At 56.4% G+C, this 52,019-nt stretch overlaps 5 protein-coding genes and 1 long non-coding RNA gene across 14 annotated transcripts; 2 read left to right on the forward strand and 4 right to left on the reverse strand.

The window, feature by feature from the left end:
- Window positions 1-1,012: 1,012 nt before the first annotated feature.
- Window positions 1,013-4,339, forward strand: CLEC4G (C-type lectin domain family 4 member G). Its single transcript, XM_029917673.1, has 9 exons — window positions 1,013-1,094; window positions 1,411-1,512; window positions 1,874-1,927; window positions 2,123-2,185; window positions 2,408-2,512; window positions 2,834-2,923; window positions 3,121-3,269; window positions 3,382-3,497; window positions 3,778-4,339. Exons 1-9 carry the CDS (start codon window positions 1,013-1,015, stop codon window positions 3,914-3,916), a joined length of 900 nt encoding a protein of 299 aa, XP_029773533.1. The 3' UTR covers window positions 3,917-4,339.
- Window positions 4,340-12,169: 7,830 nt separating this feature from the next.
- LOC115274895 lies at window positions 12,170-17,023 on the reverse strand. 3 transcript variants are annotated; one of them, XR_003901311.1, is made up of 5 exons: window positions 16,939-17,023; window positions 16,085-16,194; window positions 15,816-15,902; window positions 15,521-15,632; window positions 12,170-12,866 (listed from the first exon to the last, which is right to left on the reverse strand). It is a non-coding gene; the product is annotated as an uncharacterized LOC115274895 (long non-coding RNA). The 3 variants fall into 3 exon arrangements; XR_003901312.1 differs by adding an exon at window positions 14,529-14,765 and having other exon boundaries at window positions 15,521-15,902; XR_003901310.1 differs by having other exon boundaries at window positions 15,521-15,902.
- A 4,385-nt stretch (window positions 17,024-21,408) lies between these two features.
- FCER2 (Fc fragment of IgE receptor II) lies at window positions 21,409-30,096 on the forward strand. 6 transcript variants are annotated; one of them, XM_029918404.1, is made up of 13 exons: window positions 21,409-21,669; window positions 22,294-22,438; window positions 22,671-22,873; window positions 23,335-23,455; window positions 24,424-24,543; window positions 24,866-24,919; window positions 25,448-25,510; window positions 25,730-25,792; window positions 25,896-25,958; window positions 26,058-26,147; window positions 27,927-28,375; window positions 28,514-28,620; window positions 28,829-30,096. In XM_029918404.1, exons 4-13 carry the CDS (start codon window positions 23,434-23,436, stop codon window positions 28,965-28,967), a joined length of 1,170 nt encoding a protein of 389 aa, XP_029774264.1. In that variant the 5' UTR covers window positions 21,409-21,669; window positions 22,294-22,438; window positions 22,671-22,873; window positions 23,335-23,433; the 3' UTR covers window positions 28,968-30,096. The 6 variants fall into 6 exon arrangements, with proteins under 6 accessions (XP_029774264.1, XP_029774263.1, XP_029774262.1 ...); XM_029918403.1 differs by lacking the exon at window positions 22,294-22,438; XM_029918402.1 differs by lacking the exons at window positions 22,294-22,438; window positions 22,671-22,873.
- A 3,344-nt stretch (window positions 30,097-33,440) lies between these two features.
- TRAPPC5 (trafficking protein particle complex 5) lies at window positions 33,441-35,637 on the reverse strand. Of its 2 annotated transcripts, none has more exons than XM_029917082.1 (2): window positions 35,532-35,637; window positions 33,441-34,055 (listed from the first exon to the last, which is right to left on the reverse strand). In XM_029917082.1, the coding sequence occupies exon 2, from the start codon at window positions 34,041-34,043 to the stop codon at window positions 33,477-33,479; it is 567 nt and encodes a 188-aa protein (XP_029772942.1). In that variant the 5' UTR covers window positions 34,044-34,055; window positions 35,532-35,637; the 3' UTR covers window positions 33,441-33,476. The 2 variants fall into 2 exon arrangements, with proteins under 2 accessions (XP_029772942.1, XP_029772943.1); XM_029917083.1 differs by lacking the exon at window positions 35,532-35,637 and adding an exon at window positions 35,419-35,496.
- Window positions 35,638-37,691: 2,054 nt separating this feature from the next.
- On the reverse strand, window positions 37,692-41,844 carry MCEMP1 (mast cell expressed membrane protein 1). The gene is made up of 8 exons (XM_029916510.1): window positions 41,776-41,844; window positions 40,184-40,352; window positions 39,747-39,884; window positions 39,123-39,251; window positions 38,850-38,900; window positions 38,623-38,760; window positions 38,273-38,338; window positions 37,692-38,169 (listed from the first exon to the last, which is right to left on the reverse strand). The coding sequence occupies exons 1-8, from the start codon at window positions 41,842-41,844 to the stop codon at window positions 38,153-38,155; spliced, it is 777 nt and encodes a 258-aa protein (XP_029772370.1). The 3' UTR covers window positions 37,692-38,152.
- A 4,148-nt stretch (window positions 41,845-45,992) lies between these two features.
- On the reverse strand, window positions 45,993-47,489 carry RETN (resistin). The gene is made up of 4 exons (XM_029917588.1): window positions 47,378-47,489; window positions 47,092-47,216; window positions 46,679-46,756; window positions 45,993-46,186 (listed from the first exon to the last, which is right to left on the reverse strand). The coding sequence occupies exons 2-4, from the start codon at window positions 47,204-47,206 to the stop codon at window positions 46,050-46,052; spliced, it is 330 nt and encodes a 109-aa protein (XP_029773448.1). The 5' UTR covers window positions 47,207-47,216; window positions 47,378-47,489; the 3' UTR covers window positions 45,993-46,049.
- Between the last annotated feature and the right edge of the window lie 4,530 nt (window positions 47,490-52,019).

Consider the following 52,019-nt stretch of genomic DNA (forward strand, 5'->3'; position numbering starts at 1 on the left):
GGGACCCAATTACAACATTTAGGGTATCTTTGAAATCAACCAATTACAGAGCGAGTTCAGGGTCTTGTTTGGTGACTGTCAGGTTAACTTTAACATTAGGTAACAGGGTCCTATCTAAAGTTCCCATCTGCAGGTCTCACCCTTAGGAATGTGGGGAGAGGTAGCTGGCCTTTCCTGATTGGATACCGCAAAGTGGTCCCTTTTCTAGGCAATGGTAACTGCCTAATGGTTCCAGAGCGACTGACCTTAGGCCTTCTAGTTTAGAGGGGAAACAAAGCCTGTCATGGCGTCTGTTTGGTTCAGCCTTACACTTTGACGCTAAAGATGGAGAAATGGGGTACTAAGAGAATAAATGATTTGCCCAAGGTTATGATCTGGCTCATAGGTGAGATTTTACACCTCCTTATTCTGGATGAGGCCCATTTCCTCCCACTGTACTTAAAGGATTTCCTCTTGGCTCCGGATTCTCATTTAGAGAGAGCAAGGGCCTGTGACAGACCCCTCCCAGGTATCCCCCGAGGCCCTGGTCTCGCCCCTCACTCAGTCAGATTCTCTCCGTGGTCTCAAACTCACTGCTTCCAGAAACATGCTAGCAGCACCCCCCAAACGGTAAGGACAGCCCTTCGCTTGGAGTTCAGGGAAAGCCTGCTTTCACTAAAGCCCTGCCTGGCCGTGAAGTGTCCACTTTGACCCAGGGGTAGAAAATCGCTACCATATTTATGGAAAATTCAATGGAGACTTGGTCTACACGTCTGTTGGGGAGATTTTGCTCAAAGCATTTGCTGCACATTTCCAGATGCCTGACCTGACTTTCCTGCTGCATGTATCAAAAGTCCAGCACCTCTGGCTGAACTTTTTGCCCCCGACTCATCTCTTAAAGTCCTATTCCCTTGCACGGAAAGGCCCTGCACTGTGATTGGTCAGTGAGGCCCTGGTACCAGGAACTGAGAGGAAGGAGATGGAAAGGAAGGAAAACAGTAGGCGGGACCAGCAGGGGGCTACATTTATATCTATGGCCAGGGCTGGGTGCCTGCTCACCATGGACACTGCCGGGTACAGCAAGTGGCGCGGCGAGCTCGAGGAGGCCCCTGGAGGTATGAGCGGGCCCCCTGAGGTCTTTCAGGCCAGAGGTTTGGGGTTTGGTGGGAGAAGGGAGGGGAACAGCCAAGAGGGGGTCCGTGCAGTGGGTGCAGGAGAGACATCACAGGCGCCAGAACCAGCTGGACCTGGACTCAAATTCTAACTCTGCCATTTTAGAAGCTGTGTGACCATGAGCAAGTTACTTCACCTCTCTGAATCTCGGTTCTCTGGGAGGAAGCCAGGCATCCAGGGCTCTGTCCCCGGGGACCCAGAGATCCAGGGCAGTCCTGGTGCAGGGGCTACCCATGGAGTCCATCTGTGTTATCCCAGGGCACTGGGGACAGTGGGGACGGAGACTCTTCTTCCTGGTCCTGGTGCTGGTGGCAGCCTTAGTCCTGTGGGTCCTCATTCTGAGCATCCTATCTTCTAAGGGTGAGTGACCACATAATGAGCAGCACCCCCCCACGGGGGGCATGGCCCTTCTCTCTATCTGGGATCGCCCCACCAGGGTCCCGGACCCCTGCCTGGGTCAGAGTGTGAACACGTGTGAACAGTTTGTGCATGCCTTTGGCCTGTGTGCACCCACCTGTGTTCGCATGTGCGAGCATGAATGTGTGTGCATGTCCCCATGTGTTTCTCTCTCCTCGGTGTTATGTGTGCGTGCACATCACGTGTGCTGTGCGCCTGCTCACCCCTTCTGTGCGTCCCGAGAGGGGGGCTCCTTCACCCCCGGGGGGGGAGGAGAGAGTTCCTGGGTGCCCCCGGCCCCGCCTGCAAGACCCTCTCTCCACAGCCACCACAGAGCGAGGGGCGCTATTGGGCCACCAGGACCTGCTGAGGACAAACGGTGCGTGCAGAACGGTGACTCGGTGACTCTCAGCGCACCCCCCCCAGATATGCGGGGCGGGAGTGTCTAGGACCCTAGAGACAGGGTGGGCGCGGACCCGTCGGTTCCGGGGGCTGCCCGAGAGTGGGGAAGGGTGTCCTGCGAGTCCCCGCAGGTGACCTGGAGTGTGTGGGGGGCGTGCGGGGGTCATTCCAGCCTCGAAGCAGAAGGCGGCGCTGGGTGTTTTGAACGAGGAGCTCCGAGCCTGCAACATCTGCTGTAAGACTTGCGTGCTGGGGGCGGGGCTTCCGTAAGACGTGTGTGCTGGGGCGGGGCTTGGGCGGGGCTTGGAGGCGGCGAGTGGGGATGGGGTCTGCGGCAGGTGGGGACTGGGCTTGGAGGCGGCGAGCGAGGGCGGGGCGTCTGTGGCTGGTGAGGGCGGCACGGGTTGGTCACAGACGTCCCGCGCGCATCCTCCCTCCCTTCCCCCTCCCCTCCCAGGCTCGGGGACACAGACGCTGCTGCAGAGGGCACGCACGGAGCTAGGGGAGGCGCAGGCGAAGCTGATCGAGCAGGGGAATGCCCTCAAAGAACTGAGTGATCGCGGTGAGAGCTGGACATTGCTTCGACCCCTGATCCGTCACCCCGGCGGTCACCCGACCCTTGATTCACATACTGACACCTCGCCTGGAGAGGGTGACCGCGACCCTGTCCTGTGATCCTGACCTCCGACCGCTGGACTCTGATCTCGACTACAATTCCTAACCCCAACCGCAACTTGGCCCCAACAACCTGTAACAGTCCTTGCCCATGATGTCATTCTTGACCGTGACCATGACCACGGACATGGATGTCGACCTTTACCTAATTATGACCTTCCTCCCGACCCTGACCTGAGCCATAATCTGTACTCCCTTGACCCCTCAGTGACCCAGAGCTTGGCTGAAGCGGGCCGGGACCGCGAGGACATCCGCAGTGAGCTGCTCAGGGCTCTGGAGGCCGCCCGGCTGGGGAACAGTGAGCAAGGCAGAGGGGAGCGAGGAGGGGACAAGCGGGCCCTACCTGTGGGCCTCGGGGATTCCTTGATCCGCCCTGTCCTGCAATTGACCTTGGCCGGTTCTCTGTGGCTCCACCCCTAGACCTCCCTCCCCCCAGTTTTTTCCGCCTGCTCTACCCTGGAGCAGTTCACCTCTCTGACCTTCGGCATCCCACAGGCTCCTGTGAGGAGTGCCCCCAATCGTGGCTGCCCTTCCAGGGCTCCTGCTACCTTTTCTCCATCCTGCGGGCCACGTGGGAGGAGTCGCAGCGCAACTGCGCAGGCTCAGGCGGACACCTGGTGATAGTCGGGGACCTGGAGGAGCAGGTGCGCAGCCCGGAGGTCCCAGGCGGAAGGCGGAGTTCACCTGAGGGGGCGTGGCCGGGCGTGGCGGGGGAGCGAGGCCGACTCAGCGGGCTCAGTCTCCTTTCCCGAGCAGGGCTTCCTGAGTCGCAACACGCGTGGCCGTGGCTACTGGCTGGGCCTGAGGGCCGTGCGCCGCGGGCGCCAGATCCAAGGCTACCAGTGGGTAGACGGAGTCTCGCTCAGCTTCAGGTGAGGGAAGGGACTTGGGAGAGGGCCAGGTCAGACCCTAGCGGCAGTGCTTTGGCCAGATCTCGGGGACTCTATGGGATGGGCAAGGCTGGACCCCCGGAACCTGGCGGAGGGTTTAAATTCTGGGAGTTAGAAAGTTCCCTCCCAGGTGCTTGCTCGGATTAGACCCTCGGGGTGTCTAGGTTGGACCCAAGCAATAAACAGGACAGATCCCAGGGCTGGACGTCAGCCCCATCCTCAGACTCCCAGAAACAACCCCCCCCCCGACAAATCTCCGCAGCCACTGGAACCTAGGGGAGCCCAATGACTCTATGGGGCGCGAGGACTGCGTGATGATGCTACGCACCGGGATGTGGAACGACGCACCGTGCGACAACGAGAGGGACAACTGGATTTGTGAGAAGCGGCGCAACTGCTGACCCCGCCCCGCTCCCCGCGAGCCCCGCCCACCGCCCGGAGGCAGATCACCCACGCTGTTCACCTTCCCGGCGCCGCCCACCGCCAGCGATTTCTTTATTTTTCTCCATCCATGACTAAGGAGAACCACCCCGCCGAGCCCTGTCAGGTACGGGCCCTGGGATCTCCGCTCCAGCCTCACCACAAGCCCTCAGGTGGTCCTAATCGAGCCTCCACCCCACCCAAATCGCGGGCGGTCCACTGACCCCGCCTCCCTCCCTTGCCAAAGCCGGGCAACTCAGGGACCGAGCTGTTTGGTGTTCTTACATTTCCACCTCGCCCCCCCCGCCCCCCCCCACACTGGGAAGGCTTACAGACAGGGGGTTTCGTGAGCTGTCTTCGCAGCCCTTAGGAAGCATCAATAAATGCTTGAGAAATGAATCTTGGTTCGTGGCCTTGGTGAGCTGTTCTACGTTTAATCCCAGAGACCCTGATATTTATCCCCGGGCGTGACCCTGACCCCTGTCAGCGACCTCTTGGTGCTACGATGACCCAAAACTCAGGGAGTAACGTGTTCTGGGCCAGGACGGCCGTAGGGCACTGGGAACACAGGAATGAGACGGACCCAGCGCTCTGATCTCGCTGGACACTGGAACGACACTGGGATCAGTGACGCCAAGGAGTGACAGGGGAGGCATCTGGAATACTGTCACCCCACTGTGGAGATTAGGCGGTCGGAGACAAGGCCCTGAGGTGGGTGGGAGACGCCCGCCCAGACCTGAGGAGCAAGTCCCTTCTGTCTTGGGCGCGTAGGTTGGTAGGTTCGCTGACCACTGAGGGGAGCGATCAGGAAATACATTGCAGAGAAAATGGTCTTTCGAGCAACAATGGGATTTCAGCATGAGGAGCTGGGAAGGAAGGTCTCTGCAAGCAGGGGGTGTGAAGTATGGCCGAACCCCTTTTGGGGGGTGCAGGGTGCATTGAGCCTGGCTTTAGCAACTGGGGACTTTTGATCTGAATTCACCCTACACTCCCAAAGTGTCCTGCTCCCGTCCTGGAGACACGGGGGCTCTCCCAGAATTTCCAGCGGAGATGGGTCCAAGTCAGGGGAAGGACAGGCTAGTAGCTGTTAGTCCTGGGCAGCCTGAGAGTCTCCAAGCCACCGAGCTCTGAGGGCAGTGACCAAGTGGGCAGAGAAGAGAGCACGGCCCTGAAGCCCCGGGGCCAGGGGAGACCTTTCCGCGAACCCCCACCCCTGTCTGCGTACTCTACTACTGCAGCCCAGAGCAAGGCACTAACCAGGCGTTGGAGCCAGTGAGTCCCAGACAGATAACCTACCTAGTGGACTGCTGGCCACACTGGCGGATTTCTAGACAGTTGGCTTGGAGGGGCGTATGAGTTTCACGTGGCTGCTGTAACAAATGACCGGCCAGCTTACACACAACACACATCTTCTCACAGTTCTGGAAGTCAGAAGTCCAAAGTTCATTTTCCTGGGCCAAAGTCAAGGTGTCTCCACGGCCAGGCTCCCTCTGGACACACAGGGAGAGAATTGGTTTTCTTGCCTTTTTGACCTTCTCAGGCTGCATTCCCCATGTTTTCTGGCCCCTGGCGCCTTCTTCCATTTTCAGACTCGGTAGGGTAGAATCTTGCTTCACCGATCACCTTGTCTTCTGGGTCACATCTCCCTCTGCTGCCCTTCTCACCCAGATAATCCGGGATGATCCCCTGTGATATTGCAAGCCAACTTTGGCACTAATCACCCTGACTTAGCACAGGTGCTACCCACAGATGAAAGGTACAGTTCCTTTTCCTTTCTAAATGTCTATTTATTTTTGAGAGAGAGAGAGAGAGAGAGAGAAACAGAGAGAATCCCAAGCAGGCTCCACACCGTCAGTGAAGAGCCTGATGCAGGGCTGAACTCACAAACTGTGAGATGGTGACCTGAGCTGAAATCAAGAGTCAGACACTTAACCGATTGAACCACCCAGGTGCCCCCCTCACCCGCCTTTGTAAATTTCTATTTATTCAGGGCCGCCTGGGCGGCTCAGTTGGTTGAGCATCTGACTTCGGCTCGGGTCTTGATCTCATGGTTCATGAGTTTGAGCCTGGCGTCTGGCTCTGCGCTGTCATCGTGGAACCTGCTTGTATTCCCTCTCTCTATCCTCCCCCACTCATGCTCTTGCTTTCTCTCTCTCTCAAAATAATTAAATAAACGTTTAAAAAATAAAAATAAAATTTTATTTGTTTAAGTGATCTCTACACCCAACATGGGGCTCGAACTCATGACCCCAAGATCAAGAGTCATACGGTCTTCTGACTGAGCCATCGAGGCGCCCCTAAGGGTACAGGTCCTCACAAGACTGCCCTCACTGCAGACACCAGCTGCAAGTTCAAGGTTGCCTAGCCCACCCACTCTTCAAACTAACTGATTCTGACCAACTGATACAAATTCAGAGGATCTCACAATCTGCCCCGGTCCCATAATTCACTAGAATGACTCAGAGAACTCAGGAGGGGTCACTACAGTACTTAGAGTTTTATTATAAAGGACACACCCAGACATACCCAATGAAGCGACTGCCAGGAGGGTCCCAAACACAAGGCTTTTGTGTCCAGTCCCCATGGACCCAGGACATGTCACCTTCCCGGCACGATAATGTTTTCACCAACCGGGAACCTCCTCTGAGTGTCGGTGTCCAGAGTTTTTATTGGGACTTCATTTTGAAGGCATGATTGATTGACTCAGTGGCCACAAGATTGCCCTCCATCTCCAGCCCCCTTTCTTTTGTCGAGGTCATGCGGTTGAAGGTCCCACCCTCATGGTTGGTCTTTCTGGCATGACCAGCCCCCCATCCCCTCCCTTTAACTCAGGTGTGGTCCAAGGGCCCCCACGAATGACAAAGACACTTCTATCACTGGAGAAATCCCAAGGGTGCAGTTGATCCCTTCCAGGAACAAGGGACAAAGACTTGCCAAATTCTTTTTTTTTTTTTAACATTTATTTATTTTTGAGAGACAAAGAGAGACAGATCATGAGCAGGAGAGGGGCAGAGAGAGTGGGACACACAGACGCGGAAGCAGGCTCCAGGCTCTGAGCTGTCAGCACAGAGCCTGATGCGAGGCTCAAACCCATGGACCATGAGATCATGACCTGAGCCAAAGTTGGACGCTCAACTGACTGAGGCACCCAGGTGCCCCCACCAAAATCTTAAAGATCTATATCTTTCCACCTCTAAATTATTATTCACATCTGCAAAATTGATGTTGCCACGTAAGATGAGAGTCAAGGTTCCAGGGATTAAGACGTGGATATCTTTAGGGGACACTGTGCAGCCTCACACAAGACGTGACCAGCTGACAAACAGGCTCACAGGTGGGGCAGGAGCCAGAAAACCTGCCTGATGCCTAAGTCATGGTGAGGTGGGTTAATGATGGTCTGGAGGACTCACAGGCTAACTTAACTGACAAGCAGGTGGAGACCCCTGGCCAACTGAAGAGCAACAGCAACCGACTGACAGCCTACAGTCGGACTTCAAGTCTGGTTGACAACCTGAACGGCAGAGCCCCTGATGCTCTGTGGGACAGACGCCCGCAGCACAGATGGGCAAAGAGGCCCAGGTGTCTCTCCTGGGAATGGAGCTGAATGTGCCCTATAGTTGAGGCAGAAAGGGGAGACCCCAGAGCTAAGCAGGAGCTGCCCTGGGATCTTTTATTTAATTCTTTAATATTTATTTATTTTTGAGAAAAGGAGGGGAAGGGCAGAGAGAGAGGGAGACACAGAATCCGAAGCAGGCTCCAGGTTCTGAGAAATCAGCACAGAGCCCAATGCAGAGCTTGAACTCATGAACCACAAAATCATGACCTGAGTTGAAGCTGGACACTGAACTGACTGAGCCCCCTGGGTGCCCCTGCCTGGGAATCTTTTAAAGACTTGGCTCTGGTGGAGCAAGCCCCTCAGCTCAGACACTGGGGCCTGCGGAGCCCGGGGTGGGAGCCCAGAGAGCGAGGGAACTGGTCTGGAGACCCCCATCGCGCCCTCCGCCACCTGCCATGCCCGGTCCTGCTCAGCTCACAGGCACTGCATCCCTGCCGCCTGGCTCCAACCTGTCAGCGCTGAGCTGGTACAGGAAGGCCCTGCAGGAAAGGGTCAGGGTCAAGTTCCGCAGCTTTGGCTTCTGGGTTCCAGGTCTTCCCTCCTCTGAGATTCAACCTCCCTGGGAAGAAAGGCATCCCTGGAGCCTAACCCTAATCCCAGAAGAGACCTTGGCCTTTGGTTGGCTTTTGTTTTCCCGGAGAATCAGTCTTCCCAGAAAGACTAAATTCTAAAGCTGATTCAGGCAGGGACCTGAATACCATGAAGCCCTATGATGGTTCCCCTGGGAGGCTGGCTGGGCCAGGTCAGCAGTCTTAAAGACGGACCTCCTTTTCTGGACACCCCAGAGGCTCCAAGAGCACCCCGTCGGATCTGAAATATACCTGTCCTGTGCCTGGGACACAACAGTAATTGACGAGAACACCATGACAGGCCTGTGGTGGACGGAGCAACGGTTTCCCCAAGCTGTCCGTGTCCTAATGCCCTGAACCTATGAATGTGTCACCTTATATGGCCATAGGGACTAGGCACCTGTGATTAAATAAAGGGTCAGCGGTGAGCACATCATCCTGGGCTGTCCAGGTGGGCGCAGTGCAATCACAAGGGTCCTCGAAAGTGAAAGAAGGAGGCAGGAGAGCATTGGGGAGACGTGGCTACAAAAAATGGTCAGTGTGAGGTGACCTGAGAAGGGCCAGGCCCACCATTGCCGGCCTTAAAGATGGAAGGAGGTGCCGTGAGCCAAGGATGTGGGCCGCCCTCGGAAGGCGGAGAAGGCGAGGAACTACTGCACGCCTACGGGAACGGCCAAAGTCCGAACACGGACAACACTGACACTGGCAAAGATACGGACCCGGCCAGGATGTGGACGACAGGACTGTTACTCACTGCTGGGGGTGTGCAGAATGGGGCAGGTGCTTTGGAAGACGGTCCGGCAGTTTCTTACAAAACTAAACCTTGGGACGCCTGGGTGGCGCCATCGATTAAGCGTCTGACTTCAGCTCAAGTCATGATCTCACCGCTTGTGGGTTCGAGCCCCGCGTCAGGCTCTGTGCTGACCTCTAGCTCAGGGCCTGGAGTCTGCTTCAGATTCTGTGTCTCCCTCTCTCTCTGCTCCTCCCCTGCTCATGCTGTCTCTCTCTCTCTCTCAAAAATAAATAAATAAATAAATAAATAAATAAATAAAAATATTTAAAAATAGTAGAATACTATTCAGTCAGCGCTAAACAGAAACGTGCTATCAGTCATGAAAAGGCATGGAGGAACTTTCGATGCATATTAATAAGGGAAAGAGGCCAATCCCAAAAGGTTACAGACTGTAGGATTCCAACTCTATGGCATTCTGAAAAGACAGGGCTATGGAGACAGTAGAAGGATCTGCGGCTGCAGGGGGTGGGGGGTGAGGGGCTGCGGGGGAGGAGGAAATCAATGGAGCACAGAGGATTTTTTTAGTGGGATCACTCTGTATGATAGTATCATGGTGGACACGTGTTACTATTCGTTTGTCCAAAACCATAGAATGTACAATGCCAACATCAAACCCTAATGTAAACCATGGGCTCTGGGTGATAACGGCGTGTGAATGTCAGTTCATCCACTGTAACGAGGGTGCCCCTCTGGCCGGCGGTGTTGATAATGGGCCAGGCGACACCTGTGTGCAGGTGCAGAGCATATGGGAAGTGTGTGTATGGTCTGTTCGATTTTACTGTGAAGCAAAAACCGCTCTTAGAAAATAGTGCCTTGGGGGCGCCCCAGGGGCTCAGTTGGTTAAGTGTCCGACTCTCCGTTTCGGGTCTCAGGTCAGGATCTCACGGTTCATGAGTTCGAGTCCCGCATTGGGCTTCATGCTGACAGCGCAGAGCCTGGTTGGGATTCTCTCTTCCCCTCCCCACCTCGGTCTCTCCATCTCTTTCTCAAAATAAGTAAATAAACTTAATTTTTTAATTTTAAAAATAATATCTTAACCTCCCACCCACCCCCAAAAAAGGATAAAAAACCAATTCTCCCCTAGAGCCTCAAGGCCAATGGCATTCCGCTGACACCTTGATTTCGGAAGCCGCTGGAAACACCAGTAATAGACTTTAAACACCCACAGCATGGCATTCACCCCTCGAGATCTAATGTGACAATACACACACACCTCCCACCTTGACCGTGGTGCCTGCGTCCTGAGCGGCCCTGATTTGCACTTGCTCCCTGTATAATTCTTTTAAAAAAGTAATTTTAGGGGCAGCTAGGTGGCTCAGTCGGTTGAGTGCCCGACTCTTGATTTTGGCTCAAGTCATGATCTCACAGTCGTGGGATTAAGCCCCGTGTTGGGCTCCCACTGAGTGTGAAGCCTGCTTAAGATTCTCTCTCTCCCTCTGTTCCTCTCTCCCACTTGTGGTCCCCCCCTCACCGCTCTAAAAAACAAGTTTTTGTAACTCAATTTAAAAATCAACATTGTTGAGGTATAATTGATATACAAAAAAATGCACCAATTTATCATACCCATTAGGACAACGTCTATCAAAAAACAGCAACAACACCTTCATGTATGGCTGGTGAGAAAATAAATGGTCCAGCCGCTGTGAAAAACAGTATGGCCGTTCCCTCCCGGCCCCCAAATCAGGAACAGATTACCACTGATCCAGCAATCCCCTCCCAACCCAAGTGGCCACTGTCAGATGAACAGATAAACAAAATGGGGGGCATCTGTACAATGGAACATGATTCAGCCTTAATAAGGAAGAATGTTCCAGGGCCCCTGGGTGGCTCAGTCGATTAAGCACCTGACACTTGCTCTGGGTTCAGGTCATCCTAATTTCATGGTCATGTGATCGAGCCCTGTGTCAAGCTCTATGCTGATGGCGTAGAGCCTGCTTGGGATTCTCTCTCTTTTTTCTGCCCCTCCTCCCGTTTGGTCTCTCTCTCTCCTGTCTCTCTCTCTGAAAAACAAATGTAAACTTTTTTTTTTGAGAGAAAGAGAGAGAGGGTACAAGTGAGCGAGGGGCAGAGAGAGAGGGAGAGGTAGAGAGAGAGAAGCGGGGCTCACCCGATGTGGGTCTCAAACTCATGAACCGTCAGATCATGACCTGAGCCAAAGTCAGATGCTTAACACCTGAGCCCCCCAGGAGCCCCCAAAATAAATATAAACTTAAAAATAAAAAGGAAGGACATTCTGATGCCGGCTACAGTGAGAATGAGCCTTGAGGATGCTCTGGTCAGTGAAATAAACCAGTCACAAAAGGACACATGGTGTTATTATTTCACTCCTGCGAGGTAGCTAGAGTTGTCCGACTCATAGAAACAGAAAATCAGGGCACCTGGGTGGCTCAGTCAGGTATGCGTCCGACTTTGGCTCAGGGCATGATCTCATGTTTCGTGGGTTCAAGCCCCGCATGGGGCTCTGTGCTGACAGCTAGCTCAGAGCCTGGAGCTGCTTCAGATCCTGTGACTCCTTCTCTCTCTGACCCTCCCCTGTTCATGCCGTTTCTCTTTCTCTCAAAATTAAATAAAATAAAAACATTTAAAAAAATTTTAGGGGCCCCTGGGTGGCTCAGTTGGTTAAGCGGCCGGCTTCAGCTCAGGTCATGATCTCACAGTTGGTGGGTTCGAGCCCCACGTCTGGCTCTGTGCTGACAGCTCAGAGCCTGGAGCCTGCTTCGGATTCTGTGTCTCCTTCTCTCTCTGCCCCTCCCCTGCTCGCACTGTCTCTCTGTCTCTCAAAAAAAAAAAAAAAACAAATAAAAGACATTAAAATTTTTTTTTTAATTTTTAAAAAGAAACAGAAAGTCAAATGGTGATGGCCAGCCCCTGGGAGGGAGGGAGACATGAACAGCCACTGTTTAATGAGTACAGAGTTTCCATTTTGCACAATGAAAAACTTTCTAGAGGTTGGCTGCACAACAGTGTGAAAATACTTAACACCACTGTGATGTACAAGCACTATCCTGCACCTTAAACAGCTAAGACACGGGGCGCCTGGGGGACTCACTCGGCTCAGCATCTGACTCCTGCTTTTGGCTCAGGTCAGGATCTCACAGTGCGTGAGATCAAGCCCCACACTGGGCTCTGTGCTGACAGCACGGAGCCTGCTTGGGGTTCTCTCTCTCTCTCTCTCTCTCTCTCTCTCTCTCTCTCTCTGTCCCTTCTCCTCCTCCCTCCACCCCCAAAATAAATAAATAAACATTCTAAAAATAGCTAGGATGTATATTTTATGTTATACACATTTATACCATGATCATAATTTCAAAACTGTGAAAGCCTACAACTCAGTGAGGTTCCAGAAACGCACACAGCCGCATGCTCGCCTCTCCCTTGCAGACACGGAACATTTCCATCATCCCCTGACCTTCCTCCCGACCCCCTGCCCCGGGCCGCTGCCGCTCTGCTGGCCATCACGGTCCACTAGACTTGTTTTTTCAGGATGTCATCTGCGTCGAAGCACGCGGTATGCAGTCTTCTGTGCCTGGCTTCTTTCTCTAGGCATGCTGTTTCTGAGATTCACCCACGACGTTGTGTTCATCCAGTCTGTGCCTCTTCGTCTCTGTCTCCTCTCCCATCGAGTCGCGGGACCACAATGCGTCCATCCACCTGCTGACAGGTGTCCGTGCTGCCGCCGGTGTCAATTACTATGAACTAAGCTGCCGCAAATACTCTGGACAGATCTTTTTACGAACTTAAATGGTCCCTTGTCTCGGGTGGATCTCTAGGAGTGGATCAGATATTAGGTGAATGTTTAGCCTGATGAGACACATCCAGCTTCCCAAAGGGGCTGCGCCATTTTGTGCCCCGATGTTCGGCACCGTCTTGGAGCTCCAGCCTCTTGGGGGCGGGGGGGGGATATTTCTGACCCAGGAAAGACGTCAGCAGCTCTGGAGCCAGGTGGAGGAGTTTATCTGGAGAAGAGCAGGAAGGGAGGAAATTGATGCTGGAAGCGGAGGCAGATAAAGGGGGAAAGCAGGAAGCTGATGATAACAGGTGCCTGATAGTCCGTGTTCTCGTGGGGAGATAAGACGAGGCACCAGGAAGCTGGGGGGGGGGTCTCTGCTACTTGGAATTATAGCCCCTGAACCAAGACCAAGGAGGAGTTGGTGAGAAAAGCTGGAGAGAAGGAGTCAGATCAACTGTCTTGTGAGAGAGACGCTATTTCATTCATTCATTCATTCATTCATTCATTCACACAATTACTTCCCAACCCATAAACATTTCTCAGCATTCATGATATGCCAGGTACAGGAATTCCAATGGAGACCAAGAGGTCAGGGTCTCTGGACACAGAGGAATCTGAGAAAAACAACAGGCAGAGAGGAAGCAGCCATTTGTAAAATATTAGAGACTTCATGAACCCATTTATATGAAATTATAGAAACAGACAAAATTACTCCCGGGTTGAGGAAATGTGAGAACAATAGCTACGTGGGAGCAGAGGCAGGGATTACCTGGGAAGAACCATGCAAGAACTTTCTGAAGGATGGGTACGTTCTGGTGCCTTCATGGGGATTTGGATTCCACAGGTGAATGCGTTGGTCAAAGGTCAAAGGAAACACACCTGGGATTTGCACATTTTGTGCTGTTTTACTCAGAAGGAAACAGGAAGGGTGGCAAACAAATATTGGGTTCTAGTTTGTGCTCTGTGGGGTAGAGTCTTAGGGGGAAATAAGCTAACGTCTGCAACTTTGAAAAATGTAGAAAGATACAAGACGGATCGAGGGGTGGAGGGAGGAATCGGTCTGTAATATACTGATCATGCGGCCTGCGGGGGGGGGGTTCATTCTTCAGCGCAAGCTTTCTGTATTCTTGCCAATTGCCATAATGAAATGTTGGGGCTCGATGTTGTGCTTGGTGCCCTTCTGGGGCTCACAGTCTGCTGGGCAGAGGGGCAGGGGATGAGGAGGGATAGAAAATGGTGTGCTCCCATGATAAGGTTGCAGGTGGAACATTCTGGAAAATCCATCCCCCAGACCCTGTTCTTCTAGTCCGAAGGCGAAGGGAGGGGAGGGAAATGAGGGTCTGTCTTGGAGAGGCCAAGGGGTCTTGTGCTGGGAAGCAGGGCGTAGGGACATGGAGGGGCACCCCCCCCCGTGGTGCCCTCTGATCCTTTCCCAGTGGGTGTCCCCACCAACAGCCCCCTGAGTGACACATGACCACACTTTCTGGGGCTGAGTCAGCAAGTCAGCGGTGACCTTGAAGCCCAGCCAGGTTTCCTGGAAGGACCGGCCCCGCCCGTCACCCCACTTTCCCAGGAAATGGCCTTGTGACAGAATAGATTGCTGTTTCTAAACTCCAACCTCCCCATCACCCCCATCCTAGGAAACCCCCTGAGATCCCAAGGCCTCTTACCAGGTTGGCTGAGGTGTCTGGGGAGGCCCCTAAGGTGGGGCCGGGCACACTTTCCTCAAGCTCTTGCTAGCCCCTTCCCCGTCTGCCCCAGCCCCCCACCCCCACCCCACCTGCAGCTCCAGACACAGAAGGCTCAAATGGTTAGTCTGGCCGACGACAACAGGAAGCACAGAGTCCAAAACCACTTGGACTGTGCTTGCCTACTTGGACTTACTCACTGGGTGAGCCCGGGCACGTGACTTTCCTTCTCTGTGCCTTTGTTTTTGCATCCGTCAAGTGGGCTGATAATAACAACAGCATTTTAGAGTATTGTGATGGGCTGAATAATGGCTCCTCAAAGGTGTCCCTGTCCCAAGCCCTGGAACCTGCGATTATGTGGCCTTACCCGGTGAAAGGGACTTTACAGATGGGAGTCGTTAAATCAAGGATCTGGAGACGAGGCCATCCTGGGTTACCTAGGGGCCCAACGTGAGCATCACGAGTCCTTATAAGAGGGAGGCAAATGGGGCGTCTGGGGGGCTCAGTCAGTTGAGCGTCCAACTCCGGCTCAGGTCATGATCTCGTGGTTCCTGACTTTGAGCCCCGTGTCAGGCTCTGTGCTGACAGCTCAGAGCCTGGAGCTGCTTCGGATTCTGTGTCTCCCTCTCTCTCTGCTCCTCCCCTGCTCACATTCTGTCTCTCTGTCTCTCAAAAATACATAAATGTTTAAAAAAATTAAAATGATGTGTCTCCCTCTCTCTCTGCCCCTCCCCTGCTCATGCTGTCTCTGTCTCTCAAGATAAATAAAAAACATTAATAAACATTTTTTTAAAATTAAAAAGAAAAGATAGAGTCAATAAGGGGCACCTGGGCGGGGGGCTCAGTCAGTTAAGCACCTGACTCTTGATTCTGGCTCTGGTCATGATCTCACAGTTCGTGAGTTTGAGCCCTGCATCGGGCTCTGTGCTAACAGTGCGGAGCCTGCTTGGGATCGTCTCTTTCTCTGACTCTTCCCTGCTCTCTCTCTCTCAAAATAAATAAATTAAATTTAAAAACACACACACAAGAGGGAGGCAGGAAGGTGAGAGAAGGCGATGTGCCAACATGAGCAGAGTCAGGGAGAGATGGAAAGCGCTCCGCTGCCGACCTGAAGCAGGAGGAGAGGGGCCACAAGCCAAGAGGTGTGGGCGCCTACAGAGGCGGAAAACCCAGAAGGAAATTAGATTCTGACCTTGAATTCCCAGGAGCGCAGCCCTGTGGATGCCTTGATTTTAGCCCAGTGAGGCCCATGCTGGCACTTCTGACCTCCAGATCGGTGAGATAACACACTTCTGTCGTTAAGGCTGCAGAGAAAGCGCGTGGTAACTCCTTAGAGCAGTCCTAGGGAACTCACACGATGCCAGCGGCGCAGCTACGGTGCCTGGGACATCGGCGGGGGACGCGGTGACGGTCCTGCCCCTGCACCCCTGGACGCGCCTTCCAGCGCGAACCGGTAACGAACCAGCAAACCACATGCGTCCACGCACCGGAGGCAGGTCACAGCGACCGTTACGGGGTGACGGAGGGGTTAGGGGCCACCTTAGCCAGGGCCACCTCCCTCAGAGAGCAGCCACCTGGAAGACAGAGAAGGGCCACGGAGAGGCCTCAAACCCCAGAGAAGCCTGGGGGTGTGGCTGGAGCAAAGCGGGAACCGTGCAGGAGAAGAAGGTGCCAGGCACCCAGGGCCTGGCTGGTTGCAGGGGAGATGGGGTTTCCTTGAAGGGGCCTTCGCGGGGCGGGGTGGGGGGTTACTCACGGGAGACACTCGCCAGAAGCTTCAGGAAAGAGCGCTACCCAGGGCTCGCCAGTGTTGTGGGCTTTTCTCTTCTCGGCACCTGCGGGAGAAGGCTTCCCGCGCACAAGGACCTGTGTGGGAGGGAGGCTCGTGCTTGTTCCCACTCTACAGATGGGGAAACTGAGGTCCAAGAGGATACAGTCACCTCGCAGGGAAGGGGGTGGAGCTGAAACTCCACCCCCTTCTCTTCCCACCCAGTGTGGGGGACGGGTGTCATCTGGTGGGGGGCAGTGACCCGGTGTGCCCGGCAGGGGGCAGCACGCCTCCTGTGACGGCCCAGCTAGGGAACCTGCTCGAAGAAGGGAGCAATGGAGTTAGAAAAAACACGCGATCTACGGGGCCGGGGGCCTGGATCTTTGAGGGAGGCGCCTGGGGACCTGGACTCCTGGATCCCGTAGAGGCTGGGCCTGGGTCTCTGAGGGGCTGGGGACCTGGGGCCTGGATTCCTGGGTCTCCAGGAAGGTGAGAGCGTGGGTTCCTGAGGGCCCAGGATTTCTGAATCTCTGAGGGGCCGGGAGCCCTCCTTCAGCCTGCTCCCCACACAGTACCCTATCCCCTCGGAGAACGGTGGACATTGTCAGAAAGAAATCCCCGAATCTCCCCATGTGGGCCTGGAATGTTCTCAGGATTCCTGGGATGAGCAGGCGCGGCCCCCTGATCCCTGGGGATGTGCTGTGATTGGGGGTGGGGGTGGAGGTGTGGGCAGCGGGCCCAGGAAGGCCTTCTGAAGAAGGGATGTGCACAAGCCCACTTCTGGACCCCCTCATCTGAGCCCCCCTCCAGCCTCCCCCTTCATCCCAACACACAGAACCAACCGGCCAGGCTCCAGACCGCGAGGCTCCCGGAAGGTGAAAATGCAGAGCCAGCCTGCTCCCACTCCACACTGGCCTTCCTTCTTCCTGTTGACAAGATCACGCAGGGGTGGGGGCCGGTGAGGGGAGCAGGGAGGGGTGTGAGTGAGTGGGGAGGGGTGTGGCTGGGAGCTCGGGGGGGGGGCAAGCCCTCTGCCCCACCCCCTGGAAGGGGGCCCAGGTCCTACCCTTGGGCAGCTCCCAGTCCTGGGGCAGGTGCTCAGTTAATGTAGGAGTTCGGGGCGTGCAGAGGCCTGTGGGGACTGGGTGGGGGCGGGGGTCCCTGGCCCAGCCTCTGTGGGCAGGGAGGCCTCTGAGCACACCTGTCACTGTGAAGGAGTGAGTGAGTGAGTGAGTGGGTGAGTGCAGGAACCAATGAAGCTCCGGGGAGGGGGCTGGGCTGAGATGTGGGAAGTCAGGGGAAACTGAGGCATGCATGGGGGCGGGGAGGAGAGCAGAGGCAAATGGGAGGGCGGCTAGTGGAGGAGCGCTACTTTTTCCCATCAGCCCCTTCTTTGGAGCAGCGTGCAAAGGGGACCCTTGTGCGTGTCTGTGTGACCGTGTGCCTGAGTCTGTCTGCATGTTTTGTGGGCCTGGAATGTTCTCCAGATGTCTGTGCGTTTCATTTCGGGGAGGGGAGGTTTGTGTTGGTACGTGTGATTGTGTGATGTGTGCCTCTGCGCACGTCGGGTGTGTCTATCTTGCATCCGGGGGTTGTGTGTCTGTATTGTGTGTGTGTGTGTGTTGTGTGGACCTGTGTGTAACCCGCGGGTATTGTGCATACGCCTACTGCGATTCGTCGTGCGTGTCTGTGGGTCGACATGCCGTGTGGCATCTTTGTGTGTGTGTTGTGCAGGTGTCTAGGGGTGTGTCTGTGTGCGTGTGTGTTTCCAGTGTGTCACGTCCGTGTGCATGTATCGTGGGTGTGTCTGCGGTTGTCGCGTGGTGACTGTCGGTGTCTGTGTATCTGTGTGCGGGTGATGGTGTCACATCCTCCCTGTTCCCTGTGTGTGTGTGTGCATGCCTCTGTGTGCCTGCGTGCCGGGGGCCCCACCTGACACCCTCACTCGGCTGTCTCTTGAGCCCAACCCCGGGTCCTGCAGAATTTCCACCTCCCCAGAGCACTGGGGTCCTGCGTGGGGGCGACACGGGTTCTGAGCCTGTCAGGGAGGGGCGGCCAGGAAGCCCGGCGCCCTCCTCCATCAGGGAAACTGAGACCCAAAGAGGGCAGAGACTGTGGAAGCCACGCGGTCAAGGTCGGGGGAGGCCGCAGGGCCAGCCCCTCTCTGGGGCCTCTGGGAGGGGACTGAGTGGACTTCCCCATGAGAGGGGGCGGGGCACCCACTCAAGGCTTTGGTTGCAGAGCCCTGGAGGGGTGGGGGGAACCCTCTGGCAGCCAGCCTGAACCGAGGAGGAAAATCCAACCTCCCCGAGCAGTCTGCTCAGACCTCACCTTATGCATCCTTTAGGTTCAGAATCCTCCGGTCTAAAGTCGCTCTCCCCCGCCCCCACCCCTCCACCGGGGACCCTAACCCTGCTTTTCCAGCACCTAAAACTGTTCTGTGGATTTATGAATTTTAAAGTTCGTTTTCACGCTGCTTCGTGGATGAACCTTGAGGACCTCACGCTAAGTGGAAGAGGCTAAACACAAAAGGACAGATCCTGTGGGATCCCAGTTAGATTCAGTCCCTAGAGGAGTCCTGGCCCCAGAGACCGGAAGTAGATGGTGGGAGCCAGGGGCTGGGGGAGGGGGAGGGGGAGCTGGTGTTTTAGGGGGACGGAATCTCCGTTTGGCAAGATGGAAAGTTCTGGAGACGGCTGGTGGGGATGGTGGCACAGGACGAGTGTGCTTAATGCCACCGCAAATGATTAAGATGGTGAAGTGTATGCTCTGTATCTTTTATCACAATGAAAAATGAAACCTGCCTCTCAAGAAATGGGACTTTGTTCTCAGAACCTGGCACACAGTAGGTGCTCAAAGATTGGTTGCTGAGTGAATGAAAGAGGAGAGGTCATCTGTCCTCAGCAGATGGAGAGACAGAGAGAAAGTGCACTCAAGCCTGATGCTGGCTCCTTCTCCTTGTCTGGTAATTATGCTTCAAAGCAGTGGTTCCCAACTGGGGGTGAGTCTGGGGGGCGATGTCTGGAGACATTTTCGGTGGTCGTCACTAGGTGGAAGGGGGGACCATAACTGGCAGCCAAGGGCAGAGGCCAGGGATGTTGCTACAGACCCGGCAATCTACAGGACAGTCCCCTCCCCAACAACAGAGAATCATCGGCCTCAGTGCCAACAGAGCGGAGGATGAGAAACCCAGTTTTAAAGCCACCTCTTCCTGCAAGCCCTCCGGGATTCCACACACCCCCTCTTTCCTTTCTCCCTTTGGCAACATCAGTAGAGACTGACCAGGAGGGGAGAGCCCGGGGCTGGGCCACCAGGATGGGGTTGGGGTCGGCCAGGCGGTTCCTTCACCACTTTTGCATTGAACCTGGGGCCCTGTCCTAGGTGCTGAGGTTCTAAATTTAGCGGTTGTGGCTCCGCCCCGCACAGAGCACAGGTGAGGAGGGCTGGGGACCCGAACATCTCTGGGGGTGAGTTGGGGTTGAACAGGGTCAGGGCCGTGGCTAGGGTGGGAACCCGCGGGGGGATGGTTTATGGTCTTCACCGGACCCCCGAGTTGTTCCTACTGAGTCCAGATCCAGGTCTGTGCTGAGTGAGGGGGCTGCCCCGGGCTCAAGGATCCCAAACAAGAAAGAAGAACCGACACCCTCGGATGGGGGCCCACATCCGCACGGTTTCCTGTTTTTCCCTTGAAGTGAGCAGAGCGGGTGCATCGGTGCTGCAGAGGGGAAGAGGGAGGGGTCCGTCGCGTGACAAGGTTACTGCAGCCCCGAGGAGGGGGGTTGAGATTTCACCCCCAAAGCAGCCTCCTGTCTGAGCTGAGTTCCGCAGGAGCCGTGGAACCCTCTGGAAGGACACGGTGGAGACGGTGGGCAGCCGTGTGGACTGGGGCTGGGCACCTGGGCTGCAGATCTTTCAGAAGCTCAGAAACCCCAGACCGCAGCCCCGTCCTGTCCTCAATTCGACCCCTCCTACCCCGTCCTGCGTCTTCACTGCAACCCAGCAGCCTTCTTCCCAAACTTTCTCCTCTTCCTTCCTGTGTCCTCGGCCCCACTGCCCATCCGAGACTGAGACCGGGCGATTTTTACAGCATCTCCCGAGTCCCCGCTCCTCAACCTCACCCGTCTCTGCTCACACCCTTCCCTTCATCCCCACAGCCGCCCAAGACACCTCCTCTGGCGCCTGGGCCAGGTGACAGCTCCCCAATGTCCCCACCCCCACCTGGCCCCATGACGACACTCAGATCCCCCCCCAGGGCTCCCGCTGCCTTCTGTCTGCCCAGCACCCCCCCCCCGTGACCTCTCTCGGGTACCCACCTGACAACCCTCTTCCCTACTCCCAGTGACGTCCCCTGTCACTTGGCAAACCATGTCGTGGGTTCAAGTCCCCACACTTAGTCCAGATCAAGGTTGAGAGGGACAGGTGGGGACCCCAATGAACAGCCTCTGCCCAACAGTCATTCAGTCAGTAGAAATGTACGGAGGGCCACCCCTCCCTGCTGGAAACGCAGTGTGACACACGAGGCAGCACCGGCCTTCTGCCCTGGGGTGTGAAGGCCAGGGGACATGTGGGGCCAGGCCCCTCCCCATCTGGTGGGTGGCCCAGATCGGTCCTGGCTGGAAAGTGGGATATAGGGGCTCAGGTGGGCATCTTCCAGAGCAAGAGGCAGAGCGTCAAGCCCGGAGGAAGGAGACAGCTCTTCTGGGCATGGGAGTTCGACATGGGGGGGTCCCCCAAACAAGAATGGAAAGAGGGTTAAGGGTCAGAGGACACATTACAGGGGGGAAGGGCAGGGTGAGAGGTGGCAGGAAGTCCCCATAAATATAAGGCTAGGTGCATGTTGGTCAGGGCTGCAGACTTGGGGCCCACGCTGCCTGGGTTCAAATCCCAGCTCTGCCATTTACAAGCTGTGTAACTTTGGCCAAGTTACTTAACCTCTCTGTGCTCCACATTCTTCACCAAGAAGGGGGCATTAAGAACAAAAGCATCTGCCTCATAAAGTTCGAACACTCAATGTGCTGACGCACCTGGGACACCGCGAACTGTCCCCTCCCACCCCCGCCTCGCACTCACTGCCATTAAATTCAGCAATACAACAGAATTGTTACTATTTGACCAGAATGTTATCTCGTGGATCTTTGTGTTTCTTCCCTACCTCCCGGCTCCCTCTTTGTTCATCCCTCTCTCTCTCTCTCTCTCTCTCAGTCCCTCTCCCTCCTCCCCTCTTCCCTGCCACTGTGACATACTGACCCAGCCACTTTAGTTCCATCCTGACTCTCCTACTTACTTCCCTCAGCACTCTGGGAATGCGGGTTAGCGTCTCTGAGGCTCAGTTTTGCTCACCTGAGTAATGGAGCTAAAAATAGCACGGACTTTACCGGGTGGTGGGGAGCGTCATGCGTGTAACACGGGTCACCAGGTGGCGAGCCCATAATTAGGTCTGTGAAAATAGAAGCCGTGGGTGGGCCCGCTTTCAGAAGAAAACCATCTCTCCAGGGCCCGGCACCTCTCCGCCGCCCGCGGCCCGCCGCCCTCTCCAATCCGCCCCTGCGGACAGCGCCGCGGCCACAACTCATGTGAGTGTGTGATACGGGCGAGGGTGTGGGTGTGCGACTGCCTGTCTGTGTGTGAATGTGCGAGCACAAACGTGGCCCTCTGTGCGTGTGCGTGTGGCGGGGCCAGTGGCGGGAAGTGGACATTGAAGGTTCCCTGGAAGAAGTGGCCTCCGGACTGAGTCTCAAGGGAGAGAAGCGGGGTGGGCAGCGGGCAGCATGGACAGAATCGGCAGACGCGCGGGGTCCTGGGTCGAGGACGGTGAAGCCAGGGCCTGGCGGTGACTGAGAACAGCTGAGCTTCGTGGGTGCCCCGGGGGCTGATCACAGGGGGCTCCGATGGCACATGTCCTGGGTTCAAGTCCCCATCCTACCGTTGTGTGCCATGGATCAATTACTTACCTTCTCAGGGCCTCAGTTTCCCCAGCTCCCCGCCGGTAGGTTTACCGAGCACCTGCTGTGTGTCGCGGCCTCGCTCACCCATCGTTTGTCATCCGGTGGGGTTGGCACTGTCACCCTTAGTTCAGAGATGAGCAAACTTAAGTCGCTTGTCCTGGGAGAAGCTGGGACTCAGCCCCCAGTGTGTCCAGCTTGGGCTCAGGCAGGTTTGGCTCCGGGATGGTGACGCCTCTTCCGTGATGGCACCAGGTCCAGTTTGAGCCGCCGCGGATCAGAGCCTGGTCACCTCACATCTCCTGCTCCCCGAGGCGCAGAGAGGGGGAGCAAATTGCCCACAGTCAGAAAGCCAGAGAGGCAGCTTGGAGCCGAACCCACACTCTTTGGCACATAACAGGTGCTTTCAAGTCCAGAGACTCTGGGGCGCCTGCGTGGCTCAGCTGGTTAAGTGTCTGACTCTCGATTTCGGCTCAGGTCATGATCTCACAGTTTGTGAGCTTGAGCCCCGCGTCAGGCTCTGTGCTGGCAGCCTGGGGCCTGCTTGGGATCCCCTCTCCCTCTCCCTCTGTCCCTCCCTGCTCGCTCCCTCTCTCTCTCTCAAAATAAATAAATTTAATTTTTTTAAAAAGTCAAGAGACTTTGAAGATGCCTTGGACACATTGCAGAGGAGGAAGCTGAGGTCTGGTGACAGGGTTTCTGCACCGCCCAGCAAGACCCGGCATACAGCAGGTGCCCGATAAATGTTTAGGATCTGAAGACCGACTGTGCGTGTGCGGCACCTTGCTGAAACACTCCCATATGTCATCATCTCATTTGATCCTACCATGACCTCGTGAGTTGGGTACAATCATCGCTCCCATTTTATAGAGGGGAAACTGAGGCTCAGGAAGGTTGAGTCCCAAGCCAAGTTGGCCTGGCAGCAATAGCAACGCTGATGATGATATTTTTTGGTGCCATGAACTAGACCTTGACGGAAGCACTTGACACATTCAGGAAGAGCACATCACCCCCCGACGGTGTAGGTAATATTGGCATTTTGTGGATGAGGAAATTGGCATCGAGGTTCAATCATTTGCTGCACTTATGAGCCACCTGCTGCATACCTCGCATGTGTTGGCTCTGGGGCGCCCCCACCTGGTATCAGGCCTGTGACCCTCCACACACCAGGTGCATCTCCCAGTGAAATGCCACCTTGACTCCTGGTCATGGACGATGGTCACCGAGTTCCTCAAGCCCCAGATGCTGTCCTGTGCCGGCAGCCAGAGCCTGACCTCTAACCTTAATGCTCCTTAGAACCCAGATCCCGGCCAGAGCGGCGACGTTACCCGTTAAGTGGGCTGCCTTGGCAGGTGGTGAGCAGCCCGTCACTGGGAGAATCCAAGCAAGGCTGCCATGGAGGAGCATGTCTACTCAGGTGAGGGGACTCTCTGGAGCTGACCCTGGCCTCCTACCTTTCAGCCAGGAGAGGAGAGCGGTTCCTGGGTCTCTCTCTGGGAAGAAGGCCCGGCAAGGGGTGAGGGGGAGGTGAGCCCTGACTGGCCTCCTGGGCACAGAGCCAAGCAGGAGAGGGAAGCCTCAGGCCCCTCCCTGCCCTGACTCAACGCCCTCCAACAACAACAAAAAAAACGGCTCCAACTCGGGTGCTGGGAACCCGGTAGATTTGGAAGCCAAGTAGAACGGGGACTCAGAGCAAGTGGAATTTAGCAAGATGAATCCTCACAGCCAGGGTGAGGAGAAGGGGCCCGGACCCACGGTGGGGCATCAAGGTAGAGTCTTGGGGGGCCCCAGGGATTGTGGCGAGGCTCCGGGGCGGTGGGGCTGACATCCAGGGAAAGGGCTGGGGAAGAGCTCGGATATGGAGGAAAAACTGAGACCCAGGATCCTGTGTTTGGGGACGGGGCGCAGGGTCGAGGAAAGCCATGGGCTGAGGGGCTGGAGGTCTCGGGAGGACCCAGTCTTCTGGGCCTGAGCCTGCAGATCTGGCATTGGTGGGTGAGAAGAGGGTCCCAGTGAGAGCTGGGTGGCAGCCGGCCCTCTGACGAGGGGCCCACGGAGGAAGCGTCTCAGCTCCTGGCCCGCGGCTGCCTTTCTGGACAGCGGCCTGGCCCCAAGTCAGGCTCGCTGCCCGCCGGGGTGTGGGCAGAAGGGCTGCACGGGTGGAGGGACGGATGCAGAGATGCAGCGAGGGACGAAGTCGGGGTGGGGGCACTGGTGGGACACGAAAGGGGAGGTGTGCGGAGGAGGCTGGGGGTCCACTGAGATCCACGGCTCTAGCGTGGGCTCTGGCAGGCTCCCAGGACTCAGGGGCTGGGGGTGATGGGGAGACAGGACAGCCCAGGCTTGAGCTCACCCCTTGGCGTGCCCCCTCTCAACTCCCCGCAGAGTTCCCGAACCTTCCCGAAAGGCAGCGGCGGTGCTGTGGGCAGGGGACGTGGATGGCACTGTTGGGGCTGGTGACCATCATGCTATGGGCCGGGCTGCTGACCTTGCTTCTCTTCTGGCGTGAGGACACCCCCAGCCCCATGCAGCCCCTTTCTTGCGTTCCCTCCCAGAACCCCACTTTCAGATGCTGGAACATCACACCCTTCCGAGTCCAATGCCCCCATCATCGTGCCCCCCACCTTGTCCCCAGCAGCCCCCTCCAGAGCCCCTTCTTCCCCCCCTGAGGGCTCCCCACCCCATCCAGCATCTCTGTCTCCCACCCTTCCTGCACCTCCCGGGGGGTGTATACCCAAGGGCTCCCTCCCCAGGGGGCAGGTGGGGCCGTGTGGGTGGGGGCACCTGAAAACCTGTCTTCTCCCCCCCTCTTGGCTCCCCCCCCCAGACTGGGACGCTGTGAAGAATCTAAAACAGCTGGAAGAAACCGCTGCCCAGAATGGTATGGGGGGGAGGTGGGGGGGGCGGAGGGCTGGGGAGGCAGGTCCGGGGACTCCCATCCTGCTTCTGCCCACTGGCCACTGTGGGACGTGGGAGATCTGGGCTCCAGTGCCCCCCACTAGGAAGTGGGGGTCAGCCTGCAGCTCCCCCTCCCCTTGGGGTGAAAACCCAGAACCTCTGGGAAAGGCAGGGACTCCATAGAGGGCCTGATGGGCTGTCACGCACAGGCTCCAGGCCTCAGTTTCCCCACCTGTAAAGTGGGCATCCTCCAGGGCTATCGAGGCAGAAACAAGCTGAGACTTGGGGGAAGCATTACACCTGCCTCCAGGGAGATTTCCAGAAACACTGGCTGCTTTTACATTTCATTCTGGGTGGGGGAAGGGTGTGCATGTTCCTTCCATTCTTGCCTGTGTCTTCCTGGGTGCCTTTGCCCCCACAATGAAAATGTGGCACTCGGGGACCAGGGAAGGGAGGGCCTTGGGGACGTGCCTTCCTGGTTCTTGAGGCCACATCTTTCCTGCGGCCCCAGTCTCTCGGGTTTCCAAGGACTTGGAAAGACAAAGAGGCGACCAGATGGCCCAGAAATCCCAGGGTGAGTGACGTCCGCTCAGGTCTAGGTGGAGGAGTGGGTGGGGGCTGGGGGGCTGGATTAACATGTGGACACAGTGCTCCAGGCCACCTGTGAATGGCAAAATGAGCAGGTGACCCTGAAACAGACACTAAGAGGACAAAGGGGCCAGTGGGGGAGCTGAGGGGGGCCTGGGGCGGCCCTGAGGACCTGCTTACCACTGAGCCCCCTCCCTGCACCCAGCCGCCCAGGTGTCACAGCACATGGAGAAAATCCAAGCTGAGCAGAAGAGAATGAAAGCTCAGGGTGAGAGATTGGTGGGGTCGGGGGTCCTAGAGCTGGGAGGGACCCTGAGGCTGGGGGCCGGGCTCGGGGACTCCCAGCCCTGACCCCAGCCCGTCCCCGTCAGACTCTGAGCTCTCCCGGAACCTGGATGGACTTCGTTCGGACCTGAGCAACCTCAAGTCCCAGAGTGAGCCTTGGGAGGGGTCAGGGTAGAGGGTGGAGGACAGGGATGGGGGGTGGGTGACAAGTTCGTCCCTGACCACCGTCCCCCACCCACTCACCCGAGGCTTGAATGAGAGAAGCGCAGCCTTGCATTCGTTGGAAAAGCTCCAGGAGGAGGTGGTGAAGCTGTGGGTAGAGCTACAAATGTCCAACGGTGAGTGTGCTTGTGCGCCCGTGCCCTGGGCGTCCTGGTGTGCGCGTATGACGGAGCAGGTGTGCAGGGATGTGCGGAAGAGGGGCGCTCGTGACAACGTGGACGCGTGTGTGCTTATGTGTGCGGCAGGGGCCGTGGGGGACACACGGCAGTATCTTTCTGAGTCCAGCTGCCTCTCTCCACGGACCTGGAGCGGACAGGGTGGGGGTGGGGGCCCCACACTTTTTTCCTCCTCCAGGTAGAAGCTTTCCTTTTACCGTCTCTGGGTTCACTTTGCCTCTCCCTCCTCTGCCCCTTGTGGCTCAAAGGAGGGTCATCATCATCCCTCCCAGAAGACTGTCTGACACAGTCAAGGGGCACCAGGGGGGGGTCCCCTCTGCAGCAATGGGGGCAATGCTGGTGGGGACCAGGGTTGGGCTGAGGGGTGGCCCCAGCAAGCTGCAGGCAGCGCAGACATCCAATCAGTGTGCCTTTAACCTAAGACAGGAACTTGGGTGCTCCTGTCCTGAAGCCCCCCCCACCCTCACCCCCACCCTTGATCTTTGACTTTCCACTTCTGGGAAGCCCCAGCTGCTCTACTTGGAGAAGAGAAGAGGAAGGCTCTGTGCTTGGCATGGAGCGCAGCCCCCTGGGACCTGCTGCGGCTGTGGGGATCCCAGCCAGGAACCCGGCTGTGGGCTCTCGGGGGAGGGCTCTGGACCACGCTCACGTGGGCGCATGGCCTCCCACTTCCTACCCAGTCCCTGGGGTGACCTGGGGTCCGAGCCCAGCTTCAGCACTGTCTCTCCGTGACAGCGTCGTGAGCAAGCAGGCTTTCCTCAAATGCCCAGAGATACCCACTTCCGGTTTTAATGTCCCCGCCCCCTGGGCCAATGGCCACATACTGGCCCATGTGTAAGAAACACTTCCAGCTCTGCTCCCCACAGAGGTTGGGGACCCTAGGTCCCTTTTTAAAAAATTCCACCAAAGTTCTGGAGCCCTCTCTGTGCGTCATTCCAAGAAAAGCTACTTTAAATCAAGAGTGAGTCAACCCAGTAACCTCCCATTGGGAGTCCGGGGTGGTGGTGACCGCGCCTAAGAGTTTCCTCGGGAGGGGGGCAAGAGGAGAGAAACCAAGGCGGCCCAAGGTCAAGGCCATGCAGACCCAGCCCTCCAGTACGCCCCTTCATAAACTACCAATCCCTCTAACTAGATGAAAATCATCTCGATTTCCCCCAATCTGATGAACACTGCTGCTTTTGGGGGTGCTGGGAGCAATGGCAAGCAGGGCCGTTCCTGGAGCTGTTGGTGGGGACAGTGCGCAGGGACACAATGCTGGCAACCATGGCCTCACCAGGTCGGCCCTGGTGATCAAGCCGTGCCTGGCGTGCGGTGTGGGCCAAGAAGATGGTGTCGCCGTGCTGGTGGCAGTGGAGAGGGGCTGCCGGCCATCCTGGGTCCCTGCGGCGATGATGGTGGGAATGACGGCGGCGGGTTCGTGGCCATGGTGTTGGCGGTTGACGTGTTTCTGACCGTGGACGTGTTTGTGGTGATGACTTGGGTGGTTGAGGTGCCACAGGCCACAGAGCTGGTGACGTGGTGATGCTGTGGGCCGCGGGTCTGTGTGTGAGGCTGGGGCTGGCAGAGGCCGAAGAGTCATTGAATACGACGGTTTCGGGGACAGGCATTCTGCACTGAGGGAGGTATTTGTGGTGATGCTTTGGGCAGCCGAGGTGCTCCCGCCGGGCAGCTGGTCTTGCTGGGAAGAAGGCACCCCGCAAGTCCTTGGTCTGCTTTCAGCCCGGATCCCAAGAGTGACTCCAGGACAGACGCTGCCACCCACTCTGCCTATTGTACCCACTGTGCCCTCCACGGTGTCTGCCACAGCGCCGGCCACGGTGCCCACCACAGTGCCAGCCACAGCATCCACCACGGTGCCCACCACGGTGCCAGTCACAGTGCCCACCACGGTGCCCGCCACGGCGCCCACCACGGCGTCGGTCACAGCACCAGCCACGGTGCCGGCCACGGTGCCCACCACGGTGCCCGCCACGGTGCCCACCACCGCCGCACCCCTGAGCCTCTCCTCCACCCCAGGCTCCACGTGTAACACGTGCCCCGAGAAGTGGGTCAACTTCCAGAGGAAGTGCTACTATTTCGGCGAGGGCCCCAAGAAGTGGATCCAGGCCCGGTTCACCTGCAGCAAACTGCAAGGGCGGCTGGTCAGCATCCACAGCCAGGAGGAGCAGGTGGGCGGGGCTCTGCAGAGGGCGTGGCCAGCGTGGCGGGCAGGGGCGAGCGGGTCCCCACCGTGACCTCTTGTATGGTGGCGGTGGGGAGGGGCAGGCACAGCCCCCCAGGCCCTCCAGTCCTGTCCTGCTCCCCAGGACTTCCTGGCCAAACGCGCCAACAGGAAGGGCACCTGGATTGGCCTCCGGGACCTGGACATGGAGGGGGAGTTCATCTGGATGGACGAGAACCCCCTGAACTACACGTGAGGCCCAGACTCAGGGAGGGGTGCCTCTCTGCAACTGGCGGGTGGAGGGGAGGGGGTGTGGGAAGTGGGTATTCCTGGGCTGCAGGGAGTTAGGGGCGGGAATCCGGGTGGGGGGGGTACCCAGGCTCCGAGGGAGGCGTCCAGGCCGAAGGCAGTAGGGCCCCTACCCCCTGCTCCATTCTCTGACCGCGAGTCTCTGCTGCAGCAACTGGCGGCTGGGGGAGCCCAACAACGGAGGCCAGGGCGAGGACTGCGTGATGATGCAGGGCTCCGGGCAGTGGAACGACGCCTTCTGTCACAGCCTGCTGGACGGCTGGGTGTGTGACCGGCTGGCCACTTGCTGACCGCCCCCCCCCCTTGGGGTTCACTGGGACGTCCTTGGAGACGCGGACGGCCCCCTGCCCGCCTGCCAGGTGCCCCCCCGCGCCGCCCCCCCCACAGCTCAGGCACACCAGCAGCCACGCCCCCAGCAGGGCCCCCAAGGACTCTCAACCACGGTCTGGATGCCTCTTCTGTGGCCAAGGTCCCAGCAACATTTTCTCCTGCCCAAGCGGAAGAAGGGCTGTTGACCCCTCCTCCCCGGCTCCTGCCAATGCCCCCGAGGGCCTGTCCCTTGCTCCTCAGCCCAGCAGGCTGTCCCCCACGGCCCTGCCTTCAAGGGCTCAGAGCACCCACCTCGACAACTTTCCAGGGAGCCTCGGACCCCTGTGTGCCTCCTTTGTCAGGGCCCCCCGCAGTCTGCTGGAGTCAGGACCACACCCCCACCCCACCCCGGGCCCCCCCAGATGCAGTCCCTGTGTCCTAGCACCCCAGGAGGAGGCCCCCCGCCTCAGGCAGCCAGGCTCTCCGCCCCCCGCCCAGGTCAATAAAATGGGGGCAAAGATGGCCCCAGTTCAGGAGCCTCTCTGGCTCCTGTCTCTGGATGTGGGAGGCCGGAGTTCCAGAACCTGGTGTCTGAGGCCGTCTTCGAGCATCCAGAACGGCTCCAGTGCCATTTGTACCTCCCCCACATTTCCCCCTTTGCTTTATTACAAGAAGCGTTTACTAGACAGCACTGGACATGAAGACTCTTGGAGCTCATGGAGCAGAGAACACCCTAGACTCCCAAAAATACTGCAGGGCAGGGCAGGAGGGCACAAGCCCACACGTGGGAAGTGCTCAGAATGGGCCTGGTACACAGAAGGCACTCAGTAAATGCTAGCGGGCCCATGGGTGGCCTGGTCACCCAGGTCCAGAGGTGTTGGTAAGACCCTGACACGGGTTTTGAAAGGCGCAGGTGGCACCAGCCTGTCAGTCCCCAAGGCCGAGGAGGGACGCGGGCCAGGACCACAGGACACCCCTTGTTAAACTCCTCGCCTACCCACCCTACCCCCACTTCCTGGCCTAGAAAAGGAAGAACCAGGGGCGCCTGGGCGGCTCAGTTGGTTAAGGGTCTGACTTCGGCTCAGGGCATGACCTCACAGTTCGTGGGTTCAGGCCCCGCATCGGGCTCTGCGCTGACAGCTCAGAGCCTGGAGCCTGCTTCCGATTCTGTCTCTCTCTCTCTCTCTCTCTCTCTCTCTCTCTCTGGCTCTCTGCCCCTCCCCGGCTTGCACTGTCTCTCTTTCTAAAAATAAATAAACATTAAAAAAGAAAAGGAAGAACCAGATGGGCTCATGTGATTCTCAGACCCCCTGGAGGGGAGCCCCTGAGGGGAGGACCATCCTGAACCACCTTGGAGCTGGGAGTCAAGGGCCCAGGCCAAGGGGACCGGGGAGGGCCCTACCCTGGCACCCAGCAGACTTGGGACCGGGAACGGGCAGGGGTAGAGCTAGCCCTCAAGCACCTGTTATCGAGCCATTGCTCACCCGATTTCTGCCTCCTCCAGACCCTTCCTTGGGCCTCAGGCCCATCCTTGCAGCCACCTGAGCTCTGCAACCGGGACGCCCAGCCCCTCTGCCGGTCACTCAGGCTGATGTTGGGATGACACTCACCACCAGTTCCCCTCACTGCCCCCTCCAAATCCCCAGGGAAAGCCACATGCAGAATCTGCTCATTTCTCACCCCTCCAGCAACCGCCTTGGTATAGCCCCTACCCTAGCTGGCCTCAATCTCTTCTTCACTGTCCTAAACCTTCCAGAAGTTTCCTTCTGGCTCAGAGGGGGAGAAAAACCCACAATCCTACAGGGTGCTTTGCAATTGCAGAATGCTGCAACTTGCCTGGCCTCCCCAGCTTCACCTACTCTCTCTCGTCCCCCCACCCCAGCACCTACGCCAGCCTCCTCACTGGCCTTTACACATTTAGGCTTGCTCTTACCTCAGGGCCTTTGCACATGCCCCTCCCTTGCTAGTTCCTCAGTGAGGACTCTCATGGGCTCCCCCTCCTTCCTGTTTAAAATGACACCCCTGACTCCGGATCCCTTTTACCCTTGATCTACTTTCTCACCACACAACCCTTTCCCTTCCAACCAAACGTGTCCTTCACTGATCTGTGTGCTCGCCTCCCCGGGGGCCGCCGTGTGAGCTTCAGGAGGGCAGGAGCTTTTGTTCTGTGCTGAGCTGGGACCCCAGCAGCTGACACAAAGTAGGTGTTCAATAAATAGCTGTTGAATAATGACTGTGTGTCCGTGGGCAAATGACCACTTCTCGCCAAACCTACTTTGTGGTCTGTTCTACGAGAGACCATCATGTCCGCCTGGCTCACCATGGGCTGGTGGGGAGTTTCTCTTCCTCACCGACCCCCCACCCCACCCCCCTGCCAACCTGTCTGGGGGCTTTGGTACTGCAGCGGAGACTTGATTTGCAGCCCAAGGCTGCCAGACCACAGCTGCCCTTTCTCATGGTGCACCCCCTCCCCATAGTTCGGTCTGGTCCGCACCTCCCTTGTCCACAAGTCAGTCCCTCCTCACTCTGGGCACGGAGAGACAGACCCTGGGTCTCTCCCAGCTTTCAGGCTCCCAGCATCCGGCCCTTGGGGACCAGCCCATCTCTCCCTTCCCTCCCCCCTCCCCCTTTGTCTCTGGCATCCTTCACTGCCAGGCCTCTGGATGGGGCTGGCTGGGCCATTCCTGCCTCCTGCCCTCTTGCTTCTGAAACCTGTCCCTCAGCCAGCAGGCCCTGGAAGCCACCTGGGGGACCTCAGGCTGCCAACCCCAAAGTCTCCACTTCCCTCTGAAATTGGGCTTCCCAGCCACCGTGCGCCCTGCCTCACTTCTCCTAGCCGGCGACTTCCGTCTCTGTGCTGACTCTCGGACCTGCCTCCGGGACTCCAGACCTCAAATCCTCCTTGGCCTCCTAGGCACTGACCCCTCACCCCAGATTCAGACGGCCACCCTGACCACCCCCTCCGCCAGCTCCCTTGGGGTCCCTTCCCTCCCTCATGCAACAGCCATCTCCTGACCATGGCCATGCCCTGTGCTCCACATAGTAGGTGCTCAGTAGTTTCATTCATGGTGTTGACATTCATCAGCCTCTTGGAGGTGGGCCGAAGCCCTCCCCGCTCACCACCGTTGCTGGAATAAGCGAACCTACCCCCCCACCAAACCCGGCGCCTCGGGTCTCCCCACCTCATGCCGACCTCCACAATGCACCCCAAAAAGCAAGGGAAAAGCTGTGTCCCTCCCGCCTTTAAACTCTCCATAAGCAGTGAGGGGACCCGGCCCAGAGCACCACCAAGTTCTCAGTCACATCACGCTTGCTGAAGTCCAGGAGGAGGGGGAGGGAGCCATTTGAACAAGTCTCCCCAGAAAAATCTGGCAGGATTTACCTTGGGGAGGAGTTCTCAGGAACCCAGTGAGCCCGGTGGGCAAAAGGGAAAGGTAGGGTTGCCTTAAGTGTCGGGTTTTACTTTTTAAACAAGGAACACATGGAACACGTGGCTGGCTGGGTACAGCAAGTGACTCTTGATCCTGATCAGGGTTGTGAGTTCAAGCCCCATGTTGGGTGTAGATGTCACTTAAAAGTAAAATGTTTTAAAAATCAACAAACAAAAAAACCCAAACAGGATGTGTCCACATAGGATCAGTATGAACTTCCTGATCTCGCCGGTGCCCAGAGGCCTCTGAGGCGAGCCCGTCCATTTCCCCAGGCCTTTGGGGCCGTAATTCTTAAGGTGCGGCCAGTTCCAGGGAACTTGTAGAAATGCAAATCCTCAGCCCACTCAGATCTGCAGAGTCGGAAACTGTGGGGGTGGGGCCCGGCCACCCCAGTTGGAGCAGAACTGTGCCCTAGACCACTGCTTCTCAAAATAGGGCACCCAGGGATCCCCCGGGGATCTTGCCAAAATGCACACTCCCACCTAGGAGGCCTGCCGTGGGCCTGAGTGTCTGCATTTCCACAACCTCCCAGGAGGCACCGGGGCGGCCGGTCCCGGATCGCACTTTGAGAAGCCAGGGTCTACAGCGGGGGTCAGCAAACAATCCCCCTCTGCCCGTTTTCTAGACACACAGCCACAGCCAATCCTTGACCTACTGCGGTCTACACCACAGAGCAGGGTGGCTGAACAGAGACTTCTAGGCATAAACTACTATCTGGTCCTTTGCAGAAGTGTGTCGGCCTCTGGTCTAATGGAGTCTGTCTTCACCCGATCCCTCCACCTCTCCAGCCTGGCCTCGAACTGCGATTCCAGTGGATCAGCACCCTCCCGCCTCCAGTCCCACCAGCAGCCTCTGCAGGATTCTCCCCACAGGCCCCTGGCCTGGCCCAGGCCCCATCTGGAAGCCCACCCCACACTGCAACCCCGCTGGGTCCCAAACAGGCCTGGGTCTCGGGCTCCCTCGCCCGCCTGAGGCAGGGACCTGGGTCCTGAGGCCCCCACACAAGACACAAGACACACTTGGGAAGGGGGTTCTCCGAATTCTTTATCTCCCGCGGGGTCAGCGGCCCTCCAGCGCCCGGTCCCGGGCTATGACGGCCTCCTCAAACTTGATCATGAGCGTGGTGCCCTTGTGCCAGTGCGCCGTGACCTTGGCCGGAAAGCCGCTGTGCGTGAGCACCGCCTCCACGATGCCCGCCGTGAAGCTGGCGCAGTTGAGCGTGCTGTTCTCCTTGGGCACGGAGATGTAGGTGTTGATGAGCGGTTCCCGCTCGATGATGTAGAAGGTTCGCGCGTCGTCGTTGGCCTGCTCCAGCTTGTCGGCCTCCTTGCCGAAGAGCGCCTTCCACACGGCGCCCTTGACGAAGAGCAGAGCCCCCAGCACCTTGGTTTCGCGCCGGGCACCCTTCTCGCGAGCCACCAGGGCATCGAGGACGCGGGCGCCCACCTGGCGGCCCAGCGCGGCCAGGCGCGCCTGCAGCTCGGCCACGGAGAAGACGCGGCTCTGGCAGTGCTGCACCAGCTCGGAGAAGAGCAGCGCGAAGGCGCTCAGGCTCACCTCCGTGCGCGGCCGCACCAGGGCGCGCTCCAGCAGCGCCGACTTCCCGCGCGTGAAGCGCGCCTCCATGCTGCCACCGCCCTGCGGGGACAAAGGGACCGTGGGTGCGGTGGCGTGGGGGTGGGGACGGGGGGCGGACAACGCGCTACCCTTTTTGTGTGCTCCATTGCTGACCTCCCACGTAGGAAAAGAAGAGGGGGGGCATCCACCGGCGCATAAAGCACACCCCCTCCGGGAAGCCAGGGAAGGAGAGCGGGGGAGGAGACAGGTCTAGGCCTTTGGGGGAAAGGGGAAGGTGGGAGGGCACAAGACGGGAATCAGAAGGGGGCGCCAGAAACCTCCTACGTGGAAAGGACCTCTGTGCCCCCTCTGCCACCTGTGGGAGCAACTAGAGAACCAGGGCATGGGGGAGGGGGCTTCAGAATCGGGCAGGGAGGGGACAAGGATGGGGGGGCCCCCTGAGAAGACTCGGGTACTGTTCCCGCAAGCGCTCCAGCAAAAACAACTGCAGATGAAGAGCACGTCCCCGACTCTCCCCTGCGGAAAGCCAGGGAAACGGGAGCGGCCAGTAGGTGCGTCAAGACGGATTGCCCCAGGGCGATTATGGCTTGGGGTACGAAAAGAGATGTGAGGGGCAAGCTAGGAGGAAATGGCTCTGGCGGCCCCCATGTGTCATGCATAAAGCACGCCTCCCCGAGACGTGGATGGGCCTGCGTCTGTAAGACTGGAGGGAAGCGCGCACATAAGGCTTTGGGAATCCGCCCCCCCCCCCATCTCCGCGCCCTCCAGAAAGGCAGCTGGCCAGTGGAAGACAAGGTGGAGGAGGCCGACAGTGAGACCCGAAGTTTGGGGGAGCCAGGAGGGGGCGCTGTGATCCTCCCATCCTAGCGCACCAAGCCGGTAGTCAGTGGGGGAACAGCCCGGGAGACGGCTGTTGGAGAAATCCCAGAGGGGGCGCTAAGATCTGCGCGGAGCGGAACTACGGTGGGGGGCAGGAGCGGATGGGGGGAATCCCAAGGGCGCTGAGACACCCTCCCCCCCCACCCTCGCCCGCTCAAGCGTGAAGCCGCAGCCAAGGATGGGGTCGAGACGAGGAGCGGAGAACCCCCTTCCCACTACCAGCGAAGGAGCCAGAGGCCGGCCGGGTCTGGGAATGGTGGGCCTGCCCCAACCAAGTCTGCGTGGGGGATGGGAAGGCCAGCGGGGGAGGGGGTCCAGGGGCTCCAAGACGCCGCCCAGGTGCGCAGCCGACTACATGAGGGCCCAGAGCGTGAGACCGGAGGGCTGTTGGGACGCCTCCACCGGGCTGTGATGGGGGCTAGTAAGCTAGGCCGCGGAAAGGCGGGGGCCCCAAGCCCCCCACGCCGGCGTGAACCCGGCAGAGGGCCGGGGAGGGGGCCCACCCTCCTCAAGGACTCCCTTGCGTGGGCCGAAGCGGACGGACCGGGGATCGCGGGCGCGGAGACCTAAACCCGGGATCCCCGGGCCCAGGGGCGGCGGGGCGGTCCCGAAACCGGCGAGGCCCGACGCGGGTAGGGGTCGCGGGCGGGGTCTCACCAGGGTACTGCGGCCTTCCTTCGGCCGAGCTGCTTTACGGCGCCGTAAAAGGCTTTAAGTGCGCAGACGCTGCGGCGACTGGCTCGTGGGCGGAGCGCGCGCGCTCACGGAGATGCCAGAGAGCGTCCGCCAGGGGGCGCGCGAGTCCGGGGCACCCGACTGAGGGGTGTGGCCCTGAGGCCACGCGTGGGCCGGCTTGGGTTGGCCCGCGCTCAGGCACACTGAACGGCTGGCTACCGGCTCAAGGGCACACATTTCACGATGGGCCCATGTCTCTGTCTCAGGGACACATGTGTGCCCTTGGGCATACGTCTATTTGGCCTGTGCCTGGGGGACACATTCTTTGGTCTTAGAGACACATGTATATCCTCGGGCCTATGTTCTCTTAGGGACACACGTCTGCCCGTGTGCACATGTCCACCTGTCTTAGGGACAAATGTTTGCCTATGGACACATGTTCTCTTAGGGGACATACGTCTATGAGCCGGGGCACAGTGCACTTACGGGCATGCGCACTCATGAATACATGCTCAGTGGGCATATACACTCGTGAATAGTTAAACCCATGGGGACATGCTTAAGGGTTCAACTATATCTGTGGGCCCTACACTTAGGGAGACCTTGTTAATTTTTTTTGTGTGGAATATTTAATTTTTGTTTTTTTAAGAGAGAAAGAGAGCACGTGAGTGGGGGAGAGGGAGAGAGAGAGAGAGAGAGAGAGAGAGAAAGGAAGGAAGGAAGGAAGAAAAAAGGTAATGAACTAAAGGGGAAATCCTTCCATGGATTCATATATCAAGTCACTGCAATGTACACTTCAGATATCTTATAATTGTATATGTTGCTTATACCCCAACAAAGCTGAAGTTTAAAAAAGGGGGGGAATACCCTGTTTTAGGGCCATGTCTAATTTCACTGTGTTCAGCACAACGGTCACTTTCAGAGCGGAGTCTGGGTATCAGAGTCTTTCTAGCAGGTTCGAATGCATCCTAGAATGTTACATCCTTGAAGGCAGGAACTTTGTTGTCTTAGGCATTACTGTTTCCCCAGTCCTCGGAGCAGGGCCTGGCTCGCAGCTGACCCTTCACATCTACTGAGAAAGGGCAGGAGGGAGGGAGGAATGATTGACTTCCCTCCAGGACCCTCTCCAAGCTGTGTTGAGCCAGGTTCTCGGTTGAGCCAGCCTTCTAAGGAACAGCCCCAGAACCTTCTGGGCGCAACGAATCTTTGACAAGGACACCCCCCCTTCCTAGCCCAACCACAAATACCAGCGAGCAGATGCCTGCTATGTAGGAATGTCCACTCTGGCCTCTGTGGCTTTCAGACCCACATTTTTCACTGTCTGTTGGCCACCACCAGCGGGAGGAAGTGGAGACAGGCTTCATATGACTTGGCGTCACCCAATCCCTTCCCTCTCCCACGTACACCACAGTTAGCTGAGTAGACTTGTGTCCAGAGGGCATTTCCCTCCTCCTCCTTCCCCACCAAGAAAAGTCCTCCCATCCTTACCTCCCATTGCTACCTGAACCCCATTCAGCCTTTCCAGGCAGAATCAAAAGTCAGCAACTGGATTTCTTAGCGAAGGCTTCTCTGACAATGCGCCTCTCACATCGTCCCCCACCACAGCCTCCAGCGTGGAAACCAAAGTCAGGAGGGAGGTCGGGTGGGGGAGGGGGAGTGGCAATTTTTTTTCTAATGCTTATTTTTGAGAGAGAGAGATAGAGCGTGAGTGGGGGAGAGGCAGAGAGTGAGGAGACACAGACTCGGAAGCAGCTCCAGGCTCTGAGCTGTCAGCACAGAGCCCGCCTCGGGGCTCGAACCCACAAACTGGGAGACCTTGCCTGAGCTGAAGTCGGACACTTAACCAACTGAGCCACCCAGGCGCCCCATCTGGGGAGACATTGTGTATCTCGGGCCACAAGCCCTGTTGCGCACACAGTCTCAGGGACAGAGACTTACTCCCTGGGTACAAGTTCATGGGCACAAAAGGACCCATTCAGGGCATTCATGCTCACACACTCTCGTGCCCCCAGGGTTCCTGGTTATCACGGCCAGGTGCTCAGTGTGTGACTTTCTTCATCCCTCAACATTTGCAGACCCTCCCCAAGCAGGTCCCCAAACCCGCCCCCCCACATGCTCCGAGTAACAGATCTGAAAGCCACATTCGTTTCCGTTGGCCTTTTATCTTCACAAATCACAAAACACGAGTGCAGAAACCAGTGGATGCATGTGTGCGCCTGCTCCGAGCACCCTCGGTGACACAATCATCACACACTGACACATGCCTGTTCACACCAACACAGGTAGTGACAGGGCACACGCTGCGACCCCCATAATCACAGCGAGGTATGCGGTGCTCACACACACACACACACACACACACACACGCAGCCCCGTGACACATTCATACACGACGCACCCCAGGACACTCACACGTGCTCACGATGCCACACGTGTCACCAACAGCCGCGCTCACACTGACACACGCCTGCGGCCCTTGCTGACACAGCCGCCCACTGTTTCGTGTGTTGTTCGTGTCACACCAGGATGCACACAGGCGGCCGTCTTCCCTGGGCGGGGCAGCCCCGTCGCCAAGCTGCAGCCAGGCTGTCGTGTCTTCTCAGTTACTGAGGTGTGGGGTCTGGGCAGGATGGAGGCCAAGGTCAGGCAGACCCCGTCCCCCAGGGGAGAGCCAAGGCCAGATCCGTGGCTCCCTCCTCACCCACCTCCCCAGCCGAACTTACTTGGGAGTGGCATCCTCTCCAGTACCCTGGAGATCTCCTGTAACTTATTCTTGATGTGGCTTATGTCTGGGGACAGGGAGATGGGAGAAAATTGGTGTGGGGCCTCGGAAAAGGCCCTCGCCTTTATTGGAAGCCTCCTCCCTGCCCGCCCCCACCACCAGCCTGGGATGCTGCAGAGCCCATGTACTTGGTGTCCCCAGCCTCATATAAATATCCACACCCAGAGGGTGACATCCATTGCCTCCCCCAAACTGCACGCACTGGGAGGGCGAGACCCCCGCTGTCCCCTCCCCCAACTCCCCAGCACCCAGCCTAAGACAAATTCCGCCCAATAAAGTCTGCGAGGGCACCTGTTGAAAGCATCCTCCCTGTCTCCTGGACATTTCTCTTGACCGTGTCAATCTCCTTCTTGGCCTCCTTGATGAGCCCCTGGACGCTGTGCCAGCCCTGTCTCTGCTTCTCCTGACACTCTTGCCCGGAGATGGAGGCTGAGGCAAGAAGCAGACAGGTCTGCATCACCACGGCCCTCGTTCCCCCTCCCCGGCCCCCAGGGGCCTCCCCCAGGCCCCACTCTTACCATTCTGGAACTCCTCTTTCAAGACCAGCAGCTCCCGGGACACCTCAGAATCTGTTTAGGAGGAGGGGCGGGGAGGCAGGAAAACCCTTGAAGCGTCCCCAGTGGTGCTGTCCTGGGAACAAGGGTGGGGGAAGGGAGAAGAAGGGAGAAGGGAAACAGGGTGGAAACGCTGGGCCTCCCCCACCTCCCGAGGACCCCCTCACCCTGCCCCAGCCCCCTCCTCACCCATCAAACCACAACAAAAGAGAAAATGAAGCCAAAAACCCTACTCACTCTTCACCAGGACCAAGGCCAAGAGAACGATGCAGGACAGGGCGAAGAGAATGTACAGGCTCAGAATGGCTCTGCACAGCCAAGCGGGGACCTGGGCAGAGTCCGGGGCCGGCCGAGACCAGGCTGGGACTGGGGCAGAGGCAGGACGGGTGACCCAGGGCCCAACACCGCCACTCAGACCATCGGCACCAACTCTCACACCATCAGAGCTCTGTCACCTGCTCCCACTCTTGCCAGTACCGCAGCCGCTGTGACCCCCAGCATGCACCGTGACCACGGCCACTGGTGGCTGTCCCTAGTTCTGTCATCATCATGTCCCTCCCTTACCAGCACACACAATGTCGGCAGTAGCCGTCACTGATACCCATCCACCTCAGTGCCTGTCCCCAGTAACACGTCTCTTGTCTAGGTGGCCCCTTCCTGATCCGCTACATGGTCACCTCCCCACCATCAACATCACCCAAACTGGCACCAACACTTCCACCAACACCAGCACCGCTTACATCATCATTGCCACCTGCAAAGCTACCCCCACCACTGTAACACACAAGCCTCGAGGCCACCACGCCCCACACCAGTGCCCCAGCCCTCCACAGGGTGCCCCTTGTCCCCGGGATGTCCTACCGTGGGCCCCTCCCGAGGCTGCGCGGTGTGGGCTGGCAGGCGGCTGCTTGGCCCGATTCTTGGGTGGTGAATGGCTGCCCCGTGATTGGTCCTGGTGTCTGAAGGTCAAGGTGATATTCTCATAGTCACGGTGTGGACCTGTGGGCGGGTCAGGGAGAATGGGAACCTGCCTGGAGCTCTGGGGCAGGGGTGGGGTTCCAAGGGTGGCTCAGCAATCTTGGCTCAACCAAACCCCTGCAGACAACAGATTTCTGGGGATAAAAGAGAAGGAGTGAGGAAATGAGACCTGCTTCCCGGTTAGGTGGATAGGGCATATGTGAGCGTTTGGGGGACACAGGTAGGGGAAGGAGTCCTGTGACCCGCCTCTCAGCCCCTTACCTCTTCCATCCCAATCTCTCCCTCCTGACCTCTCCCCTCCCCACCTTGAGGTGCCTAACCTTCCTCATCGGCTGGGGCCCTCTGTTTCTTGTCTTTGAAGCCTGCTGCTTGCATCTTGACCTCCTGATTCATGTAGATTTCCTCAGATCCCGTGGTTCCCAGTCTACCAATTTGCCCACACACACCCCACCCACCGGAAGGTGTCGCGGCAGATGAGGAAATCTCCCGCTTGAGGGTGGGGGGAGGAGGCAGTCAGCCTGGGGCATCCTCCCTCCCCACCCAGATCAAGAAGATCTGAGGAGCGGCTAAAATGAACAAAGCAAGAGACTCTAGATGCTGGCGAGGGTGTGGAGAGACGGGCACCCTCCTGCACTGTTGGTGGGAATGTAAACTGGTGCAGCCGCTCTGGAAAACAGTGTGGAGGTTCCTCAAAAAACTATCAGGAGAACTCCCCCATGACCCAGCAATAGCCCTGCTAGGGATTTACCCAGGGGATACAGAAGTGCTGATGCATAGGGGCACATGTATCCCAGTGTTCATAGCGGCACTTTCAACAATAGCCAAATCATGGAAAGAGCCTAAATGTCCATCACCTGATGAATGGATCAAGAAGATGTGGTATATATACACAATGGAGTACTACATGGCAATGAGAAAGAATGAAATATGGCCATTTGTAGGAAAGTGGATGGACCTCGAGGGTGTCATGCTAAGCGGAATAAGTCAGGCAGAGAAGGATAGATACCATATGTTTGCACTCATAGGTCTAACAGACCAGGAGAAACCGAATGGAGGACCAGGGGAAGGGGAAGGGGGAAAGAGAGTTGGGGAGAGAGAGAGACGCAAAACCTGAGAGACTATTGAATACTGAAATGAACTGAGGGTTGAAGGGGGAGGGGGAGGAGGAAAGAGGTGGTGGTGATGGAGGAGGGCACTTGTGGGGCAGAGCACTGGGTGTTGTATGGAAACCAATTTGACAATAAACTATTAAAAAAAGAAAGAAAAAAAAAAGAAGATCTGAGGAATCCAGAGGTCTCATGGAGGGCCCAGCAGAGAAGCCCATAGACCCAGAGACACGATCGAAGGGTCAGGAATCCACAGCAGTCATCATATTGCAATATATGATTGTAAAATCCCCACCTGTAACGCCTAGAGCTTACACAATGTTAGATGTCAATTAGGCTCAAGATAAATACATTTTAAACCTGTTAAAAGATGATCAGGAAGTTTACAGGAAGCTGTGTGTGTGTCTACCGGAATGAACGGTGTCCCCTGCCCGTCCCGAGAGAAAATCTGGGGCACCTGGGATTCCCACCTTTTAGGTTTGGGGCGGCCGGGCTTGGAAGCAGGCTTCCTGGGGCTCCCGCCTCTTCCTCCCCTCTGCCCCAGGCCCACTCCTCAGCTCCACCCCAAGAATCCTACTTCTTCAAGGCCCCCTGGACGAAAGGAACGGATGTGGGGCATGAGGACCCATTACTGGAGCCCCACCCACACCTGGGACTGAGGCCAGACCCAGGCCTTGACCTAACCCTGGACGTGGTGTCCCCTCTCCCTGGGTCCCCAGACAGAGAATAACTGGAAACACTCACTCTCACCCACACATCTGCTCACCTACCCACACTCACACACCCCCCCGAGTACCGTTACACACCTGCTCATGTATTCGGCTGGCTTTCTCATTGGCATGCCTGGACACGTGCTTCCCCTGGAGAAATATCATTATCATGCATCCACGTGGTGGCACTGTCTAGAGGTCTTAAAGCCCTCTTTGTCTGTGGTCTGGAAGCCTGAAGATAAAAATAAGAGAAAGTGTACAAGGAATTTTCTCTTTAAGTTTAGAGCAGTGCCTTCTGGTAGGAATTTAATGTAAACCATATCTTCAATTTAACATTTTCTAGCAGCCACGTTAAAAAGATAAAAAGACAGACTAAAGTAATTTTAATAACATTTTATTTAACATGGTATACCTAAAATATTATCACTTCTGCATGGAGAACATACTTAAAAATTATTGAGATGTGTTTGGTTTTTGGTTCTGAGACCTTTCGGTTTTTGGCTTCGAAACCTTTTTTTTTTTTTGGTATTAAACTCTTGAAAACAAACATGTGATGTATTTACACTCAAGGCACATTTCCAGTGTTTGATGGCTGCCTATTGGACAGCGCTGGTCTAGGCTATTGATGAAGTTTTGGGGTGATGGAAGTTCATGGAGTCCAGAGCTGACAGCCAAGAAACAATTGGGGCCCCTGGATGGCTCAGTCGGTTAAGCGTCCGGCTTCTGCTCAGGTCATGATCTCACAGTTCGTGGGTTCGAGTCCCGCATCGGGCTCTGTGCTGACAGCTAGCTCAGAGCCTGGAGCCTGCTTCGGATTCTGTGTCTCCCTCTCTCTGACCCTCCCCTGCTCGCACTGTTTCTCTCTGTCTCTCAAAAATAAATAAAAAACATTAAGAAAAAAAAAAGATGTCTTTGGTGCAAAAAGGTGGTTTTATTAAAGCATGGGGAACAGGACCCCAGGGCGGGAAGGGCTGCACTGGGGTCCTAAGGGGTAACTCATTATATGCCTTCCTTCGGGAGATTAGGGATAGAGTAAGTCTCTAAGGAATTTTGGAAGCAAGGCTCCAAACCTTGAGGGGCTAGCTGTTGCTAGGGAAACACCGTTTATTACCATTTAATACAGCCTCAGCCATGTCAGATGTATCTCAGGAGCCATAAGCTTGGAGTCTGATTGCCAGTCTGTATCTTGGGGCAGTTGAGATAAAGGGACTTGACTTACAGGCTCCTCGAGTTTGGGAAAATGCTAAGCTAAGGGTCTTTTTTGCCTCTAGCAAAGTGTCATCCTTGAGACAGCTGAGCTCCGAGCAGGAGGTCACTCTGCCAGTCTCAAGGATTTGTCAAAGGGCTGTAGGCAGTCAGGGAATTTAATTCTTCATTTGCCTTAGTTTCCCACATCACCGTCGCAAGCACTTAAACCCCTCCCCTTTGTTCTTGGGTAGCTGGCGGTGTCTGAGGAATATCACATAGATCCCCCCCTGGGGCGGCCAGGCTGAGGGTGGGGGTGGGGGCGGGGCGGGGCTGGAGCGGGGAGGTGTTAGCTTGTGCTCAGCCTGCCTCATGCTCTCGGTCAGCCATTATAGTTTCCTCCCTTTGGAAAAAGAAGTAAAAGAATTTAAAAGACTTTTATGTGTGAGAAGTATCCTTTGGCCTTTAAATGTGTAATTAAATTTGAGATAACTTTGGAATGGTCCCCCAAGATCTGGTGAGGATAATGGTCTGTTTTCTAAACTATTGCCAACCTTGTCTGCTCAGAGATTTTGTTTAATAGAGATTAGATGGCAACTCCTCTCCCTGATCTTAGAAAGCAGTCACCAACGCCCTTTTCTGACTTAACAGCCATGGAGGAGCCGGACCAATCTGGCATCTGGCTCTGCTCTGATGGACAGGTGCAGGGGGTGGGGCCACAGCACCGCATATTGACTGGCTGAAGGTCAGTTGAAGCTATGACCAGACTTCAGCCCTCTGGCAAAATGGCAGAGGCCCATGAGCAGTCCTGAGACGGGACTGTGAGGTTCCCTGACCTGTCATGGGGTAATAGTCTCAATTTTCTTTTAAGAAAAAATATGTCTCAAGTCCCGCTGACCATAAACCAGAGATTGGTTTAGAGTGGGCACATGATCCAGGCCTAGCCAATCAGAGTCTAAGATTTGGCACAAGGGTGGGCAAATGAGCCAGGTTCAGCCAATGAAACTCAGGCTTGGGACTTCTATTGCATTAACCAGGGAAAAAGGCATTTCCTCGTTTCCTCTCCCTGGGGCACTCAGAAACTGGGGAGTTGTAAGCCTGGAGCTCTGATCAAGAAGGACCTGCTTGAGAGAGAAGCCAGCACTGAGGAAAGCAGACCAGAGAGGGAGTCGAGTTCTGTAGATATCATTTGATACCCGGATCCAGCCATACCTGAATCCATTGTTCTAACCCTGATCCTCAGTTACATCACCCAGAAACTTCCTTTTATTTTGGCTCATGCTAGTTCGAGGTGGCATTTGTGGCACTTGCAACTAGACCAATCGTGGCTGCCTCAGGGGGCTGGGCAGTTGGCAAATGAGGAAATGGAGGCTTAAGAAAGGGGCTTGCCTGTCCAAGTGTGCCCTCTGGGACAGAAGAGTGACAGTGTTGGAACTGAAGGCTCTGAAGAGCACCTTCTTGGGGTCCAAATACAGGGGGAACAATTGAGTGGGACTTGGAGGCCAATCAGAATCTGGGGACAAAGCAGTACACACACCCCCATCAGTGCGGGGGAGGGACAGGCAAGGTTCTAGACTCAACCTCTCTGCTCCTCAACACACTTCTGACTCAGTGGTCCCACCTCAACCCCATGGCCACAGTGGGGGACCTAGGAGAGGAGTCTTGGGAGGGGGGGCTGGGTGGGCTCCAGAGGTAACAGGAGTGTATGGCCATCAAGATCAGACAGGTAGGAGGTGGGTGGCCGTGAAAGAAAAGTCCAAAACATCTTGAAAACCAGGATCCCACCTCATGGCCCATTTCCCAGTCCCTGGAGTGTGATACTGAGGACTGCGACATTTGAGTCTGGGGTCTCTTGCAAGACTGGGCACCACGTGTTTTGAAGTCTTGCGTCTGTGTCTCTCAAGGGACTGGATTTTAAGATAATTTAAAACTATTAAATCATAGCATTATTACTTAATAATACTGCTACTAATAAATCAGGATTAGGATTCCCAGGGAACTGGACTCTGAGTCACCGGATTTGTGCCCCCAGGAAGCTGTGCAGGGGTTGCATGTAACTCATCCTCTAGGTCAGAATTCAGAGTGAGATCAAGGTCATCCAGGCTGGGATTGGGACTTGTTGGAAGCAGGAGATTCTGTCCAGGGCTGGAATATGTCTATGTGTCTATGTTTCTCCTTCCCGGGGCGTGCCCCTTCTTGTGCCTCTGTGTGTGTGTGTGTGTGTGTGTGTGTGTGTAGGCATGGTGGATCCCTGTGTGACCATAGTCACTGTGTGTGTGCATGGCGTGCATGCGCATGCGTGGTGTATCCGCGTGTGTATGCGGTTATTTAACAGACATTTCCTGAGTGCCCACTATTGGCATGTTCTCTTCGAAGCGCCGGGGACACACTAAACAGCAGACAAGAACCCTGCACTCTGTTTTCATATTCAAGTGTCCGTGAGGGTGTATATAGCACAGGTTGCAACTAACTACTCGAAACTGCGCCTGCAAGTGTGAAAAGGTGAACTCGTGGTGCTTGGCCTCAGTAAGAGCTGTCTGCAGGCTCCTGTGAAGATCCGTCCTGTCCACGACCTGGCTTTGTCTGTGCTTTGAGGAACCTTCAGTGAGGTTTGGGGAGTGAGGGATAAGGGCTCAGGACTCTGGGCCGAGAGGTGATTCTGGGGGCCACCTTGATCGAGGGTACTGGGGGGTTGGGGGTCCTAGAGTGTATGAGGGATGGGGGGGGGCAGGATCCCCATCCCGTCCAGACCTAGACCCCTAATGAAGCCTCATTGTGGGGGCTGGGGCAGAATGAACCCGAGGGTGATGGTGAAGGTGGATTCAAAGGTAACACCCACTTCCCCTCCTGAAAGCGGCCATTATCCTTGGGTGTGAGTGTCCTAAGAGGAAGTTGAGCCTCTGTTCTCCGAAATAGAGGAGGGGGGGAAACATGGGAAGAGGGGAATGGCCAGAAGAAAGTCACGGGCGCCACCTCCCCCCTCCGCTGCCTCCCTCCAGGGTCTACGTGCCCCGCTCTTTTCGGAGACGCCAGCTCAGTCCCCCAAACCCCACAAAAGTCAGCGCAGCGCCCAGATCCTCACCATCATCTTCTCAGGGTTTATTTCAGCCCCGCCCCTCCGAGGCCTGTCCCCGCCCCCTCCGAGGCCCGGCCCCGCCCCCAGCCCGCGCGGCACTCGGGCGCCCTCAGGCGGCGGTCTTCAAGCGACAGCAGCGAGCCCCGGTCCAGTCCATGCCCGCGCACTGGCAGTGGCATGTGGTGTCCGCGCGCACGTCCCACGAGCCACAGGCGGAGCCGCAAGTGCAGGCGGTGACGGTGAAGCCTGCGGGCGAGAGGGGAGCGAGCTTGGACCCGAGCCAGCTGCTCCGGGCCTGGAGGCGCCAACACCCAGGAATGGGGCCGCATTGCTTGTGCTGCGGTGGCCTGTCATCTCCGGTGACCTATGGCAATGCGGTCCTGGAGCGGGGGCATGCAGGAGGCTGGGGCTGCAGACCAGGGCTCTAGCGAAGTACACTCAAGACACAGAGGCTGGGGGCGCCGGGGTGGCTCGGTTGGTTCAACCTCGGACTTTTCTTGGTTTCAGCTCAGGTCATGATCCCAGGGTTGTGGGATCGAGCTTCGCGTCGGGCTCCTGCTGGCCATGGAGCCTGCTTGGGACGCTCTGTCTCCCTCCCTCTCTGCTCCTCCCCTCCTCTGTCTCTCTCAAAGTAAATAAACATTTAAGGAAAAAGAAATAGAGGCTGGACTAAGGGGGAGAGGATACTGGGTACTGGGACTATAACTGGGAGCCTGGACAAAGGAATTCTGTACTCACCTGAGGGGCAGGTGGCCAGGTCACCCCTGGAGGTGACGGTTTGGCAGCTCAGGCCAATGGTCCTCACTGTCTCAAGGACTGTAGGAGAAGAAGGGACTGAATGAGACCAAGCTGCCCCTCCCCCACTTTCATGCTCAGGCGGGGGGGTGGGGGTGGGGGGAGGAGGTCAACAAAACTGTTCCCAGGAAGGCCCAGGTGACCCTGGTGGAGAGCCACGCGGGGGGCGGCTCACCACCTCCCAGGCTCTGTCACCAGGTGAGTGTTTTCAAGGAAGGAGGATTTGGAACTTCTGCTGAAGGCGGAGCTGGAGGGAGGCTGGGGTGGGGTCGAGGTTGGGGTTGGGGCTGGCTTGATGGTCGTGCCATGGCAGAAGTCAAGAGGCCCCTGCCGAGGTTGGAAGCGAAGGTCCTTACTTGCGTGGGTGCCGTCCTGGATCATCTCGTCGATGGCTTCCTCCACTGGACACAGAGACCTGCCGCACACCAGCAGCCCCAGGCTGGGGACCAGCAGGAGGGGCAGAGCCTTCATCACGCACCCTCTGCAAGAGGAACCAAGGCGCCCGCAGCTGGGTCAGCCCCTTCTCATCCGGGGCCCACAGAGCGGGTGGGCTATGGGATCCTGGGTCCCCGTGGGGTCTCCGCTTTGCCATGGCCCCCTGGGGTTGGGGCTCTGGGCTGAGCCGAAGCAGCCGGCACTTACCCTCTGGATGGGCTCAGCAGACCAAATCCGGGACACTGACTTCACACCCCTGCCACACCTCCCTCTTTAAAGCTTTTGAATGAGGAGCTTCCTGACTTGGCAGTTTCTTGGCCCCCTGGCCCTCCCATCCCACATCCGGGGCCAAGAGGAAGCCCCCAGTCCAGACTCCAGGGACCTAGGGGTGGAAGCCCTGGTCCCCCCGGCCCCCCCCCCGCCCCCCACACAGTTTCCCCATTCAAGAGCCCTCTCTTGTCACATCCGGGCTGGGACTGGTCAGGAGGTAGTGCCCTGGGCATGATTCCTTAAGCCGGCTCCCAGGCACTGGGAGTTTGCTTGCAGAGGTGGGTTGTGCAGGGATGGCCAAAATAACTTCCCCTCGAACTGCATGTGGGGCATTCACACCCTTATGCCTATCAACAATGTAATGGATACATTCCAAGGTCTATTTTCCTTCAGTGGAATCATCCACACCAGACTGTGGCAAACTAAACCCATGGGACAAATTGTCTGTTGCTGTGCAAACAGGAGCTGAGCACCGTTTTACATTTTTGTGTTTTTGTGTTTTATTATTTTTTTTTCAATGTGTGTTTACTTTCGAGGTCGAGAGAGGCAGAGCATGATAAGGAGAGGGGTAGAGAGAGAGGGAGACACAGAATCCGAGGCAGGCTCCAGGCTCTGAGCTGTCAGCACAGAGCCGGAAGCTGGGCTTGAACCCAGGAGCCATGAGACCATGACCTGAGCTGACATCAGATGCTTAAGGGACTGAGCCACCCAGGCGCCCGATGGTTTTTGTTTTTGATGCAAAAAGTTTTGGGGCGCCTGGGTGGCTCAGTTGGTTGAGTATCCGGCTTCAGCTCAGGTCATGATCTCACGGTTTGTGGGTTCAAGCCCCGTGTCGGGCTCTGTGCTGACAGCTAGCTCAGAGCCTGGAGCCTGCTTCAGATTCTGTACCTCCCTCTCTCTCTGACCCTCCCCTGCTCACGCTGTCTCTCTCTGTCCCTCAAAACTAAATTTAAAAAAACATAAAAAATTTTTTGATACAAAAAGCTTTAACATTTACATTAATTTTATCATTTTAATCATTTTTAAGCGTAAAGCCCAGTGGGATTTAGTACGCTCACAGTGTTGTGTGCAAACCATCACCACCATCCTCTCCAGAACTTTCTCACCTGCCCAGAATGAAGCACTGTCCCTGTTAGACCCTAATTCCCCAATGCCCTGCCCCCACCCCCTAGCTCCCACCATCTACTTTATCTCTACAAATTTGCCTATTCACACCTTGAATCGTGTCATCACTCAATACATACCCTTCTTTATTCCAAAGCACGTTTTCAAGATTCATCCTGGATGTAGCACAGGTCAGAACCTCATTCCTTTTTTTAAAAGAATCTTTTTTTTTAAATGTTTTATTTATTTTTGATACAGACAGAGACAGAGCATGAGAGGGGGAGGGGCAGAGAGAGAAGGAGACACAGAACCGGAAGCAGGCTCCAGGCTCCAAGCTAGCTGTCAGCACAGAGCCCGTCGCGGGGCTCGAACCCACGAACGTGAGATCTGACCTGAGCCGAAGTTGGAGGCCCAACCGACTGAGCCACCCAGGCGCCCCTAAAAAAATCTTTAAATATTTATTTACTCTTGAGAGAGAGAGAGAGGCAGAGTGAGGAGGGGGGAGGGGCAAGGAGGAGAGGGAGACACAGAATCCAAAGAAGGGTTCCGCGCTCTGAGCTGTCAGCACAGAGCCTGACACGGGGCTCGAACCCACAAACTGAGAGATCGTGACCTGAGCTGAAGTCGGACGCTTCACTGACCAAGCCGCCCAGGTGCCCCAGAATCTCATTTCTTTTTTTATGGCTAATATTCCAGCGTATGGACACACCGCCTTGCATTCATCCATTCTTCTGTTAGTTGTCGTCAGTTGCATGGTCTCCACCTCTTGGCTGTTGTGATTGATGTAATCGTTGGTGGAGGAGCATCTCTCAATCCGAGCTTTCAGTTTTCTGGGGTAAATATCCCGCAGTGGGATTGCTGGGTCATATGGCAAGTCTATGTTTAACTCTGAGGAGCTGCCAAAGAGTTTTTACACTTTTAAATCGTTGGGGGGGGGGGAATGTAATCCTTAGTGACATATGAAACGAATATGAAATTCAAATCCCAGCGCCTATAAATAAAGAGTTCTTGGAACATGGCCATGGCCACTTTTTTATAGATCGTCTGAGGCTGAGCTGAGAAGTTGTGGCAGAGATGGGCTGTATGGCCTGCAGAGGTGAACCTGGCTATATCTGGCCCTTTACAGAAAAAAAAAAAAAAAAGCCCATCCCTGGAGGACAGAAGTGATAATGAATGAGAGATCACAATGTATCATTTGCCGTTTTATGCAACAGTCTGGAAGATTCTCACCAATATAATTGTGAGCAAAAGAATCCTGCCTGTGGGCGCCTGGGTGGCTCAGTTGGTTAAGTGCCCGACTTCGGCTCGGGTCATGATCTTCCTGTTTCTGAGTTCGAGTCGCGTGTCGGGCTCTGTGCTGACAGCTCAGAGCCTGGAGCCTGCTTTGGATTCTGTCTCCCTCTCTCTGCCCCTCCCCCACTTGTGTTGTGTCTCTCAAAAATAAACATGTAAAAAAAAAGAAAGAAAGAAAGAAACCAGACCCAAAGAAGAACATACCACACAAATTTATTTACTATAAAGGACCAAAAATGGGCATCTGGGTGGCTTAGATAGATGAGTATCCAATCTTGGTTTTGGCTCAGGTCACGATCTCACGGTTCAGGGTGAAAGCCCCACATGAGGCCCTGTGCTGATGGCACACAGCCTTCTTGGGATTCTCTATCTCCCTCTCTCTCTGTCCCTCCCCTGCTCACTCACGCTTTCTCTCAAAAAGAAATTTAAAAAATATACATTTAATAAAAAGGACCAAAACTAAAAAAAAAGAAAGAAAGAAAGAAAAAAGCACAACTAATCTATGCTGTTGGAGATGAGGATGGAAGTTTAGTTTCTGGGGAGTCTGATGAGGAAAGGGCAATGAAGGGCATCCGGACTGGAGCTCGGGCTCAGATCTGCACCGTTTCTTTCTGCACGTCATCTTTCAGTGGAAGTGATGTGTGTGTGTGAAATCCCTATGTAAATACAACCGTGTACATAGGCCAAAGTGCAGGCAGTACTTACTGACCACCTACTACGTGTCAGACATGATGCTATGCACCAAGCATGTGTGGGGAGCAAGGGGACACCCCACACACACTTTGCCCTGTCGTGGGAGGAAGACAGACACCAAGGGAACGCTCAACCTCAAACTCCACCAGTCATTTGTCCCCTGAAGGAGAGGAACCCGGGTCTGGGAGAACTTCTGACATTAGAATGTCCCACCCAGTGGGCGTCTGGGTGGCTCAGTCGGTTGAGCGTCTGACTCTTGATTTCGGCTCAGGTCACGGTCCTACAGTCCGTGGGTTCGCACCCCGGATCAGGTTCCATGCTGACAGTGTGGCGCCTGCTTGGGATTCTCTCTCCTTCCTTCCCTCTGTCCCTCCTTTCCCCGTCTGAAACTAAATAAACTTACAAAAAAAAAAAAAAAACATGGCCCCCGGTGGAAGAATCCAGGGAGGTTTTGTGGAGGAAGAGATGTTTGAGCAGAAATCAGAGGGTAAACAAAAGTTGAGCAAGAGAAGCAGAGGGCCTTCTGGGTGGAAGGGGGAACCACAGGTCCCAAGGCCCTGGGGAAGGACAGGGGGCACCAGCTCTGAGGAACCGAAAGGAAACTAGGGGACAGGAAGGCAGAGAGCCTGGCCAGGATCAACAAGGTCACAGGCTCCCTTCCTTGAAGATCCCCAGACCCAACTTGTCATTTTTTGAGGGTTCTGATTCTTCACACCCTTTAGTCTCAGAACTCTTCAGGGAGAAGCTTTGAGGGACGCAGAAGAAGGAGGCAGCTCTGACGACAGGTCGGGTGAAAAGCGGGGATGGATGTGAGGAGCCCTTAGGATTCCTCGGGATCCTAGTTTGAAAACCCTCAGTTAAGTAACAGGAAAGGGCCACATGCCTTTTCAGTGTCTTTTAAGAATATAAAGTATTTTCGGGGCGCTTGGCTGGCTCAGTCGGAAGAGCATACAACTCTTGATCTCTAGGCCATGAGTTCTAGACCCCTGTTGGCTGTCGAGATTACTTTAAAAAGTAAAATTACTGGGGCGCCTGGGTGGCTCAGTCGGTTAAGCCTCTGGCTTTGTCTCAGGTCATGATCTCGCAGTTCGTGGGTTCGAGCCCCGCGTCGGGCTCTGTGCTGACAGCAAGCTCAGAGCCTGGAGCCTGCCTCCGGGTCTGTGTCTCCTTCTCTCTCTGCCCCTCCCTCTCTCATGCTCTGTCTCTCTCTGTATCAAAAATAAATAAAACATTAAAAAAAATTTTTAAATGATGGTTGGGGAAAAAAGGAGTTTCCCAACCTTCTGAAGGAAACCTGTGTCCTGTGATGTGCAGAGAGAGGATTTTCGTGCTCGGCACACAGGTGTTCCTGTGTGATGCGCCAGATGTCACGCTGGCGCTCGCCTTGGTCACTGTGCGTCTGACCTTGAGGGACTGCTTTGACCACACGGAGCCTGGGAATCTGACCTCTCGAAGCAACGGGAGCTTCCGGTTGCTCGGTTGCTCGCCT

This window comes from Suricata suricatta, chromosome 12, assembly GCF_006229205.1.
Source record: "Suricata suricatta isolate VVHF042 chromosome 12, meerkat_22Aug2017_6uvM2_HiC, whole genome shotgun sequence".
NCBI classification, from domain to species: domain Eukaryota; kingdom Metazoa; phylum Chordata; class Mammalia; order Carnivora; family Herpestidae; genus Suricata; species Suricata suricatta.

What these genes read in the sequence shown, in the direction of transcription:
- CLEC4G (XM_029917673.1), top strand. Translation starts at nt 1,013, where the DNA reads ATGGCCAGGGCTGGGTGCCTGCTCACCATGGACACTGCCGGGTACAGC. An exon ending in GGCCGCCCGGCTGGGGAACA is followed by an intron (nt 2,924 to 3,120) that starts GTGAGCAAGGCA and finishes GGCATCCCACAG; the next exon opens with GCTCCTGTGAGGAGTGCCCC. An exon ending in TCGGGGACCTGGAGGAGCAG is followed by an intron (nt 3,270 to 3,381) that starts GTGCGCAGCCCG and finishes TTTCCCGAGCAG; the next exon opens with GGCTTCCTGAGTCGCAACAC.
- FCER2 (XM_029918401.1), top strand. Translation starts at nt 23,750, where the DNA reads ATGAATCCTCACAGCCAGGGTGAGGAGAAGGGGCCCGGACCCACGGTG. An exon ending in ACCCACGGTGGGGCATCAAG is followed by an intron (nt 23,808 to 24,423) that starts GTAGAGTCTTGG and finishes AACTCCCCGCAG; the next exon opens with AGTTCCCGAACCTTCCCGAA. An exon ending in AGAGCTACAAATGTCCAACG is followed by an intron (nt 26,148 to 27,926) that starts GTGAGTGTGCTT and finishes GTCTGCTTTCAG; the next exon opens with CCCGGATCCCAAGAGTGACT.
- TRAPPC5 (XM_029917082.1), bottom strand. Translation starts at nt 34,043, where the DNA reads ATGGAGGCGCGCTTCACGCGCGGGAAGTCGGCGCTGCTGGAGCGCGCC.
- MCEMP1 (XM_029916510.1), bottom strand. Translation starts at nt 41,844, where the DNA reads ATGATATTTCTCCAGGGGAAGCACGTGTCCAGGCATGCCAATGAGAAA. An exon ending in GGCCCCAGCCGATGAGGAAG is followed by an intron (nt 39,885 to 40,183) that starts GTTAGGCACCTC and finishes ACCCGCCCACAG; the next exon opens with GTCCACACCGTGACTATGAG. An exon ending in AGGGAGGATGCTTTCAACAG is followed by an intron (nt 38,339 to 38,622) that starts GTGCCCTCGCAG and finishes CCCTGTCCCCAG; the next exon opens with ACATAAGCCACATCAAGAAT.
- RETN (XM_029917588.1), bottom strand. Translation starts at nt 47,206, where the DNA reads ATGAAGGCTCTGCCCCTCCTGCTGGTCCCCAGCCTGGGGCTGCTGGTG. An exon ending in CCAGGACGGCACCCACGCAA is followed by an intron (nt 46,757 to 47,091) that starts GTAAGGACCTTC and finishes CTTCTCCTACAG; the next exon opens with TCCTTGAGACAGTGAGGACC. An exon ending in CCTGGCCACCTGCCCCTCAG is followed by an intron (nt 46,187 to 46,678) that starts GTGAGTACAGAA and finishes TCTCGCCCGCAG; the next exon opens with GCTTCACCGTCACCGCCTGC.